This window comes from Musca autumnalis, unplaced genomic scaffold (genome assembly GCF_047663935.1).
Source record: "Musca autumnalis isolate F117 unplaced genomic scaffold, ASM4766393v1 scaffold_1, whole genome shotgun sequence".
Taxonomy (NCBI): domain Eukaryota; kingdom Metazoa; phylum Arthropoda; class Insecta; order Diptera; family Muscidae; genus Musca; species Musca autumnalis.
In genome coordinates this window covers 271,825,734-271,879,997 of record NW_027411644.1, presented here as the reverse complement: position 1 = coordinate 271,879,997, position 54,264 = coordinate 271,825,734, and the positions used below count along the sequence as shown (strand labels likewise).

At 36.1% G+C, this 54,264-nt stretch overlaps 1 protein-coding gene and 1 long non-coding RNA gene across 10 annotated transcripts; both read right to left on the bottom strand.

Annotated features, from left to right (window-relative positions):
- Positions 1–5,860: 5,860 nt before the first annotated feature.
- Vps13B (vacuolar protein sorting 13B) lies at positions 5,861–38,478 on the bottom strand. Of its 4 annotated transcripts, XM_073961181.1 has the most exons (13): positions 37,621–38,478; positions 36,874–37,483; positions 33,741–35,262; positions 30,846–32,042; positions 29,485–30,580; positions 27,833–29,323; positions 27,606–27,762; positions 20,299–21,575; positions 20,147–20,232; positions 17,331–18,884; positions 17,112–17,266; positions 6,434–8,224; positions 5,861–6,365 (listed from the first exon to the last, which is right to left on the bottom strand). In XM_073961181.1, the coding sequence occupies exons 1-13, from the start codon at positions 38,295–38,297 to the stop codon at positions 6,126–6,128; spliced, it is 11,853 nt and encodes a 3,950-aa protein (XP_073817282.1). In that variant the 5' UTR covers positions 38,298–38,478; the 3' UTR covers positions 5,861–6,125. The 4 variants fall into 4 exon arrangements, with proteins under 4 accessions (XP_073817282.1, XP_073817283.1, XP_073817284.1 ...); XM_073961182.1 differs by lacking the exons at positions 36,874–37,483; positions 37,621–38,478 and having other exon boundaries at positions 33,741–34,502; positions 34,552–34,691; XM_073961183.1 differs by lacking the exons at positions 5,861–6,365; positions 6,434–8,224; positions 17,112–17,266; ... (5 more) ...; positions 29,485–30,580; positions 30,846–32,042 and having other exon boundaries at positions 34,360–34,502; positions 34,552–35,262; positions 37,621–38,390.
- Positions 38,479–40,280: 1,802 nt separating this feature from the next.
- On the bottom strand, positions 40,281–43,718 carry LOC141391280 (uncharacterized). Of its 6 annotated transcripts, none has more exons than XR_012409613.1 (9): positions 43,557–43,718; positions 42,792–43,059; positions 42,312–42,731; positions 41,909–42,250; positions 41,663–41,831; positions 41,419–41,547; positions 41,053–41,317; positions 40,869–40,946; positions 40,281–40,797 (listed from the first exon to the last, which is right to left on the bottom strand). It is a non-coding gene; the product is annotated as an uncharacterized lncRNA (long non-coding RNA). The 6 variants fall into 6 exon arrangements; XR_012409612.1 differs by having other exon boundaries at positions 43,576–43,718; XR_012409609.1 differs by having other exon boundaries at positions 41,023–41,317; positions 41,394–41,547; positions 43,492–43,715.
- Positions 43,719–54,264: the final 10,546 nt, after the last annotated feature.

Genomic DNA, 54,264 nt, shown 5'->3' with positions numbered 1-54,264 from the left:
GTTGTATTGTAAAATGAAACAGTTATTTTCCTTTCGTTTATGAATAAGCAAAATACCGAAATTCAGTACCGTTCCATTGAAGCAACTTCCTTCAAAATACCGAAAATCGGGAGGTACCGTTCTATGCTATAAGAAGGCGTGGACCTATGACTACAAATTTTATATGGAAAGTTTAATACCGCAAATGAATACCAAATTTAAGCCATTTCGGTGGACTTCCTTATTTCATGCACCAAACACGCTATGTATGTATGTCCAATTTCAATGAAATTTGGAATGTGTGATGAAATTTGTTCTAGAAATAAATGTGCCAAATTATATCGAAATCGGTTCAGATATGAATATAGGTCCCATATATATTTTCGGTCGATATCCTGTATTTGATGCACCAGTCACGCTATATATGTCCAATTTCGCTGAATTTTGGAATGTGTGACGGAATTTGGTCTAGACATAAATGTGCCAAATTATATCGAAATCAGTTCAGATTTTAATATAGCTCCCATATATATTTTCGGTCGATTTCCTGTTTTTGATGCACCAAGCACACTATATATGTCGAATACATTACGCTGAATTTTGGGATGTGTGACGGAATTTGGCCTAGACATAAATGTTCCAAATTATATCGAAATCGGTTCAGATTTGAATATAGATCCCATATATATTTTCGCCTGATTTCCTGTATTTAATGCACCAAACACGCTATATATGTCGAATTTCGCTGAATTTTGAAATGTGTGAGGGAATTTAGTCTAGGCATAAATGTGCCTTCCGTGCGGAGTTTTTTTTTTCTTTTTTCTCCCATCGGACGCCTCCCCAGGTGGTGGATAGGGGAAAGCTCATCAGATATGACGGGTACCGCAAAAATAAAATATGTGGGGCGAACCAAAAATAAAAGGAAAAACGCAGCGTCTGATCGAGATTCGGCGGCAGCAAACAGCGTCTGTACTCCATTGGAGCGGCTGAATATGTAGACGGAAAACTATAAACCCTTCAGAAGGCAACGGGAAACCACTGAAGTAACATCCCTTGAAAATCGTACAACATGAACAATACAACGCAAAATACACGGCCCTCAGTCTCCGGCCAAGAGAGGGTGCTAAGAATCCCCGGAGGTAAAACCAAACAAAAATTAACAATTGGGACATGGAATGTCCGAAGTCTTTATGAAACCGGAAAACTGAACAACACCATCAGTGAAATGAATCATCTTAAAATAGACATATTAGGTGTTAGCGAAACATGGTGGAAGGACAGTTGTGATTTTAGATCAGAAAATGTCACTGTTTACCACTCAGGAAATCAGCGCGGCCTTCATAGAAATGGAGTGTGTATCATTGTAAAAAACCACATAGCCTCATGCGTAACTGGGTATGTTCCACTATCAGATAGAGTCATCCTACTCAAAATAATGGCAAAACCAATAAACATCAACATAATCCAAATTTATGCTCCCACATGCGATGCAAATGCCAATGACATCGAGGAATTCTATAACAACATTTCGCAACTATTAAGAATGACAAAAAGTCATGAAATAAATATTATACTAGGTGATTTTAATGCGAAGGTTGGTAACGATGAAGTTAAATACATCACTGGGAAATATTGTCTTGGAGACCGAAACGAAAGAGGTGACCGACTTATCCAATTCTGCCAAGAAAACAATATGAAGATCATGAACACATTTTATCGTCTACACCCCAGGAGATTATACACATGGAAATCACCGCAAGACAACCAAGGACATATAGTAAGAAATCAAATAGACTATATATTGATAAACAAAAGATATAACTCCTGTGTTTCCAAGTGTACAACATATCCGGGTGCAGATGTTCCAACAGACCACAATCTATTGGTCTCAAAACTGCGCCTCAAACTCGCGCTTATACGGAAAAAGAAAACCCAGCCAAAAATCGATATCGGAAAACTTAACGAACTGCAACATCAAATCAATGGAGAATTAGAAAACATCAAGGAAGACAATCCGGATCTACTGTGGAACAACCTAAAAACTACTATAAACACAGTAACTAAAAGCATCCTGGGAAACCGATCAATGGCAAGAACTGAAGACTGGATAACAGACGAAATTCGAGAACTTCGGGAAGAAAGAACTAGACATAAAAATAAAAATTATGAAAGGTACTGGGAAATAAACAAAGAAATAAGATCGACAATCCGCGCAGCAAAAAATGACCAACTAAATAGAAAATGTCAAGAAATTGAATTTCTACAGTCCATACATGACGACTTTAACCTACATAAAAAGATAATGGAATCTGCGGGGACGTATGGAAGAAAGACAAGTGCAATTATATTTAATGATAATAATGAAGCAGTAGCTGTGTTCCTTTACTTACCTGAGATTACCATTTTAACCATTTGTTACCATTTTTAACCTGCAAAGCGTTCCTTAACCCCGAAAAGTGGCAAAACTGGAAGCAATTTTTAAAAGGGTGAGAGGGAAGAGATAGCGAAAATGGCCTTCTCTTCTACCACAGGCTACCAGCAAAATTTCTGCAGGTAGAAAATGGCAGAACTGATTTTTCGACTTTTGTTTGACGATTTCACAAAATGGACGAAAAACCGAAGAAAAAGTCGAACACTGACAACACTAAATTAAAAACTGTGAAATAAAAGACGAAAATTGATTTTTTTATGTTTTTTTCTGACATTGCTGCCAAAGACATAAATACAACAAGATAAGACATTTTGTTTGCTATCATTCTTCAGTGAATGGCTTTTGAATTTAACATAATGTTATATCACGATATGGTGATATAACATTTTTTCTTTTATACATTTTTACGTATTTAACCGAATTTACCGATCCAATTGACATAGAATTATTCTTGAATAGATCCTTGAATTCATAAATTTCGTTTCAGATACCATTACATGAAATGTTGCGATTTTGAATTAACTGCAACCTGTTAAGGGTAATGTTTCTATACAAAGTTTCGTAAACATTTTTTTGTTGCATGCATTTTGTCTAGTCTTAGTTGTATTTATGTCTTTGTTGCTGCCGGATCTACTATTTTTCCGTTCCTTTACTTTTCTGGTAAAAATGTTCATGAGAGAGCAATTTTGAACAATTTTGACACTTTTCTCTTTTACCACTCTTACCATTAAAAAAGTAAAGGAACAAAGCTAGTGTTTGATATGGAGGGAAGAAAGACTATATGGAAAGATTATATAGAAAAAGAAAGATTATATAGAAAAACGCAGTTTGGGTTTAAGGAAGGGATGGGTACCCGAGAAGCTCTATTCTGTTTACAAATCTTAGTCCAGAAATGCAGAGAAGCCCAAAAAGATGTTTTCATCTGCTTCATCGATTATGAGAAAGCCTTCGATACGGTTAACCATGATAAATTATTGAACATTTTGACATCTATCGGAGTACAAGGAAAAGAATTACGATGTATTAAAAATTTGTATTGGAACCAAAAAGCACGAATCGACGTCAATGGTGAACAAAGTGAAGAAATTATTATCTCAAAAGGAGTTAGACAGGGATGCATACTGTCCCCATTACTATTCAACGTGTACTCGGAAAAAATATTTCTAGAAACGCTAGATGGAGGAAATATTGGAATAAAAATAAATGGACATATTGTGAATAATATAAGATATGCAGACGACACCACACTACTGGCTGAGAGCATATCAGGTCTACAGAAACTTATAGAAAAATTGACACTCACAAGTGAAAAGTATGGGTTAAAAACTAAAATGAAGCTTACTATAAAGGAAACGGAAATAGAGAGGGTACACACATTTAAATATCTGGGAGTACTAATAAATGACCGTTGGGACTACTCAAAAGAAATTAACAGCCGAATAGAAATAGCGAGAGATGCCTTTTTTAAACACAAAAAAGTATTAACAAGTCACGACATAAATGTGACAACAAAAATAAGATTTATCAAGTGCTATGTTTGGTCAATCCTCTTATTTGCTTCCGAAGTCTGGACACTTAAAATGTCCGATGAAAGAAAATTTGCAGCTTTTGAAATGTGGACATTCCGACGAGTACTGAAAATACCCTGGACTTCAAAAATACCAAATGACGAAGTACTTAGAAGGATGAATGTGAACCGACAGCTAATCTCAACAATAAAAAACGTAAAGTCTCATACCTTGGACACATACTTAGAAATAACAAATACAAGATTCTACAAACAATCCTTAAGGCAAAAATCGACGGAAAGCGCGGAAGAGGTAGAAAAGAAACAACCTGGCTCAAAAATATCCAGACATGGACCGGCTATAATGATGAATACACACTTTTACAAGCCGCTAAGAACAGGGAGCTGAACATCATTGTGTAACAACAAATAATTATAAATATATACTTAATATCATATATGTATCATTGAAATATTATTGTACGATCACCAATATCCGAATAACGGATGAGTAAATAAAGAAGAAGAAGATAAATGTGCCTAATTATATCGAAATCGGTTCAGACTTGAATATAGCTCTCATATATATTTTCGGACGATTTCCTGTATTTTATGCACCAAACACGCTATGTATGTATGTTCAATTTCAATGAAATTTGGAATGTGAGTGGGAGTTATCCTAAGTATAATTTAAGATATCACAATATGTTAATATGTATATGACCTGGAAAAAATAAGTCCCATGTACATATGAAAGAAATTAAAACTATCCTCAAACTTAAGGTTTTCAAACCTAGTTCTATTCTTAAATTAATTCAGTCAGGTAGATCTAAATCCAATCTCTACAAATAAAGAGAAATTTATAGTGTAAGATTATAAGGCTTTAGGAGGAGTGTTACCCACTGAAACATACAAAAATACCATAGTAGCTCCACGGCAGCCATGAATGGGCTCTTCTATATTTATACGTTAAAATATAAAAAAGATAATATAATTATAGCATTCCACTATATTTTATCTTTGTCGGGGTAGTGAAGCGCACCGGGTTGAGCTAGTAAAATATAAATTACAGGCCCCGGGTAACAGAGACCATATGCGCACGATATAATTAATACTGAATTTGTATATGTATTAAAAATACATTTTCCAACCCTAAGTCGGCCAAGGAATACGCAATATGCTCTACTAAGATTAGCAAAGTATTGTTTTCTAGGTATGGTTGGATTGACACATTTAAGAAAAGTTGCCAATTTGTTTGATTTTTATCATTTCGTAATGATTTGTAAATGTTGATCATGCCAAAAGAGAAACAAGGCATATTGGATATGTTGGGGAGGTTTAAGGCGTCTTTCGCTATTTGGTCAGCAAAGTCATTACCTTCTATACACGAATGTGACGGTACCCATAAGATATTCACTTCACAACGGTTTGGAATAAACAGTGTGTTGTTGAAAACTCCTCCTTTATTTTCCAAAAGGGCTTTGACATACATATAGTGGTTAAAAACTTCTCCATAAAAATTGTGAACATTGGCCTATTGCGTTATAGCCCCCACATATCAGTACCTGACCGAATTAGCTAGAATTAGGTATTTGGGGTTCCCACTGCTCAAAAAAAATCTCCACATAAATTGTGATAATTTATTATTTGATAAATGATCAGAATATTTCATGGTGCAGGGTATATAGAGTTCGGCCATGCCGAACTTAATGCTTTTTTACTTGTTAAAGATCTGTTCATAGGACTTTTATGTCCACCGCTCTCTTTATAGTTTTTTACAGTCAAAGTCGTCTGATTATTTTTAGTTGTTTTCTTTTTATTAAGACCACTAATAATAAATTAGTGGGGTCAAGGCAGCATCGATAATTTTTATTGAGATCAAAAATTGATATTGAAATTGAAATTGATATTTTTGCAGGAAACTAAATAAATACACCATATCCGTGAAAAATTGTTAATAAGTATATTATCAAGAACAAAATATTATTACAATGTGTATGTTGTCGTATATAAATCAATATATACAATAAATTAAATACAGTCTTCTATTTTGAAAATTATTAGATAAACAAAAACATCTTATAAAATACATGTCTTTTCGTTTGAGTAATTTTGGCAAATATCGAATAAAAAGAATACAATTTTATTTGCTACTTTCTACTACTGCATTACAAATACGCTATTATATGTATGTATATGGGTTGTGGGTTAATTAAGATATTTGGAATTTAAAATTTTAAAATAACGTAAAATATATTCACCCAAATGTTCGCTAATATAAAATGTCCAATCCAGAGTTTGTGATCGTTTATAATTCGATGAATTTTGCGTGATGTCCGTTGATTCGTTTGACGTGTTCAACAAGTCGGAGAATAAAGAATCCGAGGTGATTTTTATCGATGAGGTATGTAGGAAATTCATAATACGTTCATTGGTAAAATCGGCATCCTGAAAACAATAAAGTAAGAAACAATTTAATATAGATTTCTTTTTGAATACGTAATGAAATGCCTTACCTCTTCAATATCTTCCCTTTCCCTGGTAAGACGCACATAATATTTGGTTTTATCATTGTTGTCTGCAGTAACTTGCACCTTATCAAGTGGCAAAGCAAACAATAATCTACTAGTGTCCGCCTCAATGAGCGCAAAAATTCTTGAGGTTAGGAAAACATAACCCCGTTTCAGTTGGTCCTCAACATCCAGGGTTACTTCGTGATAAAACAGAATCTGATCACAAGACATTTCAATGGGTAATATTTTCCATGTACGATATCCGGATGGTTCCAGTGACATGTTACATGCTGTTGTGGGAGCTCTCTGTTTGGGCATGGCATTAAAGCCCACTGTTTGCAGCATACCTTGACCAGCCAAAGCTAAAAGTTCAGCAGCCCCACTAATGGGTTTTGTAAATGCCCCCACCAACCCCTTGCTAAGACCGGTAAAGACTTCCACAGTTGAACGAGCCTCTAAAGTGTGATGTGCCAAACCACCAACAGCTCCCAGCATATTAATGCCCAATCCTGTCATACCCTGCGACAGGCCTTCGGCAAATCCTTGAGGTCGAGAACGTCGTAGAGCCTCTGTTCTTTCAATATGTTCCTCATCCAATGTTAAGCGATCCAAGTTACGTGCCACCGAGGCGGCCAATTTTGTTACAGAGTTAACGGTACCAGCCGTTACATTTCTCAACAAAGACGCCGAACCCTGGGTTATACCAACTATAAAACCCCACGGCCCTCGGAAGAGGCCTCTTACTGGCAAGGAAACAAAATCTTTTAGGCCTGTGGTAACTGAACGTGCCAAACCACTAGGGCTGCCTAGAATTTCCAAAGAACCCACAACCCAACCAGCACCAAAAATAGCACCCGATAAATAATGCATGCCCAGAGATTGGCCAAATTTCATGGGCATTGTCAGCAAATGACTTCGTTCGTAAGATGAAAATGACAAAGGTGAATGATCCAAGGCTATATACAAACGTACCGAAGTGTGGACAGACAGTAGGACACTCATTGGTTCAATGCAAAAATATCTCAACTGCAAAGGTTCCACGGTGTATAAAGCTGCTGAGGCCACATCATTGGGTATACACATTTGATTATCCTTCAATTCGATTCGTTCAATTTTGGTTTTTGGTCGATAAGCACAATTCGAAGGTTCACATTCTACTAAAGCATCCAAAAAATCTGTTATGTAGGCATCCTCTATGTAAGCTCGTATGGGATTAAAATGACACTTCAAGGAACATAGTTTAAATTCATCTTCATAGAGTTTCAATTTCAAACTTATCATTGGACACTTCTCCGACAAATATTTATAGTAACTCCCCAAATAATAGGGTTCGGGCAGCAAGTCATTGCGTTGATATAACTCCTGGGCACACAGTATCACGGGGAAGTCGTATTTACCCGTTGAAAATAATTGATTATCTATCTGCAGGTTAGGTATGGCCACATTCAGTAGACGTTCATCTTCCGAATCATCATAGGCCATAACAAAATCATCGGCGTATAAACTTACAACTTCCTGCTTCAGATATTGTCGCTGTGTATTATCCGTGTGAAGACTTAGCACAATTTCTTTGATAAAAAGACGTACTTTGGTATCTGGTCGAGGTTCACATTCATTGCGGAAATGATGACATACATCGGGTTTGAAAAATTGTGGAGTTTCTGCATAGAGTTTAGTCACTGAAGTGGTGTTTGTTGAGCTTTTGTTGTGCTCTTTACTTTCTCTATCGTCTAATAGCTTGGGCTCTGTCGTAGACAGCCGTAGACGTAAATCTTTTACCGAAAATTCCATTTGCTGTAAATAAATAAAAAGTATTTTAAATTTAGAAAGATTTACATATACATATGTATATAATAAATGAATGTTTTGAAAGATAGTCCTCGAGAAGACAAACAATTTTGAAATCTTTCCCTAACGAAAATATGACAATTGAAAGATGAACCAACTCTAAACTTAAACAACCCGTCTTACCGTTACTAGGCATGATTTCCACAGTGAGTCTGTGGGTAGAAGGCAAAAACATATCATACCCAATTTCTGCACAATGGACTGTGGACAATCGATAATAATTTAACAGAGTACCGTAGATTGCAATAGAAATGTTTCTAATTTTATTCGAAACGCTAAACTACCTAAAACGTTGGTTCCAGACGGCAATGCTGAAACTGTTAAGAGGAATCAAAAATCGAGCAATTTCAATGTTTTCGATATTTGGAAAATGGCTAGGTGTTCGACAGGAAAGAATAAAAGCAATATAAATCATACAGCCGAATTCGCCTTTGTCTACTGAAACAAGTTCTTTGCACACCATCATCGCCGTATGCACAAATCACCATATACCCAGAATATACATCACAGCTCATGTCTCTTGCACACCACCATCACTGTATGCACAAATCACCATAACCGTACATCATCATCTATAGACACGTAACATCATACAGCCTCATCCATAACAAACATCACATCACACTTCTACTTCACATCATCACCATTTACTTGCACACATCACCATATAGCCGGATCCGCAATTACTTCATCCATAGCCGACTCACATTCCCATCACATCATCACCATATACAACACATATACCTCAATAGTCAGGATGATCACAATGGACCTCAAGGTCTCCGAGTGGAATGGCTGCCAGCACGGCAGCTGCGCATCCTAAACCTAACCTAACCTAGGGTATTTACTCTTACCCAGCATCTTAACTAGCTTAGCTATTCCGTAGGCAATAACAAAATTTTCAAAAACCGGCGGCCGGTTTTATGCAACGTATTAACTCGAAGGAATCTTCATCTCAACAAATATGTGTTTGTGTACGTGTATTTTTTCACCATGGGGGCAGCAATATATCCCGGAATGTCTGCTATGATTTTTTTGGTCCGTAACAGGATAGAGAAGAACCCTGGGCCATGGATACGTTCAGTTTGCTACCACCTCTTGTTAACATGGGAGTGATGTAATGCATTTAAGGAGTTGGTGTATTTTCGAGGCTACTCTGGTGTTAGCCGCCTCCAGGAATAATGCGATATGAGTTATTTTAATGCTTGCTGCGCCAGATCATCTCCCAGCGTGTCTCAAACGTCGTCGTCGAAATCCTCGCAGCCTCCCCAACAACAACAAAAGCAGCATCATTTACCACATGTGTTGTTTAGCGGACCAGAAATGCGTCATTCCTGCAATTCATTTGCAACGGTCTACGCAGTATGGTGAGCGAAATTCTCTGCCACCTGCAGCTTGCAACGTTGCGGTGGTTGCAATGTTCTGTGGAAGGATATACACCAATCTATTTAGTACAGACCTATCTCGGTTGAGCTTGCCTCTAATGACCCATACATGGAATGTATGGAGGTAGCAGTAAAGTGTGGCGCAACCGAGGTAAAGTTGTTTAATGTGTAAATTCCACCTATGAATAGCTGTGCCCTACAGTATAAGCCTAATATTAGTCCGCTTTTGGAAGGCAATAACCGTCTGGTGCTGTAGGCTTCAATGATCATCATGAGTATTGGCATTCCGTCCTAGGTAATGACCACCGTTTTGCATGGTGATTAAAGACGCTCCTAAGGTGATAAGAGCAGATTGTTCGGGCCCGCACGTAATCTCGCTTAAGCAAGTGTATGAATCCGGAGTTGAGTATTTTACAAGTGTCCTCAACCCATCAATACCCACCCATATTGTGCCAGAATCCTGGAAAGTTGGCAGGATAGTCCCGCTACTGGAACCTGGCAAGGATGCAATGTACAGGCCCATTTCCCTCTTGTCGCCAGTATCAAAGATTCTAGAGCCACTACTCCTCCGATGAGAAGCAGTTTTCCAGTTGCCAACATCAAAATGGATTCCGTAAAATGCATGCAGCATTACACGTCATATCCACACACACGAGGAAAGGACTGAACCAGAACAGGCGTTCCCCAAGGTGGCGTGATATCTCCGGAACTATTTAACCTCTACCTCTCTGAAATTCCACACACTTCAGACGGCATAGAGATCGTTATGTGAGCGGATGGTTTTACGATCTTGGCGTCACGTCCAGTGTTTGAATTTGCTACCAGCACAGCACTGAAAACACCAAAAGTATGCTATTGCTATGCTATGCTGTTTTCAAAAACAAAATCGAAAACTGTTGCTGTGCTATACTGCGAACATAAAAGTAGCATAGCACATGGTCTATGCTGTGCTTCTAAAATCTTCACAGCACAGATCATAGCATAGTCATCCAAAACAAAAACGAAAACGAAAACTGTTGCTGTGCTAAGCTACGAACATAAAAGTAGCATAGCACATGGTCTATGCTGTGCTTCTGAAATCTGCGAAGCTCATAGCATAGCATAGTCATCAAAAACGGATGCTATTGCTATGCTGTGCTGCAGACATTTTAACAGCATAGTAAACAGCCGCAGTCATGAAAACAAAAACGAAAGCTATTGCTGTACTGTGCTATGAACGAAATCAACAGCATAGCATCAAACATAACCCAGAAAAATGTTTGATGGCAAAGAAGTATGTGTTTGAAATATAACAGAATTTGCTATAGAGCTGTGAAACCATGACTAATTGCACATTTCGTTATTTTTTAACACACTACTATTATTTTGACCACAACTATTGCTCTGTTCCAGAACCTGCTACAGTTTACTATTTTTGACATGTTGACACTTTTCCTTTAAGATCAAGTTTCTAGATCAAGATCCACAGTAGAGTAAAATCGTGAAATTGCTGTAGTGGAGAATTCGATCTAAGAACGCCTAAATTCATGAAACTTTTAATGAAATTCTCGCTAGTGTGGTCCACGGCTTATGGAAGCGAATTTCGAGTTTCTGAATGCATATTACTGCCACTTGTACCTTTTTTAATATATCGCACCTGATCAACAAAAGGAAGCAACTAAAAATTTCTTACTTTTCAGTAGAGACAAAAACCTGTTCATACATTACTGCTAACTCTGAGGACATGAAAAGTGGAATAATTGTATTTTTTGATGAAGGAGTAGACAAAACAATGAGTGATTTTTACAGTGGATTGAGTTGATTATTATCAATCGTTTTTTTATTAAAAAGTGACAATTTCAAAATTTTGAGTTACTACCCTTTTGTTGAACAGGTGCGATATGTACCCTGAAAGCAACAAACAACACTGAACAACTCATAGGGCGATTATTATAAGTTTTCGTTTACTATTGGATGTATTTTAAAACGCAAAATAAACGAATTTAAAGACATTAAAAATATAATTTTCACATTAAAAGTCAATGCCAAGAAAGTTATCCTTGAAATTGAATGATCCCTTTTAACATTATTTTAACCGAAACGCTAAAAAATTTGATCGCTAAATCCAAACTATAACAAAAAAGGATTATAATAATGGGGGTTAGTGAGTTTGCTGGGTTAACAATAATGGGCATAGCACAGCAACAGCTTTCGTTTTTGTCTTTGAAAACAGCACAGCATAGCAATAGCATTCATTTTTGTTTTGGATGACTGTGCTATGCTATCTGCTGCTAAGATTTCAGAAGCACAGCATAGACCATGTGCTATGCTACTTTCATGTTCGCAGCATAGCACAGCAACAGTTTTCGATTTTGTTTTTGAAAACAGCACAGCATAGCAATAGCACTCGTTTTTGTTTTTGATGCTATGGCTATGTGCTATGCTGCGTCACTTTCACAGCACCAGCATAGACATTGTGCTGTGCCGTGAAAAACTAGTAGCAAATTCATTCCTATCGTCGATGACATACATAACACTGTACAACAAAATCGAACTTTTTTTAAAATTACAAGAAACCCCGTACAGATTATGAAAGGGGACCGAAAAAAAGAGGACTCGTGTATCGGCGTTTTGAAAGTTTACGTCGGGAAGTAACCTAAATAGGCGTGGTAAGTTCCGCCCATTTCTACAGGTTTTGAAATATTCGACATCAGATTCCTTGGAATCCTTGCATTTTAGGTATAAAGTATCTTTGGCAATATTACTGACAACAATGCGGGGTATCTTTCTATGAAAAAAATTAACCCTCATGCGAGTCACTAAAGGGGTCTTTTTGGTCCCTTTTTTCAAAAACGTTTAAAAACTCCTTTGAAATGTGATTGTATCAGATCAAAATATTCTACAAAATTATTTGTCATAAAATTTTACTATAGGTCCCCGAATACTCCAAAACCCTAAATCGTACCTAAACCCTAGGAATACGCCAAAAATAAAATCACGTTTTATGGTTAATGTTGTACTTTATCTGAGTTTGTTAAGTTTTGTCCCACAAAACTTCATTCTAGATAGAAGACGTCAAAGACAAAAATAATCACCATCAATTTTCAATATAAGTCGCCGAATAAATGAAATAGGTATTTGCAATATATATCAAGAAAATATATACATCAAATTTGCCAACAAAACACCCAAAAATTTGAATTTGAATAAATTTGTTTTGTTCTTTTTTCGATGCATGAAAGTAGCATGAAATTTAGTTTTAGACAAAAGGTGTTAAAAGAAGAAATATTCTACACAAAATTTCACTGTAAGTCCCAGAACAAACTAGATACCTAAGTAAAGCACTTTGTTAAAAAAATGACGTTACAAAATTAGATATTACAGGTAGAAATTATTTGTTAAACTTTTAGACTCTTAATTATAATTTATTCCATACTGAGTCAAAATCTCCTAAAATATCTCACTTTTTGGGGGTTATGCCAAAGAAGAAATGTTCCAAATAAAATTTCATTATGAATCTCCGAACAAAAGAAATTTGTAGCTATAATATTTAACATCTCCAGAAGCTTTGGCTTGTTATATATGATTTAGGACCATATTCTACCGTTTTTATTCGCATTTTCGTTATCTGCGGTCACAAAATATACTTTATTGAAGTTTTTTGATAGTAAATTCTTTCAGAAGATTATGTGTGCTCGATCCAAACTGTTTTTGAAATATCTATGGTGAATATACATATATAGGGAAAATATTGATAACCCAGATCGGACTTTGAAAAATTACGTATTTTAGTACTATAAACTAAAATAACGTCATCAGGATAAGTCATAGGTTCCTGATATTGTATGTGAAAATGCGGGGATAGTCTACGGCTATTGTCCAGTGAATATATATCTGACATACGAGTCCTACCATCCATGGTTTTGGCATGGTCCTAAATACTCTAATGATGGCAGCTACTCCTGCTCTATTAAAATTGACTGAATTTGATGTACATATTTTCTTGATATATATTGGAAATACCTATTTCATGTATTCGTCGATTTATATTGGAATTTGATGTAGATTATTTTTGTCTTTGACGTCTTCTATCTAGATTGAAGTTTTGTGGGACAAAACTTAACAAACTCAGATAAAGTACAACATTAACCCTAAAACGTGATTTTATTTTTGGCGTATTCCTGGGATTTAAGTACGATTTAGGGTTTTGGTGTATTCGGGGACCTATAGTAAAATTTTATGACAAATAATTTTGTAGAATATTTTGATCTGATACGATCACATTTTAAAGGAGTTTTTAAACGTTTTTGAAAAAAAGGGACCAAAAAGACCCGCATGAGGGTGACTCGCATGAGGGTTAATTTTTTCATAAAAAGATACCCCGCGTTGTTGTCAGTAATATTGCCAAAGATACTTTATACCTAAAATGCAAGGATTACAAGGAATCTGATGTGGAATATTTCAAAACCTGTAGAAATGGGCGAAACTTGCCACGCCTATTTTGGTTACTTCCCGACGTAAACATTCAAAACGCCGATACACGTGTCTTCTTTTTTTCGGTCCTCTTTCATAATCTGGTCGAATTATCGTGTAATTATACCCTCAGCCTTTAGGCTAAAGAGGGTATTTACACTTTGATACGACCAAAAATGTGCCTCATCGAAATAATGGTTTTAGACCCCAAGTATGTTTGTACGATATCCGTTTCAGACAATTTTGAGTAGATCTAGCAATGTCCGTCCGTCTGTCTGTCTGTCCGTCTGTCTGTCTGTCTGGCTGGCTGGTGCGCACGATAACTCTCGAACGGATCAATCGATTCGGTTCAAATTTTGGGTATCGAAATATTTTGTCCAGATTCGATTTAAGTTCGAAGATGGGCCATATAGGTCCACTCCTTCAGGTACCTCCCCCACAAATGTTCAAAAATTGTCGCAAAACTTGTGCGCACGATAACTCTTGTAGGGAATAAGCGATTTGGTCTATACTTTGCACATCGTGTAATTTCTACCAAACTTAGATGAGGTTCCAATATGGACTTAATCGGTCCACTCCTTCGGGTACCTCCCACACAAAATTTCTGAAGAGTTCAGTTTAGGACCTGGTCTCGAATCGCTTTGATTTTTGTTTACTCAAGTTGTATTTGCTGTCCTCTATACGACGCTGTAAGTTTCATTAGGGGCAAGTCCATACTTCCTCAGAAAATAGCCTGAAAGTTACAAAAAACCCTATGACACCGTGTGTAGTGGTTGGAGCGCATGATAACTCTCGAACGGACCTGCCGATTCGGTCCAAAATTTGGCTTTCATAATATTTTGTCCAAACTTAGTTCAAGTTCAAAGATGGATTATATCGGTCCACTCCTTCCGGTACCTCCCCCACAAAAGTTCGAAAATGTTCGGAAAATTTGTGCGTGCAATAACTCTTGAAGGAAGTAACCGATTTAGTCCATATATTGCACATTATGAAATTTCTACCAGACTTAGATGAGGTTCCAATATGGACTCATTCGGTAAGCTCCTTCGAGTACCTCCCACACAAAATTTCGGAAAAGTTCAGTTTAGGACCTGCTCTCGAATCGCCTTGGTTTTTGTTGTAACATCTTGTATTCACTGTCCCCTATACGAAGGTACAAGTTTCCTCAGGGGCAAGTCCATACTTCCTGAAAAAATAGCCTGAAAGTTGAAAAACAAACCCTCCGACACCATGTTTATGGGTGGAAGCGCAAGATAATTCGCGAACGGAAATGCCGATTCCGGCCAAAATTTGGCCTTCGTAATATTGTTTCCAAACTTACTTTAAGTTCGTAGATAAGCCATATCGGTCCACTCCTTCAGGTACCTACCCCACAAAAGTTCAAAAATATTCGGAACAATTGTGCGCACGATAACTCTTGATGGGAGTGACCGATTTGGTCCATACTTTACACATTCTCATAATATCTACCAGATATAGATCAGGTTCGAATATGGACTATATTTGTCCACTCCATTCCGTACCTCCCACACAAAATTTTGGATAAGTTCACTTTAAGACCTTCTATTGAATCATCTTGATTTTTGTTGAAGCAACTTACATTCGCTCCCTCAATTACGATGGTAAAATTTGTTTCAGGGGCAAGTCCATACTTCTTGAGAAAACAGCCCGAAGGGTGTAAAAACCCCCTATGGCACTCCCATGGTCTATGTCGGTCCATTCCTTTAAGGACATTTTCCGCAAAATTTTTGAACTTTAATCCTAATCAACATTTTTGTCGGTTCATACGACCAAAATTTTGAAACCCCCGAAATTCATAAGTTTTTTTGTGAAAAAAGTGTTTCAATTTGCACAGGCTGAGGGTATATCTCTGTCGGCAAAGCCGACTGATACTTTGTTACTTGTTATTTTTTGTGTTGTACAGTGTAATTATGAGATAGGTTAAATGTCTCCACAGCTGACTTAGTGTAGTTCTTCCATTTGAGGGATATGGAAATATTCGACGCTAAATCCACTGCCACACTGTGCACCACCTGCGGCAGGATCAAAAGTAGGAACAAAGTTCTCAAGTCGTTGGGCGGCAGCCCTAGGTTTGCTTACAAAAAACCTTGTTGACCTCTTATCAAGCAATAGGCCGGTCTGTGGTAAGCTATGCTGAGCCAGTGAGGTATGCAAATGTTAGCGCTATTCAGTGGAACAATATTTAAACCTGTTAGAATACCGCCTGAGAAATGCAACAGGGTGCCTCCACATGACACCAGTTGATACGATACGATATGTTCTCGATGCAGTACCTGTTTGAGTGTTACCGCCGTGAGCATCCCACGAACCAGTTGACAGGTTTCCACTACCCAGGCCCGGCAGGAGAGATCTTCATAACCTGGGGAGAGCCTATCAGGCAGGCTTGAATAGCGTTTCTTACTAATGCTGTTGGGCAGACAGTACAAATTTACGGTGTCAGTCGTCTCAATTCATATTGGACCGAATTTATCGCACGATACCCAACACATGCCCGATCTGGAAACAGAGGAACCACAACCAAATAAAATATACGAAGGAGCATATTTTCGTTGCTACAACAACAACTCAGCCCCGCATGTACACTGAATACTAATACGCTGCACCTCTCAGCCTCCCAAATGATTTTAATGCAGAAAATCACGACATACAATTTAATACTTCAAGTAAACCATACTCCAACATGGTTTGACCTGTTGTCATATGCGTGCTTCAGGAAAGAGAAGTTCAAGTTCCGTAATGTGAAACACCCTTGCTATTCCTGTATTCAACTATCTGAAGACGTTATACACATGTGTAAACATCGTAATTCCGATGTACTTTGGTTACAAACAAAAAACGTCTATAATGTAATATTGATTGTGCGGAACAATCATCGATTTGTATGCATTTTATTGTCTATGACTGGTCTAAACTATAGTCTATATTCTTGCTACATCTAACAATACTTCTCACCGCCCAATTGGTGTATCACTTACCTGAGATATGTAATAAATGTTTAGACGTATTACACGATGTTTATCACAGATTATAACTTTAACATCCCCATGACCAGGGATGTGTAAGAATTTTTTCCACGTCTTATCCAAACGTATGGGTTTTGACCATTTAATGGACTTCTTCGTGGAGGTTTCTGTAAATATAACAAAATTATGCAATTAAAACGATGTTCACCAAAACCCCCAATTGAAACTTACCATCATACAAAGCTAATGTAATGTTGCACAAAGTAGAATCGACCTCGGGAAATCTCGTATACCATTCGGGTGGTGTATAATAACATTTACTTTGTTTTGGTATCATATGATACCATTCCAAATGTTTGCCATCATACTCGGGTGTTGTTGAAGACACCTTACTATTTTCCGAAGCATTAGTTTGGGCAACTATGAATGCACAATCGGTTTGATTGTTAACCAAAACGGCTGGTGAAAGATCTTCCATAATACACAAATAATAGAGGCCATCATGTTCTATGAGGGAAACCATCAAGGCCAAAGATTCATGGCCATTTTGTATACTTATGCATTTACGATTGAAAGGTAGCGCCAATGGTATGGGTATTGAGATATCTGAATCATCAGTCATTTTAATAACCACAAAATATACAAAAGCTGTATCCACTGAACGTTGGGCACTTTCAAAATTGATGTCATAAAAAGTGGTCAGAGAAATCCCTATACTTTTATCCCATTTGGGGGTTGGTTTGATGTGGGCGTTGGGAGTTTTTTCATTTAAACGTTGGACATTTGAACGTATCACATTTTCCTTGTGATCCATGGCAAATGGCAACAGATTCAATGGTATTTTGGTATAATTAACTACACCAAATTTAGGTGATAATTTCAAAACTTTACAATTATTTTCTGTAGTTAATTTTATGACAAATTTAAACACCTCATTGTTTCTTAGTATAACAATATCGGTAACATCTCCTTCTGTTAGAACATAATAACGTTTACATTGATTGGACGACAGGGCGTTTTCGAAGAATATTGGCAATGAATAGTTCCATTGGGAGTCATGTTGTATGCCAATAACAAAACCTTGAGAGATATTGAACAACATTTCCAAATTGTTACCAGCAACTAAGAGCTCTTTGCCTTGCACTTGTTGCAATTCCTGTTGTTGTTGCGTAGAAGAAGATGACGTTGGTGGTGCAAATGCCTTCAATTGTATATCAACTCCCGTACCATTAACAAACATTCCCCATGGTGCCACTTCCAAATTTAATGTACATGAAAATTCTCGGCTAACTTGAGTATTATATATTACATCACTTTCTCCAGAGCATCTGGAAATTCGCTTCACCCTTAATTCTTCTTCATTTTCTAAAGGCCAACTTTTCACAGATGACTTAGCCAATGCGTTTAATGCATTTTCTATTGTCCATTTTTGTTCATCATACCAAAAGAATTTTTGCCAATCTAATGTTCTTAAACGTAAGGTATAGCTATCCTGTGATGTCGCTCCCAAGGGGAAATCATATTTGAAATTTAATGGATGTTCGGTTAAATGAGTGGCCGAGGCATCCAATATATATTGACCACCTTGACCAAGTAAACTAAATTCATGTGCCGTTTGTAGTTCTTTGGCTTGGATGGCACAATTTAAACGAGAGGTAATTTCAAAAATGGGCCATATTGTAATGAGAATTTTTTGTGGATAAAATGAGTCACTGTTTGAGGTGGTTATATCTTCACGTAGTATGCGAACCCAAAAACTGATGAATTCATTATTGTTGACAGGAACTGTAATGAAAGAAAATAAATTGATATTTTATTGGTGATAAAAGAAAGGCGCGATAATATTTCATCATTTGAACTTTCGGAAATATTACTGATAAAAACATGAGGAAAGAGAACAAGTGTGTTTCTAAAGAATCCTATCCCGGCAATTGGTAAGTCTGAAAGCTTTTGAATTGAAGCCTAGGAATGTTAGTTAATCTATAAAACAGATGCTCATCCTCTTGAGTGCGAGATTGAATAAGTTTGCTGTTTGCAAATCACCATTAATATCCATGCAACCAGTGAAGTAAACCCCTGAATAGTAGATCCAGCGTCCAGTGAGTCCAGATGTCATCGCTACTACCTATAGATTTGGGATTTCTAGATAGTACAGCATTCACACTGTATGTCTGTACTGCCTGTGCGATTGGATTAGTGTGAATGCTATCCTAGCCTGCCTGATAGGCTCGCCTGTCTAGTGGTTCTCTTTTTCTAGATCCTGTCCACTAAATTGTGACGGGAATGCTCCTCATGAAGATGGTCCACTGGTGTCATAAAGAGGCACCCTGTTGTATTCCTCATGTCGGCATTCTGGCAGGTTTGAATATTCATCCTCTAAGTAGCGCTAACATTTGCATGTCACACTGGCGCCGCATAACATACCAGATGTCTATTGCTTTGTAAGAGGTCAAAAAGGTTTCTTTGAGACTTGTTCCCGCTTCTGATCATGTCGTAAATAGATGCGCCTTGCGTGGACGACTTAAACATTCAATCGAATATTACACCCAATATTTTAGGGTAGTTTGTGGTCGGAATCAGGACACCATCTATCAATATATTTAAGGGAAGCCTCATTTCAGCTGTCCATGTGATAAACAACTTCCTTAACAGTGAGAGAAAATTTTTGGCAGGTGGCACCAGTCCCCTGGGCGGCATTCTGACAGGTTTGGAGTTTATACCACTAAGTAGGGCTAACATTTGCATACCAAACGGTTGCCGCATAGCTTAGAAGCATAAGGCAGGAAAGGTAGAAGTTAAACAGTTCTGAAACTTAACATTTCAATATAAAGTGATTTGATTATCCTCAAGCTGTCTTCAGGAATATGTGTTCCGTCGCAATCTCAATGAAACAGTTGAAAGAGGTTTCATTGTGATTTCGACTGAGCAAGACCGTTTAATTAATCAACGTTTCAAATATTTCCACTTTCCTCAATACTTTTCTGTTCTTATATTTATTCATTTGTTTTACTGCAATTATTTTTTGAATTCCAAACTCTATTACTCACCTTTCACCAGCCAAGGAAGTTTTTTGTTCATTTTTAATGGTATATCACCAGTGCGAGACCGAACTTTGTTGTCAGCCAGCCTCAATCTAAAAAGCAAACAAAATTGTAAATTATTTATAAACGAAAAAAAAGTATTCCAACTAAACATTTACCTCATGCTTATATTTGAATCACGATTAACTTGATAATAAAACGAATTTCTGCCATTCCTTTCGATAAAATATTCCAATGGTTTGTTGGGTTCATCATAGATTTTTCCCTCTTGGCGAAATTCTAATCGTAGATTATGTTCAACCATTGAGATCAGCTCAATTTGTCCCTGTATTAGGACACATATTTGAGAACCGGACAGCTTTTTCGATTTCACAATAATGCATTTGCTGCCAATGCAAAAAGTTTGTGACATTGTTTCGTTTTCGAATTTAAATGGAACATGGATTGATTCGGATGTATCAACAGTATTGGTTTCTTCATCGGATATATATAATGTTAAATCTTGACTATTGCAATCACTGCGAAACGAGTACATGCAACATTCTTTGGGGCTTAAAGGTATGCGTTCGTGGGTACCAGATTGACCAAAAGCCATGGCCGTCATGGTGCGATTTACCACAATACATTTTGGTATTAAGGCATGGCGTACGCGTTGTTCATTTTTATCTAAACACTCTTCCCAATGCATTTTGGATGATAGCAATGTATGCAGTACCGATGGACCCAAGTTGAAACGCAAACGATCACACACAAAATTCATATTTAAAATATTTTTCTTTTGATCCATTTCCAAATAAGTTTGCACCGTTGTCTCCTCGAGTAAGGGTAACATATTTAAAAATCCATAATCTAAATATTTAATGTGGGCCGTGAGATTTAAATTTGCATTGTATTTCATACGGCTGTACACCACTCCATGCATTTTCACATTTTGCAATGTAAATACTAAAAATGCTTGTGGTATTTTGACATTATTAGCCAAATGATAATTTCTCAGCATTGGTGGTAATTCATCGTTATCATTGGGCTTATTCAAAAGGTTTACGTAGATTGTATTAAAACTTAACAGAGTCTGTATTTTTGGTACCGACTTTGATTGGAATGTTGTATCTACCCTCATACAGGCAACTAATACTTTCGGATGTAACATAAAATCGGAATCTTTGCGACCTTTGCCTAATACTTCTTCAATATTCATATGGGAAATGGATTGCAACTCTTCATCTTCTTCACTCGTATCGAAACACTCGCCATCGACAGAAACCAGCGATTGTAAGATGACAACACGCCATATCGTTGCACAAATATCACGTTCAGGTAATTTGATTTCTTTGGAATTTGTTTCAGATAACCAAAAATCACAGAAATGTTGAAATTGTTCATGAACTTCACTAAAATATTCCATGCGACATCGTATGTGTATGGGATTTGAGACCTGTAAGTAAAGAGGAAAATGTTTGTTAATTTTTTGTTAAACGGGGGTGGGTGCGTATGATCGTTATTGTATATTAGTACATATTATCAATACGCTCTGATGTACGCATGTGACAGACAAACATTACAGTACAGGGGTGCGTGTGATCGTTATTATATATTAGTTACACGCTCTGAAGTACCAACGTCACACACAAACAGCACAGTAATGGGTACTTCACACGATATTTTATTCTACATATGTGTTGTCACTTTGTATATAAAGAAAGACAACTCATAAATAAAAACACAGTTGGTATTATTGTATCACCTTCTTTCCTGCACCATGGAACTGAGTAGAAAAAGTACACCAAAAAGAACGCCGAATAGGGAAAATATAATATATTTTGATTTTTGTGAAATTTCCTGATGTTCTAGCGACTTACTGTTATTTATTTTTTATTTATTTATTTATTTATTTCAATTTTCATATGCCCAGTCTTTCGACCTTAAGGCTGTATACTACAGTATAATGTTCAATTTAATATTATATAAAATAGCTTAAATATAACAAGGGAGGGATGTTAGAACTACTCACAAAAATAATTACTATGTATAAAAAAGGGGGCAGTAATTATAAAATAAAAAAAATGTAAATAAAAAACATTTTGATTAATTGAATTTTGATACTCCAAGAATGGAAAGGATAATAAACTACTCCAAAAGAAATACAGCATTTATAATAAGAGCAATATAAATATGCATAAATAATACTAAATTTTTTTATTTTTTGATTAATGAGAATTTCAAAAACAAATATTTTATGAAAATTCATTATTTTTTATGAAACTTCAGATCATTAAATGCAAAGTAAGAATTTGAACTACTCCAATAAAAACTACATTTACATCTGAATATGAAATGAACCACTCAGTGATGTGCCTAAATATTTCAAGCAAAATACGACACAGTGACTACATTCAAATTCACATGTATGCAGCATAGGAAAAAAAATATTTAAAGCATTTGAGCTATAAGCGGATAATATGAAAATTAATATAAATAGATCACAATTGGGAGTAACGTGAAACAATATACTCCAACATTTTTCTGCGGAATACAACTAGTGAAAGACCAAACACTCCTCTTAAGGGCAGTGGCAATACATTATATACTCTAGCTACTCGAACAAGAAACGATCTCTCTAATGGAGGTGTGAGCAAAGGAATGCGAATTTGGGGGTTCCGATATGATCTTGTAAAACTGAATGAATGTACTAAGTAAAGTGGCGTCTGCATCTTAAAGCATTTGTAGAAGAGAAGGCATATTCGTAAATTAATAAAATCACGAAATTTGCAACCTAAAAAATCAATAACAAAAGGAGTGACATGCTGCAATCTTTTAAGCGAATAGACAAATCTTACTACTCTATTAAAGGCAATTTGAAGCTTCTTAAGCACAAAACCAAATGTTCCTGAAAATACTTCTATGTTGTACATGATTATTGGCATTATCAATGCTTTTGCAAGGTATTTTTTAATATCATTCGAAAGACATAATTCGGTGCTATAAAGCTTCCTTAACATAAAGTTCCTTAACATAAAGTTATTTATGGCTCCAGAGTGTGCTGATGTCCCAGAAAATGTATTATCCTACCCGATTGATAAACTTTTTGAAATAATTGCTAAAAATGCGACATATGGAAGCGATATAATTGGGCAGGATCATATCTTTGTGATCCCGTCTCAAAGGCGTCATGTCCACTGTCGCATTCGTAGACCCATGAATTAATGTAGAGCCAGATTAAATCGATGCTACAACAACAACTCTACCCGCAGGTGCCGTATCTAAGTTCTTTAGTCTCGTCAATCTCTCCAAATTTCTACTAATTCCGTTGGGTGCATATAAACACAGAGATTCTGGATTGTCAGCCCAAATTACCGCTGTTCATTACTTAAAACATAATATAAGAATTTGTACATTAAAGTCCCGCGGGACTAGAAGATTGTAGCCTTCCAAGAAATAACTATATTACCAATCATACTATGGAGAACATGACAATTGATTTCAAGCAGATAATTTGTTGTATTAACGCAAATATGTTCGTTAATATAACTTTTTGCATTATCTGGAATTACTTCGTCCATACAGAATCAGGAGGCAGGTGATTGGGGTTAGCTGGACAGGTAAAATAATACAGTGCGTCCTGCGGACCCAATATAAATTGAGATGACTGCATCGTCCGGAACTTAGCAGGGATAAAACCACTCGTATTTGCCTTGGCAGATAGCGTTCTTCATAATAGGTTCGTTGATCTAGAGGTTCTCAATTGTACCTTCACACCGATGTCTCTAGATCATGAAGATCTCTCCTGACGTGACTGAGTGGGAAAGCATTTCAACTAGATTGTGGCAGAATGCTCATGGCGATAACACTCAAGCAGGAACTGCATCGACAACATTCGGTTGTGTTGATGCGTCGGTAAAACCTTCGTCTCCTCATGAAAATGGGCCATTGGTGTCATGAGGAGCCATCCTTGCCTATTGCTTTACAATAAGTCAATATGATTTCTTAATCTACACCCCAAATGCTACCGGCCAGCGACTTGAGGACTTTGTTCCCACTTCTGATCTTGTCACAAACAGTTGTAGTTTGCGCGTTCAATTTAAACATTCTATCGAACGTTACACCCAATATATTGTGGAAGTTGATGGTAGAAATCTTAACACCGTTGACCAATATGTTCAAAGGGAGTCTTATTTCAGCCGCCCATGTGTGAGACAGTGGACTGCGCTTAGTCAGCTACGTTACAGTCTAAACCAAAAATGCACCCTGTTGCAGTCCTCAGTTCGGCAATCAGGCCAGCCAATAGGCTTGTTGATTTAGAGGTTCTCACTTGTTCCTTCGGACCGATCTTTCTAGATCATGAAGATCTCTCCTGACGTACCTGAGAGGGGGAAGCATTTCAACTAGATTGTGGCATGATGTTCACGGCGGTTACACTCAAGCAAGTACTGCATCGACAACATCTTGTTGTGCTGATGCATCGGTAAAATCTTCGTGCCCTCATGGAGATGGTCCACTGTTGTCTTGAGGAGGTACCCTGTTCAGTCCTCTGGGCGGCATTTTGCCAGGTTTAATGGCATTTTCACTAAGACGATTCGAATTCAAATTCGTTCGAAATATTACCAAGCTTCCCTGTTGTTTTGAAAAATATATAAAAGGAGTTTGGTAGTAATTCGAACGAATCTGAATTTGAACCGTCTTAGAAAAACCGGCCATAAATATGTTTCCACTGCGTAGCGTTAACATTTGCAGACCACACTGGCTTTGTAAGAGGTCAATAAGGTTTCATTGTTTGCACCTCAAGTGCTGCCGGCCATCGACCGGAGAACCTTGTTCCTATTTCTATTTTGCCCCAAAAGCTGAATCAGGACACCACCGACCAATATGTTTAGGGGGAGCCTCATATCAGCCAGCCTGGAGATGAACAGTGTGACAGTGGATTATGGGGCGAATATTTTCATATTCTTCGAATGAAAGAACTGCACTTAGTTAGCTACACGACGACCATCAGAAAGGTGGAGGTTAAATAGTTCCGGAGATATCACCACCCCTTGGGGAACTCCCTAATTCAATCAGTCTTAGACTATGTAGCGAGATGTTGCAGCTGTGATAATGCCCTGGCAAATGTTCTCAGCTACCCATGGATCTGATTGTAAAGGTAGCTCTCTAAGCGTTTTTTGGCTATTTTTTTCATGGTTCAGGAATGTACGGTGGTCAGAAGTTTTAAAGTCGCATGGGAGGTGGTTTGAGGCAAGTGAAATGACGGGTTGCCAAGATGCGGCATTGATCAGATTGAGTGCCACAATGGTAATGTCTGGCCAGCTGTGGCAATCTTCAATTAGCCTCGTAGGAACGTTTTCGTTCACCGTGCAAAACGTGGAACTATCAATTTGATTGGCCAGCGCTGTACCCCACTGGTCATTGCCTAGGACGAAATGCCATCAGAAAGGTGGAGGTTAAATAGTTCCAGAGATATCACCACGCCTTGGGGAACTCCCTAATTCAATCAGTCTTAGACTATGTAACGAGATGTTGCAGCTGTGATAATGCCCTGGCAAATGTTCTCAGCTACCCATGGATCTGATTGTATAAGTAGCTCTCTAAGCGTTTTTTGGCTATTTTGCAATTGGTTTGAGGCAAGTGAAATGACGGGTTGCCAAGATGCGGCATTGATCAGATTGAGTGCCACAATGGTAATGTCTGGCCAGCTGTGGCAATCTTCAATTAGCCTCGTAGGAACGTTTTCGTTCACCGTGCAAAACGTGGAACTATCAATTTGCTTGGCCAGCGCTGTACCCCACTGGTCATTGCCTAGGACGGAATGCCAAAGCTCATGATAAGCATTGAAGTCCCCTAGCACCAGATGATTACTACCTTCAAAAAGCGAACTAATATCGGGCATATAACATACTGCCCCACTATTCATCGTCGTTATTTACACATTAAGCAACTATACACCTCGGCAGCCCAAACCCCCATATATTATACTGCGAGATAGGTCTGCATTAGACCGACTGGTGTATAAGGAAGGCAAATCCTCCTCCTCCTCCGTTTTTTGTTTGTGTGTTCTGTCTGCCGATCTGACTGGATCCAAACTTTGTACCTCGTAATAAAGTTTTAAGGACAAATCTCAGATCGATTTGCAGCAGGTTCTCCTTCCTGATGTAGTGGCATACTTCGTGAGGCAACGATCCAAAAGCTCTAAAAAACCTTAAATGACTTATGAGCACGAATTGAGAATCCGATTTGACCGAAACATCATAAAATTTTCTTCCAAAGGTACAAAAATGTCAGACAACACATTCTGGTGTTAAAAAAGCTGAAAATTTTAGCTGAGTGCAGTTTAAAGACTGTTTGAGAATCATTTTGAAAAAATTACCAAAGGCATACTTTGTAGTCTTATTCACAGCGATATAATGTTTTTCGTGGTCCATACTTCCTGACATAATGGTACAAAAGCTATATAAAATCCTACGACGACAAATGGCTGGTGGAATGAGTTACGGCCATTGGTTCAACCTATCTGCATCAAAATATTTGTTTAAACTTAAATCAATTACGAAGATGGACAATATCGGGAAATACTTCCCGGTACCGAATTCACAAAATTTTCGCTTAAGTGCAGTTTGAGCGATTTTTTTCATGCCCATAACTACCGAAAGGAATGACTCCAAAATTAGATTTACTTCCCAAATTAGACTTAGTTCATTCAGCTCAACTCCAACGAGAAAATAATTAATATTAATATTAAAAAATGATCTTCGCCCTAATAGGCAAATTTTTCAAATAAAAATAAATCAGCCTGGGCCAGGCTGGGGTTTGATCCCACGTCCTCGTAAAACATATCGCAACTGTTCAAAAAATGGATAGTAACCCAAAATTTTGAATTTTTCACCTTTTTATCAAAAAAGGATGCATTATGATCAATTCCACCTTCGGTAAAAATTTCCTATTGTTTTGTCTACTCTTTCGTCGAAAAATACCGATAAGTCACTCTTCATGTCCGCAGAGTAACTACTATATATCGGCACGGAAATTTCGAGTTACTAGAATTTTGTTGAACTAATGCGATATGAAAAATGTTTTCACGAAGAGTTAGCGTTCATAGCCAAGCTCATAACTTCCAAAGGTTGCACTAAAAACATTTGTCGCATTACAATATTGCAGTTACAGTTTCGAAGCAAGCCACTCCACAGCCGATATGTCTGATTCGCTGCCTAAACCAACAGCGAAACCAATCACAAAATTTGGTGTTTGCGTGGGTTCGAATCTCCGACTTTCCTTTCCACTTGCAAACAATTATCGATCATTCAGCTCAACTCCAAGAGAAATTAATTAAAGTTTTTAGGACCGTGATGAAATGTTAATAGCAGATGGTCGCTGTGATATTGACAACAAAATTATATGTTTTTGATGGTTATACGTTTTCCGTTACTCGTAAGCTCGCTACACCTTAAACAAGTGTGGAAATAATGTTGTAACTTACCGCCATTGGCACAGGATATATGTGTATTTTACACATTTTTCTGGGTTGAGGATAACGCCAACATATAATACCATAATCCTTTTTGATAATTTGCACTTGATAAGGCAATGGAAGTACTGCATCGGACATCATTTCCACAAATTGAAAAGCTCCAGCTCTAAAAAAATAAATTAAATTAAGTTATTTTATTAAAGCTATCCTTCCCCAAACAATTAAATTCCACAAACCTCAAATCATCTTGATAAAACTCCTCCCGTTTAAGACTTTTGCTGTTCTTTATAAATGAATTGACTGAGGGACACTTTAATTGCCGCATAACTTGACGATTTACTTTGCGACCCAAGTCCGCGTGCAAACTTAAAGCTTGAAAGTGCAACAATTGTTTTTGAGCATATGCAGCGATTGATGACAAATCGTTTAGCGATTGTTGCATTTGTTTTAACAACGAAACACTCAAATCAATTTGTATTACATTAAATTTACAAATAACATTAATTAAAGGTAAGCGATTCCATGGTTCACTAACAAAATCAACCGAACCCTTCAATGACATGGGATGGAGGAAAATTTTACGATTTGTGCGTAAATATACGGCGGCTAATGAATATTTCGCTGAACACTTTTCGGGACGTGTTAAATATTTTATATTTATTTTCAGTTCATTGAGTATTAAATTGCTTTCGTAATCGTTGTGATTTGTTAGTTTTAGGGCAATATTATGACATTTGATGTTTAGGCGATCAGCATTTAGGGTATTCGTCTTCATAAGCATAATCTTGGATAGACGATGTATGGGTTCCTGGGGAGTGTTATTAAGTGGCGCAATGGCATTTGAACGCATGCTGTTGTAGATAATCAGCAGATTTTTACACATTTCCTCTATGTAAGGTTGACTCAAAGTTATGACCAATGGTTTAGATAAATCAATATCAATTTCAAGCATTTTTAATTTAGTTTGATTTGCTTTATAGGTGAGCAGGCCCGGTGGTATACCGGTGGAACTTAATTCTCCAGGTTTTGTGTCAATTATGGCTTCACAAAATTGATCAACTGGTGGTGATGGTATGGCCTGACACCATCCATGAGAGTTTTGAATTTGTGGCAAAAATAGTTTTACATTAAAGACGGAAAAATTGACTACAGAGTCGTAAATATTTTGTGTAACCATAAAACTTGGCTGAGAAATTGTTATAGACATCAATGGCTTGCCGAGGTAGTCATTGTTTTCCATTAGTAATTCTTGTTCTCTTGCGACGGAGCGGGAAGAAGATGAATTATATATTTTAAAAAGAAATACACCAGCCAGCAACGATATAGATTTGGGAAGTTTTCTTTTGTTGCCCATAACCGAATGTGATACTATGGGTGGATACATTTGTGAGAATTTATCCAAGGGATAGAGAGCTTCTTTGTTTGCCAATGAGTTGGTTTTTGATGGTCTAGATGTTAACGATAATACCCCCGAATCTGTTTTAATATGAGGTTCACAATCTTCATCAATAGATTCGAATTGTGATGCCGATCCCAAACGACTAAAACGTCGTATTTCTGCAGTGTTGCTGGTCTTTGGGTGAGGTTTCGTTGGGCCGCTAATTGTGTGGCCAGTTGATGCTAAATGCGTTATGGTGTTTGGCATGGTTTCCAATTGCAATTTGCCAGAAGATGATAAACGTTTGGTAGAGTTGTTCACTTTTTGATTAGATATTTTACTAATAAATCTGCAAAAATTAATTGAAAAATTAAATTATAATTTCTAAACTCATTTCTAACGAATATTTCTAATTAATTTTGAGTTGTATGATCCTAAGATTTTGATTACTAAGCTCAACTCAAACTAGAAATAATCCAAAATCATATTCATTTCATGAAAAAAACTTACTGTGATATTTGTTGTAATTTCCGCCAATGGTAAGCAAACATTTTCAGCTGATCTGTATTCACATTGGCCAACAAGTCCGAAGAACAATTAAACTCCACAGCTTCGCCACATATTAAGATGTTATTGTAGACAATATTTGGTGCATAAATGGCAATCAAAGTGAAATTCTTAAAAATCTCAGCCAAACGTAAACATTGTTTACGTTCTGGATTATTCCATTCAACAGCGGGATTGGTGTGGAAATTATGATCTTTATTACGCATATGTGTCAAAATTTCATGCCAACTGCCTGAGGCTGCAGATAACTTTCTCAGCGTCAATTCATATTGGCGATCTTCCACCATTGATCCGGGAATACTTAAAATACCCATTGATGCTGCCTTTCCATAAACATCTGGTCGTTGGGGTTTTCGTTGCAGGGGATTTTGTAAATTGGGCGTTATATTAATACTATCTATTTTACATATTAGTACTGAACAATGATGTTGTTCTTGACGCACCATATCCATCAAAGGGAAATAACATGTAATGCCCTTACTTTCAAAATGTATCAAGGGTAAATCGGCTGCTGCCACAATAGTTTCATTTTTATTGCTCTTATCCAATTGTTGCAAATTTTGTTCCCCTTTATCCCACAATACTGCACCACACAATGGTTCCAAAAACTCCTGCACACTTTCAAAATCCACAATCATTTCCATAGCTTGCATTACAACAACAATTTCACTAATAAAACGATCCATTTCACCTTTCCGTTTAACCCCAATACGTTTATAGAAATTTCTGAGGCAAACTTTGGTAATAACAATATTTAAAAATGGCAAGTCTGTTGTTTCGGCTAACATACGTATGCGCAGACATTCTTGGGCCAACCATTCATTTGGTGATTTTTGATTGTAATAATTTAAATTGAAATTTCCAATTTTATTGGTATATTTGGTAAAGTCTTGTCCCTGATCAACGGTGCACAGAAAATCTTCAAGTTCCAATATGATTTTACTTCGTTGTGGTTGTTCTGTAGAATTAACAACTTCTGCTATTATTTTCGCCACAGTCCATTGACAGAAAAGTGAAAGTTTGTTGAGCAGGGATTTGGCTGGAAGAGAAAGGAAAAAAGAAAATAAGGGATATTCGGATATCTCATAGATGATCAAAAGGTCTTCACAGAAGACCAGTAGGCCATTTCATAGAAGATCTAAAAAAAGATCTGCTAATAGAAGACCAGTAAACCTTTGTATTGAAGCCAAAATGTATGATCGTACAAGACCAAAAGGTCCGTTCATAGAAGACCAATACGTTCTCCAATAGGTCTTTTCATAGGTCTTTTCATAGAAAAAATAAACAACTGTGTATGAACTTACTTTCATTGGATGGTTTCGCAGATATATCTGAATTCGAATCAAGATCCATAAATTCTTTGATGTGATGATGATCTTCGGTGAGGGTTAGAATCTTAACTGCTGGTTTATTAGATTTTGCATTTGATACATCTCGTTTACCAACGACTATTTCCGAGGCTAGGTCCAAAAGTTTTGTAATATGTTGAAAATGGTTTTGCAGAATTTTTACATTATTGGCATACATATAAACCATTGATGAATCCAAATGTAAATTTAAACATATTAACTCCTCAACATAATCAACGGCATTTGATCCATCAGCATTAGTCTTTGGACACACTTTTGCCAATGACGGTGTGGCCGATGATGAATCTTTACCATGTTCACTACCAGAAAATATCTCCTTCAGCGAACCCGAAGAAACCGAAGAATTATCTTGTGATTTTGCAGCATGATCTGATGTGGGATGTTTCGCCTTGGTATTTTTACTACGTGGTGATGTGTGTTGATTTGGTTTAAATGTCGGCGTGGTATATTGTGATAGATTCGGTTGAATTGGAGAATTTTGTTTGCGTTTATTCATGGCCACGGTTACAGTTGTTTGCCATGGTTTCAATACTGCATACAGCTGATCATTTATACTGGTATCTATAGACAAATCTAGAAATTGTATTGTCCAATTAAAGGTGGTCTTTGTATTCAGCGGTGGATTGACCTTTAGACGTAAACTGGAACGTGTTATATATTCTGCAAAGGTGGATTTTAACACCACGCGGGGTAATGTAAAACGTGTATAATCCATGTGTTTATCTGTCGCTAAATATTTGTGATTACTTATGTCCATTTGACTTTGTGCTATTTCCATGTAAATTATAATTGAATTAAATTGTTTAAAATAATTTTTAATTTTTTCTTCATCCGTTGCTTTCGCTTGTGGTACTGCATTGTTGATGACTTTATTTTCTTCGGTTATAAGTGGTTCTGTTGTTGTATACTCTATACGTTCATCCTTTTCCGAACTGTAATGTATTGTCTCTTCCGGATGAGATATTTTCCTTAGAGAATTTGAATTCCGTGATGATTTTCTACCAAATATTTGTGGCATTGAGGGATTTGTTTGATATGCCGTTGAATGGGCCGAACTTGTGTGATGACTACTAGGAACTGTAGGGTTTTGAACTGTTTGACTTTGTACAACATCACTTTCAGCAGAGAAATCTTAAAAAATGGAAAACAAAAATAATAAATTATATATAAACAATTTTTTTGGTGGAGGATTTTCGGGACCTCTGAGAGCTTTAAATATCAAATTACAGCTAGTGTCAAATTACAGCTATTTCGGTTAAAAATTGTAGCTAAAATCCTCAAAATACCGAAAATTGTGAGGTGCCGTTCTATAGGGGCTATACCAAAAAATAGACCTATGTGGACAATTTTTGGTGGAGAAATTTCGTGACCGGTGATAAGTGTCAAATTACAGCTAGTTCGGTTAAAAATTTTAACGAAAATCATCAAAATACCGAAAATTTTGAGGTATCGTTCCATAAGGGCTATACCAAAAAATGGACCTATGTGGTCGATTTTTGATGGAGAAGTTTCGGGACCACTGAGAACCTCAAATGTCAAATTCTGCTAGTTTGTTCAAAAAATGTAGCTAAAATTCTCAAAATACCGAAAATGGGGGGTAACGTTATATGAGTCCTATACTAACACAGAAACCTATGTTTACGATTTTTGGAGGAGAAGTTTCGTGGACGCTGAAAACCTCAAGTGTCAAATTACAGCTAGTTCGTTTAAAATTTGTATCTAAATTTCCCAAAATACATTAAATCGGGAGTTACTTTGATATGGCGGCTATACCAAATTAGTAATATTTGGTTGTTGTTGTTGTTGTAGCAACGCAAATGTGTTCGTTTATGTATTATTTCAGTTATCAGGTTCCTCTGTATCCAGATTCAAGAATTCTGCAACCTGGACTGGTTGCGTCCATAAGGAATCAGGAGACAGGTGAGTGGGGTTAGCTGGGCAGCTAAACAAATGCAATGTATCGTGTGATCCCAATCCACATGCTGGGCAGGTGTTGGGTATCGTGGCGTCAGTTCAATCCCACGGCGGCCGGTTCTATGCACCGCATTGACTCGGAGGAATCTTTGACCAGGGGCCGTCACCTCAACAATTATGTGTTTGTGTTCGTAATTTCTGGTGGTGAAGTTTGTTGGTCATTGGGAACATCAAAGGTCAAATTTCAGCTAATTCTGTCAAAAAGCCTCGAAATACTTAAAATCTAAAGGTACTGTTACATGGGGGCTATACCAAACGTTAGTGGAAAAGTTTTTTGGTCATTGAGAACCGCAAATTTCATATTTCAGCTAATTCGATCAAAAAATGTAGCAATAACTTCAAGATACCTTAATTCGGGAGGTACCGTTACATGGGTCCTCTATCAAAACGTGGACCTACCTTCAGCATTTTTTTTTTTTTGCAGAAGTTTTTTTAACTTTTTGTAACTCTATGTGCCGAATTGGAGCCAATTTGGGAAGAAAATCTTGCTAAAATCCTCAAAATACCTTAAATCCGGACGTACCGTTATATGGGGAGTACACCAAGCCGTGGATCTTTATAACCCATCTTTGAAGATGACCTGCCATTGGAAAAACGACACTCGCGTGCAAAATTTTAGGGTTCTATATCAATTATTGAGGACGCTAGAGTGATTACGACAGACGGACATGGTTGGATCATCTTAGAATTTCATCCTAATCAAGAATATATATACGTTATACGGTCACAAATGATTAGTTCGATGTGTTACAAACAGAAAACAAACTTAATATACCATCCACACAATAGTGGAGGGTATACAAACGCTTGGAATAACAACATACATATAGAGCTCTCTATTGTTTAAGAACTTACCTCTAACAAAACGTTCATCTTCCTTGCAAACTAGCGAAAGGTAATCCAGCAGCTGCTTATTGCCAATCAAATGGAACTTTTCCATCCAAATACCAATGGCCATATTAATTGAATCTTTACTGCCTTCTCTCTTTACCGCCTTCTGGTGAATATTGGATAGTTCACCACTTTGACCTGGATACTGTATTTGAACCTCCAACCATTTACTTTGATTATTGTGTATTTTAGCTGTGGTATTAAAAATATTATATCTCTGAACTTGAACGGATTTTCTTTCAAGTAATATATCCCCAGTCACCGCCGTTAGGTTGGCATTCCAAATATCAAAGGTATGATAAAAACGTCGCCTAACTTGCAATTTATTAAAACAACAATTCATGGCAATGGAATCTGCCAATTCATAGGGATGATTTAGAATTGTTGAAATTTTTATCAATAACTGGGGCTGATACGACCACAATGTTTCATACAAGTAGAGTGAGGCAAATAGTTCTCTCTTTGAAAATTCCATCTTAATGTGATCACATTGTAAATCCAATTTCTTAATGGAAACTTCATCTGTTTTCCAATGATGGGGTTGTAATAAACTGCCATAGCTGAGAGTTAATTTGGGTATTGTCATCAAACGTATCGAAGACTCTTTAGATGGTGACATAAGGTTGAGTGTAAAATCCCCAATGTTGAGTTCATAATTGTCATAGCAGGCATTGAGAAGCTCTTGGGGTTTGTCCGGTAGCTGGCATGTGGTGTGTACTAATTTATCTGGATTTAAAGGTGTGGTTAAATTAACTTCAATTAAATCAAAATTTACCAAGAGGAAAGGTAGTGAATTCTTAATTATTGAGGGTAAACGTCTCTGTGGCCGATTACTGCATAGTGGTGCATCGGTTTTGGCATATATTTCCACTTGCATATGTTTCAAATCGATTTTATATTTACACAAGGGTACACCTTGCATCAGGGCATCATAATCTTCTACCAAGGGAGGATGTAATTTTGGTGAACCATCCGTAGCAGCACTACGCCCGCCAACACCATAACCTTCCGTTGCGTTGGATTCTTCATTATTGGTATTTGCTAAGTCCTGATGATATGTTGCTATTGTTTTCGCTTTAGTGGTTTGACATGTATCATGTATTTCGATTTTCTCTGCATTTGATGAATATGCTATTGATGAATCATATAAATCTATGAAATTTTTAATTATATTTTTAACCTGCATAAATGTTTCATTTAAACGAAATGTAATGCCAGACGAGAGGAGGCGACACTGCTTGTGTATATCATAGAATTTCTTTCCGCTAATATTTGTGGAAATATTGGTATCTTTTGATTCGCAGCAACCTGATGGCGAACGATATGTAATAATATCCAATGCAAAAACTGGACTACGAAATGTAAGATAGTCATCGGTAATGCGTGTAACATAATCATCATAATTTGTAACACCCCAGCCGCGATCAGCAATCATACACTGTTCATCGAAGAGGGACTTATCGATGAAGGACCGCATATTGGTGTACTAGAAAGGAAAAATAAACAAAAAACATATTTTAAGTATTTTCAGCAAAAAAGGCAAAAAAGTACGGTTTCTAAAGCCAATTAGATTCTAGAAGTCGGTTTTGAATCTGTCCGTAAGTATAGCAGTAGCAGTATAACTTTCTGTGCGCCAATGAAAGTCAAATTCCCAGTTGAAGGACAGCCAACCTCAGATACAGTCAGTTTTTTAATCCCACTGTGCCATGTTCTTCGACACCGGATTGCCCCGAAACAACTCAACATCCGTGTTCCTTCGAGCGTCTGATACCTCAGTGTACATATGGATGCAGCATATTCCGGAATGCCTGCTCCGGATTTATTTGGTCCGTGCCGGGAAGTTGAAAACCCCAGGACCAATACTCAGATATTCGATTTATCACAATTGCTTCCACCACACTCAAGCTTCGGTGAGATGTAATAAATGTTGTGAGTGGGTATATGTCAAGGGTTTTTGGGACACGGGAAGTTGAAAACCCCAGGACCAATATGCAGATGTTCGATTTATCGCAATTGCTTCCACCACACTCAAGCTTCGGTGAGATGTAATAAATGTTGTGAGTGGGTATATGTCAAGGGTTTTTGGGACACGTTCCATTGAGAGACACGTTTTCATGCCAAAGGGTTCTTCAAAAATATTCGTTAAAAACTCCACATTTTGTGGATAAAAGAGTCGCTCAAAAATATTCGTTAAAAACTCCACATTTTGTGGTTAAAAGAGTCGTTCGAAAAAAATATTCTTTAAAAACTCCACGTTTAAGGGCCTTAAAATGTTTTTTAATAACTCCACGTTTAAGGGCCTTAAAATATTCTTTAAAAACTCCACGTTTAAGGGCCTTAAAATATTCTTTAAAAACTCCACGTTTAAGGGCCTTAAAATATTCTTTAAAAACTCCACGTTTAGTGGCCAAAGGGACCTTCAAAAATATTTTTTTTTTAAAAACTCCACGTATTGTGGTCAAAGGGACCTTCAAAAATATTTTTTAAAAACTTCACATTTTGTGGTCAAAGGAACATTCAAAAATGTTCTTTAATAACTCCACGTATTGTGGCCAGACGGTCCTTACAAAATATTCTTTAAAAAATTCCACCTATTGTGGTCAAAGGGTCTTTCAAAAAAATTCTTTAAAAACTCAACGTATTGTGGCCATGGGGCCCTTTAAAAATATGCTTTAAAAACTCCACTTTTTGTGATCAGAGGTTCCCTCAAAAAATATTCTTTAAAAAATCCACTTATGGTGGTCTTTCAAAAATTTTACAAGCTCCACCTATTGTGGTCAAAGGGCCTTTCAAGAATATTTTGTAAAAATCTTACATTTTTTAGACAGAGGGTTCTTTAAAAATATTCTTTAAAAAGTCCACGTTTTGTGGTCACAGGGTCCTTCAAAAAATATGCTTTAAACAATCCACTTATTGTGGCCATGGGGTCTTTCAAAAATTATTCTTTAAAAACTACAAGTATGGTGGCTATGGGGTCCTTTAAAAATTTTTCTTTGAAAAATCCACCTATTGTGGCCATGGGGTCGTTCAGATATATTCTTTAAAAATTACGCGTATTGTGGCCAAGTTTTCCACAAAATCCCCATTTCTTACTTACCGGTGATGTTTCCAACAAAGCCAATGATTCCTGATTATCCTCTGTACGATATTGACCTAATGGTTCAACATATAACGAAGAAAGCCCAGCCTTAGTGCTGCTCCATTCAATCTCCTTTACTGCCACTCGCTCAAAATACAATCCACCAAATGTAAACCGGACAATTGGTGTATAACGTATACGTTTAATACCGCCCATTATTGCATCATTAATAAATTCTGAATTTTTCAGTGTAAAATTTAGCTCCTCAATATAAATGCCAACATCTTTGGTGTGACCGGGTGAATCATCACTACCACTATCCACTTCATCTGGTTCTTCGAATGTAAAACTGGGTAGTAAATTCCAAGCCCATGATAAATATGATGATCCTGCAGTGTCTGAGGATCTATCGGCGACACGTTCTTTATTCGCTGCACACAAGTCTTCTTCCGCATCACCATCATCCGAAAGTGAAGTGAGAAATTTAATTAAACGCATCAGCATTGGAATTTGTAAAGATGACAGATTTAGATCAAGGGCTTGAGTGAAAATTCCTATACGGGTTATACTGCTAGTTGTCATTGTACTGCTATTATATTTGCGCAAGAAACGTATCTCCAAAGTGCATCTAAAAATTTTAGAAAATCATTTTAAATCTATTTTCAAAATATTTGAGGGCCCCACTTTTATATTTTAATATTTTGAACTCCGAAAAATAGAATTCAAGTGGAGCCCTAAACTAAATCTAAAGCAATATTCACTCACCGATACAACACGGGTTCTTGACAAACATCAATCTGACCCGCTGAATTGCGTTTATCCAGGCATATTGTCAAATCCGATATATTTATAAGTTTTCGCATCAAAACTTTGTGGGGATTTACGTCAATCATTGCCGGTTGCCACAGCTCATTAGCTGGACAATAGCTTAGATATTGGACATTCATTGAAACCACTATATCTTCTTCGACATATTTTAAAATAATATTCTGGCATTGAACATTTATGTTATTAACAATTTTCATAGCCAATCCCGAACTCATACTTGAAGTTTCATCATCTTTGCGTGTGTTTTTTGTCGTACCCTCCACCAAAGCAGCATGTTGATGTTGGGGAGAACTGCCTGCAGACGACTTGGCACCATGTTCTGTTGTTGTTTTAGCTTTCAACACAAATTCTATTGTGTTGATCAGTACCTTAATGGGTTCGCTAGTTATTTTCGTCCATGGTATTTGTATAACCAACTCATGTATATGACCAGATAGGAATTCAAATGGTAAACTTAACTCCTGCTCCAATACATCTAAACGTAAATCGAGGTTTTGGAATGTTACTTCACCCTCCCACAAAGATACTTGAAAATCTTGTGGCCGGATATTTTTAACATATTTCGCCAAGTAATTAAGAATAATCGGTGTTATATATGACTCTATCTTGAACATTTTGTTTCGAAATTTGTTTTGCTTCAATAAAGAGATATTTTACATGATTATTTAAATTTTGCAAGATTCCTATTTTTTCTGAACACGTCAAAAATAAAACTGACAAACGGTCTGACAACAAGAGAACAAGTAGAAGAAAAAAATTGAACCAATAAAAATCAAGAATCAAAACAAAAATACCAATAGTTAGGGAACAAAACAGAAAAGGATAATTAAAGAAAGTATAAAATTAAAAAAACAGCTGTTTACGTTGCCACACTATTCCAAGAAAATACGCGAAGTTTAATAAGGTAAACTTATACCCCGTTTAGACTATGTTGTGCTGGGTTTACATTCGGCATCGTTTCGTGATTTCGTAGATGTTTCGTGATTTCACGAAAAAAGGTGGCAACATTCGAACATACAAGACGTATTGTTTTCAATCAAATAATTATTCCTTTCATATATTGAATTTTCAAACAAAAAACAAAACGAAGGCTTCCTTATTGCATTGACTTGCAATGGAGGAGCCTGAATCTCTCCCTCCTGACATGGAGTATGATTGCACTGAAGAAATTGCATCAACATCAAATATCTCTATACCGGCGCTATCAAAAGCAGTAAATACACAAACAAAAACCATACAACAAAATGAACGCAAAAGACAACGGATTGAAGGTGCATTGTCACCTATCAGAGTAGACATTTCTGATCTCAACGAAAGGATAAAGAACTTTATCCCACAGGATCAGAACAAATATGGTATTCTTGGTGCTTTGGCAGACATTGACATTGTTCCAACCCCTGTCAGCAATCCAACACCAACCAAAGCCAAGGATGTGAACCCTAAACCCAAGATTTCTTGGTGTCCGCCAATCTTTGTGTTTAATGTCAACATAAAGACACTAGGAGACACATTAAGATCGTCGTTACCCAATTCTTCATTCAGAATCATCAATGTTAATAAGAGCAAAAGCAAAATTTATTTCAATGATCCGAAAATACATGCTTCAATGATGGCCATTTTGAAAGACAAAAATGTTCAGTCTTATTCTTTTACACCGAAGGAACTAAAACAGACTTCTTTAGTTCTTCGAGGTCTCTATGATCATGCTTCACCTGATGAAGTAAAACAAGAGTTGGATATACTGATACCAAACACAGTGGACAAAGTAACAAAATATAAAACTCCTTGGTCCGTAAAAAATAAAAGAGACACGTTCCTCATGTTGGTCTCCCTTTGCCCGGGGAAGAAATTCGGCGAAGTCACACACATTCGTGAAATTTTCAGTCAATCCATATACTGGGAGAAACCCAAAAAGAAAAGTGGTGATCTCCAATGTTTCAGATGTCAAAGGTGGGGACACGTTTCCCGTAATTGCAATTCAACATACAATTGCGTAAAATGCAGCCAAACACACCTCCCTGGTGAATGCCAAAGGACAAGTTCCGATACAACGGAACCATTTTGTATCAATTGCGGCAAGCATGGACACCCAGCAAATTTTAAAGGCTGTCCATTTTACAAAAAATACATTCAAACCAGGAAAAGCAAGATAACCAAGGCTTTGGAAGATAAAGAGACTGCCCAAAGAAATGTATCTAAAATACTCAACACCGCCAAGTTCACCCCTGGCAAATCATTTGCCAGTATGTTTAGAACCGACAAAAATAGTGCACAAGCTTCTAATCAGAAACCACAAATCATTGAGCAGTTCCTGGAGCTTGCAAAATTTTTCATGGAACCAGAGGAACTTACCTTAGAACAGGAAATTCAATTATTTTTATCAAACTACAAAAACATGTCAAAGGATGAAGCGAAAACACAATTTATGCAGCTTCTATCAAAGGTAAGATCTAATTATGGACCATAGATCTATAAATTTCCTGACATTTAACGTTAGATCACTTGTGGAAAAAAGTAGGCAAGTAGAACTTGCCAACATACTCCATTTTAACAATATAGATATAGCATTCATTCAAGAATGTCATTTAAAGAAAAACAAGTTCATCAAGATTAATGGGTACAATTTTATTTACGATAATTCTCCACTTGGTGTGGCAGTATGCATTAAAAAGTCTATTCAATTCCAACGTATACCCGCTGAAGATATGGGTATAAATACCTCATTCATCCAAATAGAAATGTGTTCCAACAGTTTATCCAAGAAATATCTGGTTGGATCAGCTTATATACCATGCAATTTTCCTGCACAAAGACTTGTATCGGATCTGAATAAATTAATTCAACTTTCCAGCAATTTCGACGGCTTTGTTATTGGCGGCGACTTAAACTCAAAAAGTCCATCTTGGGGTGATACTTTTGAAAACTTAAATGGTAGATGCCTGTCGTCCTGGCTTGATGATAATTCGATGGAGGTCACCAGAATTTGTGACTCAAGCCCTTCTTACCCAAATGGTGCCTCATTTCTAGACCATTTTTTAATCAGTTCACACTTAGTTGATGCTCTAAATCAGAACTTCACCATTTCTACCATATCAACGTTTTCGGATCATTTTCCTATAAAATTGGGGTTGAAATTTTAATATCCAAGTATTACCTTGAGCACTCCACAAATTTTTACATCTTACAAGCAAACCAACTGGAATAACTTTCGTCAAGATTTGGACAGAATTTCGCTCCAATTTATGCCACCATCAAACAGAAGCCTAGAAAATTATGAAATTGATGACGTTATCAACAATTTTAATAGCGGATTTTCTGAAGTTCATAATATACACTCACAAAAAATTGAGTTGAAAGACGGAAAATTACCTCTTTCCGACAGAGTGAGACATTTCCTTAAAATCAAGCATCAGTGGCAGAGAAATTTAAAAAAAATTTTCCATCGCTCTGGTAACAGAATAAGCCGGGAGTATTCCATTCTCTCAAATCAAATCCAACTTCTAAAAACTATTATAAAGGAGCTTATTAATATGGAAACGACAGAAATCTTCAACAATAGGTTGAAAAAAATCAAGCCAAGTCCATCAGCATTCAAGGAAATAGCAAAGATCACAGGAAAAGCTAAGGCTCCCTTCTGCAATAAAATTCATGTTGAAAATAATACCATAACAAACCCTTCTGACATTGCACATAATTTCAAAAATTATTACTCATCAATTTTTGAAGAAACTGTACCATCTGTTCCTGTTGATGATCTCAACGATAGAGTTCTGTCTTGTATGAATTCAACATCGTCACGCATTTATTCGTTTGATGAATCTTTTAACGGTCTGGATAATCCTGATACGTACCATTTCGTTTCTCCTGAAAAGATAAGAGAGATAATTGGCAATGTAAACACAAAAAGATCCTCCGGTCCTGATGGAGTCTCTAATTTCATCATCAGAAAATTTCCTGACTCCACGGTAAATTTACTTACATGTATCTTTAATAATTGCATAAACAATGGATATTTCCCCTCTCAGTGGAAAATCGCCAAAGTGATTCCCATTAAAAAAAAGGCCGCCATTGACAGTATGGACAACTTCCGTCCTATCTCTCTTCTATCAAACATAGGGAAATTGTTTGAACTGGTACTAAAAGAGAAACTGGAAAAAGAATTTACATTTGATCCAATTCCTAATTTTCAATTTGGATTTAAACGAGGTCATTCTACTCAACATGCCTTGCTCAAATTTCATAACGACATCACGTCAAACTTAAATAATCAGAACTGTACTGTCGCTGTTTCACTTGATATACAAAAAGCGTTTGATTCCGTATGCCACATGGGAGTCTTATACAAGCTAGTTGAACTCAATGTTGATCCATACATCGTAAAAATCATGCAGAGTTTTTTCACATCTCGTAAATTTATGGTGCAAATTAAAGATGCAGTTTCTGCCAGCGGCGATGTGAAAAGTGGTGTACCACAGGGAAGTATTCTAGCGCCATACTTGTTTAATATCTTTCTGCACGATTTTCCGCATGTCTCCCGTCATTCGAAAGCCATCTTATACGCAGATGACTGTTTAATATACGCACACAATGTGTCACCATTAAATGCACTAAACTACGCATCTACTCACCTAAACATCATCAATGACTTTTACAAGCGCTGGGGTATAAAAGTTAATGCAGCCAAATCTGTTGCGATATGCATTCGCAATGCATCGGGAAAGTGTCCCAGGTTTGTGGTTCCAGAAAGCAAGATGCTTAGACTATCACTGGATGGCGTTGACATTCCCTTTAAAACGTCGATGAAATATCTAGGTATAACCTTTACAAACCTGCTCAAGTTTAACATCCACGTGCGCTCAAATATAGAAAAAACAAAGAAAATTTTAGGGAGATTCTCATATATTCTTAACAGCAAATACTTACCGCAGAACACCAAACTTTTGCTGTACAAAGTGGCTGTAAGATCCATCCTTACATATGGTTTTCCAATCTGGTTCACTATATCTCCTATAGTGGCCAAAGAATTGGAAATACATGAAAGAAAAATACTGAGGAAATGCGTTGATAAAAACTTTGAGACCCAAAACAAAAAATATTCAAATGCTTACATATACAATTCCGCAGGAGTTGTTCCTTTTTGTAAGTATACATTACGCCATCACAGAAAGTTTATTGAAGCGCTGGCAGACCACGAGAACTCCCTTCTAAATTCAATATATGACTTGGAAAAAGACATAACCTGGAATGATTTGCCTTACTTATCCTCGGTAGGCATTTTGAACGAGAACCTGGAGGATGATAACGATGAATATATAATGCCACCTTTCTTCACCACCTCGCTTCCAGGCTCCCACAGAGGATAAACTGATAACTAATCTGTGATAAAAAGTAAACAAAAATATTTTGTTTTTCAAAATAGTCAGGCTTAATCCCATAGTTGTTGTTTTAATATTTTATTAAAACAACTTTAATTTATTAGTGGGAAAAAATTGGCGATGTTTACCAAGGGGTAAGGCAGGGAATACTATAGTTTTAGATCTCGCCACAGATCTTCATCAGTTCCCTTAATTCTTGTTTTTCAACAAGAAACTTTTTATACCCAAGTGTCAATTGCTAGCTTGGTAAACATCGCCAATTTTTTCCCACTAATAAATTAAAGTTGTTTTAATAAAATATTAAAACAACAACTATGGGATTAAGCCTGACTATTTTGAAAAACAAAATAGAAGTCGTCATCCCAAACAAAAAACGCCAACCCTCGTAAACAAAAATAGTTAAAAATATCATTTTGCATTTTACAAGCTTTACTTTGTATATAATATCCTGCTCTAGTATAAAAAGAGCGCTCGTTTTACACCTTCACATATAGTTACCAATTTTTAGTATATTTACATTTTCGCTGTTCTTCAAATCGCGAACAGCTCTCTTTTTGTTATTTAGTTTTAATTTTATTTTGTTGATATTATTTATTAATTGCAGACACGCAGCTCTGACATACAATGTTTAGGTCTCCGAGCATACCTTATTGTCATATCATTTGTTTACATTTTATTTTTGCTTCCTCTCAAATTTCGCACGTAGCATATATATACATTTATTGTTATTAGAGCAAGACAACAATAGTTCTAAGACTTACAAATTGTTATCATTTTACTTTGTATATCTGTACAATCGAAAAAGAAGAAGACTCGAATAAAAATACTTACTTACTTACTTACTTACTTCGTGATTTCACGCAAAATCATCAAAATTTACGATGATTTTGCATACAAAAATGAAATCATCTCATTTCGTTTATTTCAGCGAAATCAACATAGAAATCTCAGTACTCATGATATACAACCCTGTTTTTGCTTAAAAAAGTACCAAAATTTGCAACACTTTTCACTATCACAATAAACAAGGTAGGTGGCAAATTGCTGCGACAAGGTGAAAAAATAAATAAATTGCTTTGTTACAATGTTAATTTTTCATTGTGTTCCTGTATTTTTTAATGGTAAAATTAGTAAATGAGCAAAATTTCAATAAATACTTTCTATAAAAAATTTTTCATGTTCGATCAGCTGCAAATATGCCTCTACCTTGATTATTGTGATATGTTTGAAAACAACAAAAAATAAGTGTAAACAACGGGAGCAAAAGTATAAACCAGCTATTAGTTTAGAAAATCCGGTCGATTTAAGTTGTCATTGTCATACAATAGACATATGTCTAATAAATCGAGATAATGCACTTAATCATCGTATAAGTGCATAGTGTAAACCAAGTTTTAAACTTAATTTATAATACATTTACATTTACGAAATCTGGTGGATTTCAACTGTAAATTCCTTTGTGTATACGTCAAATGCAATCCCATCTGAAATCCATTGGATTTCATTTGACGATTAAGCAATGGGATTGACAGTTGAAATCGAGTGGATTTCGTAAATGGAAACCTGGAAACCTAAAACTAAAGGCCAGAACAGAATCAATCGTTGCTTGCTTTCCAAATAGTCAAGGAACGCTTTGCAGGTTAAAAATGGTAATAAATGGTAAAAATGGTAACCTCAGGTAAGTAAAGGAACCATGGTACAAATACACAGGTAGCCGCATCGGCAATTGTCGGTAACATAAGATGTCAAAATTTGACATCAATTCAATGCAATTGACACATTATGTTACCATCAGCTGGCTTGATAATGCTACCTGTATTATTGTACCATGAAAGGAACACATCTTATAAAGGAATGCCAGAGCCTCCTAAAGGGGAACGCAGGCGGATTTCCAAAGAGGCTCTGGCATTCCTTTATAATTTGATATTTGGGGAAGCAAGCGACGTTGTGGGATTAATTTGACGTGTACATCCAAAAAGTGTAATTTAAGTCAGCTTTCACACAGTGTCGTTTTGGCGACACCATTTCACAGTTTCCGTTTTGATGTTCATTCGTAGAAGTTGTCAGGGTGGGAAAATGTAGAGAAGAAAACGTACGGAAAAGTACTGTTGATGTAAATTCATACACAAAATAATTATTTTATTGCACTTATTTATTCAGGGCAATCATGAATACATATTTCCCTCGGAATTTTTCCGCACGGAAAATAATTTAAAAATGTGAAATTCTTAAAAAATTATTATTTTAAAACGTGGAAAACTGCTAGAATCTCCTAATTATGGAATATTCTTGCCTAATCAACAAAAATATTCCCTTTTTGGACATAAATAATACGAAAATAAAAAATTGTGAAATTGGGGAGAGGGAACAAATTCCGCACGGAATTTTTATTCATGATTGCCCTGATTATGTTTCTTACCTGCAATGATGTTTTTCATCAGAATCAATATATACACATATTTTGTAATCTCTATTTCAACATATTTCATTAAAACATTTTTGTACATTCGGTACATGAATAGTACGCTTAGGTAAAGATGTACGGTTGTTACAAAAATCCCGCAAAAATGCAACCCTGCTTACAAAAAATACGAATGAAGCGAAAACGGAAAGCAAGAAATGATGTCTCCGTGACGAAAGTACACTGTGTGAAAGCCGACTAAGTTGTCAATTCCGAACACAAAACTCTTGTTTTACTTGCTAGTTCAATGGCATTGCTAATTTAAATCCTGAACTTTACTAATGGTCTGTTTGTATTATAGATTTTTTTTTGCACGTGATTATTTTAAGGATTTATTTGATCTATACGCAATGGAATTGACATTTGAAATCTAGTGGATTTATGCTTGGTTTATACGGCGTTTATATTATAGTTTTTTGCAGGGTTAACCTTCTTTATGAGGATTTATTTGAAGTATACACAATGGAAATGGCATTTGAAAACCAGACCCACTGGGTTAACCCGGTTATATGTAAACGGCCTATTACATTTACGAAATCCACTCGATTTCAACTGTCAAATCCCATTTCTGACATAATAAAAATAAAAGAATAAAGAAGGCCGAGCAAATGTCGAACTGGGTTGCCCTTTTCTTTTTTATTCTTTTATCAGAAGCATGCAAGGTAAGCAGGCAAGGCAGCTTATGTACTCACCCCTTTACAATCCCTATGGGCCATTATTATAGCTTTGTTCCTTTACCTTTTTAATGGTAAGAGTGGTAAAAGAGAAAAGTGTCAAAATTGTTCAAAATTGCTCTCTCATGAACATTTTTACCAGAAAAGTAAAGGAACGGAAAAATGGTAGGTCTGGCAGCAATGTCAGAAAAAAAACATAAAAAATCAATTTTCGTCTTTTATTTCACAGTTTTTAATTTAGTGTTGTCAGTGTTCGACTTTTTCTTCGGGATTTCGTCCATTTTGTGAAATAATCGTCAAACAAAAGTCGAAAAATCAGTTCTGCCATTTTCTACCTGCAGAAATTTTGCTGGTAGCCTGTGGTAGAAGAGAAAGCCATTTTCGCTCTCTCTCCCCTCTCACTCTCTTAAAAATTGCTTCCAGTTTTGCCACTTTTCGGGGTTAAGGAACGCTTTGCAGGTTAAAAATGGTAACAAATGGTTAAAATGGTAACCTCAGGTAAGTAAAGGAACACAGCTTATATGTGTTCTTTTACTATCTAATGGATTTGAAAATAAACCAATTTAGAGGCATTGAAAATATAATTTTTACATTATATATTTTTATATTTTTACATGACATTATATATAATTTTTACATTATATATATTATAATTTTTACAAATTTCGCACGTTTTATAAAACCTGTTAAATGTAAAAACGCATGGTAGAACAAATACAAGGTAAAGTTAATACTACAACAAATACAACTCGAACAACAACCACAAAGGAATTTGTTTTTGTTTGTAAACCTTAGTGTCAACGTAAATGTAAACAAAACAAGGAAATGTCTATAAATTATTGGAATTTAAAAAACTAATATTTTTCACATTTGATTGAATATTTTGGAAAACATGAATGAAAACTCGTTAGATTTTCAATTTGAATGTTTCCATATCATTCCACTAAATGCATCATTTCTCGCAGAAAGTAGAATACTTGCAAAAATGTTTCGGGTCGCTGGTAATTCATTGAAAAAAGAGAAGATGTTTCAATCATTTGCTTTTGAAAACAAAAAAGCACATGTTTATTAGGGCTTTATTCTTTTCAAGTTTAACAAAATACCACACATATTAACAAATATTGTACCGCCTCTATAAGCGATGTTTTAGTGTGCGGCATGTCGTTCGGACCTGGAGGAGGTTACATGTCAATGATATGAAGCCGTCTTTATGGGAAATAGTTTTTTTTTTCTGATGAATAAATTTGTTCTTCAAAAATATATATCCCTAATATACATCGAACATAGAAATAAATACATAAAATGTCGAATGGAATTTGACACTAACACTACAACCCAGTTCAGTCAGCTGGGTATTGCTGCTACCTTTTCTTGTTCTACCATGGTAAAAACGGCTACAAACATTCAATTATATTGACAAATTTTGTTTATATGAGATATTAAGATATTCCCCCTTATTACGGTTGGCGTAGTCGTATGCATTCAAATGTCGTAGGCGTAGTCGTAGTTTGCATTTTTTATATGATGAAAAATTATATACTACGAACATTTTTTTTATTTTACAGTATCATACATGGTATAAGTAAAGAGGTAGATTTAAATGAAAAAAATCTATAGAACCCTTGTTTTTCTTGAATTGCTAAAACTTCAAAATAAAAGCAACAAGTGGGTTTGTTTACAATACATTTTTTGAGCATTTTATAAAATGCGCGAAAAATGAATGAAGAGTTAAGTTTTCTCCACAAAATCGAGTTGTGAATATGATAAACTGATTGTTTCAATGCAAATCTCACCAATTTCTTCCATACAAATGGTCTAAAAACAATTTTAAAAATCACTGAATTCGATTGTTTTTAAAATTGTTTGGCATATTATTCAAACACCACAAACACATACACAGTTTGTTTATATTGTTTTGAAGTTTTAGGCATACTCGAATGAAAAAATTTAAATTGTCATAAAGCTTTGGCTAACCTTTCTTATTAAACCGTGGTATCATAGATCCATAAAATATCGAAAGAAACACATTCATCATTCCCTGGACGGATTTCTTAAGCTATAAATCAGGTATCGGCACCAATACAAACGCATTGTTTGCGGCCTCACGCGTACGACTCTCTCTCGCTCTCTCCACATACAGCGTGTGCGTTAATGCATTGCTAAAATTAACAAGTAAGAAAGGCGTTAAGTTCGGCCGGGCCGAACTTGTTATACCCTCCACCACAAGTTATTTTGAAGTAAAATGGAATAATAGTTTCCTTTCGCGTATGAAGAAGACTTAATACTAGATTTCAGCAATTTCGGTAAAACAATGTGAGGCACCGTTCTATGGGGGCTATTTCAAAACGTAGATCTATACCGACAAATTTCTGACGGAAAGTTTTTAGACTCAAAGAAGACTAAATCTATGGGGATATAGGAAGACGTGGACCTATAACGATAATACTCTTCTGGAATATTTTATAACTCTTGGAAGACTATATAACGAATTTCAGAAATTTCGGTGGGATATTGACGTCACAATCTTCAGTATTACGACAATCGGGAGGTACCGTTCTAATGGGGCTATATCTAAACGTGGACCTATACCGACGAATATAATCGGAAATGGGGCAATATGAAAGCGTGAACCTGTACAGACAAATTTCTGGCGAACAGTTTTATATCACATTGAAGACTAAATACCAAATTTCAGCCATTTTGATGCAATATTGAAGCCACAGCCTTTAAAATACGGAAAATCCGGAGGTACCTTTCCATAAAGGGGTAGTTTGAGTACCCCCAACGAAGTCTAAATACCAAATTTCAGCCATTTCGGTGGAATATTGAGGCCACAACGTACAAAATACCGAAAATCGGGAGGTACCGTTCTATGGGGGCTATATGAAGGCATGGACCGATACACAAAAAGTTCTGGGGGAAAGTTTTATACCACCAACGTAGACTAAGTACCAAATTTCAGCCATTTCGGTGTGATAATGAAGCTAAAACCTTCAAAATACCGAAAATCGGGAGGTACCGTTCTATGGGGGCTATATGAAGGCGTGGACCGATACCGACAAAATTCTGGGGGAAAGTTTTATACCCTTAAAGAAGACTACGTACCAAATTTGAGCCATTTTGGTAGGATAATGAAGCTAAAACCTTAAAAATACCGAAAATCGGGAGGTACCGTTCTATGGGGGCTATATCAAAACGTGGACCGATATATCCCATTTTCAATACCAACCATCCTGCAAGTAGTAAAAACTTCTGTACCAAATATTGACTCTCTATCTTTCAAATTCCGAGCTGTATCTTGATTTCAACAGACAGACGGACGGACTGACGGACGGACGGACAGACGGACATGGTCAAATCGACATAGAATTTTATGCTGATGAATAATATATATACTTTATAGGGTCTCCGACGAATATTTCGATGTGTTACAAACGGAATGACAAATTTAATTATACCCTCCATATGGTGGAGGGTATAAAAATCATTGAAGCAAGCGACAACAGAACCACCTTCATTGACTTCTGAACGAAGACTGAGTGGTGTTTGTTCTGTTGTTATTCTCATCAAGGGCACGTGTGCCCCTTTTTGCCGGATGCTGCTATAAATAAAATTTATTTTTTTGATACGACAAATCGGTGTCACGTATGGCGTTGAAATGCGAGGAAAGAGTCGTGACCGATTTTGTTAACGACTGCATATAAAAATAAAAACAAATCAATTTCAAAAGATTTTTTTTGGCAATGATTAATGAAATATATTGGAAAATAACTAAAATAAATAAAAATTTTACTTCTTTAATTCATTTTCGTATGACAACTTTCGTGTTTTTATCAGATGACAAACTTCCTATTGAACATCTGTTGGAGTCCTCGTATAAAGATTCAAGCAATGCAAATTTCTTAGTTCTTGTTCAAAAGATGATTTCGAACGAATTATTTTACAATTAAAAAAATTTTTTTTTAATTTTGTATGAGGAAAGAATTGTCGTTGTCGTAAATTTTTCGTGATACCATAAATTAGCCCTACGACAACGACTACGCCAATGACTACAAAAACGTCTACGCCGAACAATTATTTTGATTGTAAAAACTGTAGGGTTGGTTTTTCTTCTGGATTAAAAGCTTAAACATGATCTACTAATAATTCTATTAATTTTTTAACCAAAAGAATTCTTTAAAATGTGATATTTTAACTTTTAAGAACGAATATATTCATAATACCAATCAGTCGTTTCGACACGTCAACTTGCAATTCTGGATACGACTACGCCAACCGTAATAAGGCTGATTATTTTGCAAAATGGCTTTAAATTTGCTATGCAAAAAAGCCTTTAATAAATATTATTATATACATTGTATATTTCTCTTCTTTATATTAGCTGTGTCTGGTTACCCTAAAACTTGTAACAATTTGTACCAATTGTTGCTGGAAGTCGTCTGTTAACACAAAAAACCAGCAAAAGAGAGCGATTCGAGAGAGACATTTTGACAGTTCTTTCACTGAGAGCTTGCAAATTCTTGCTAGACAAATTTCTTCTAGAAAGCACTTGCAAGCTCTTCTTCTTCCTGAAAACAATCAATCATCTGTTTTTAATTTGTTGTTGATTTATGTTTGTGAAAATTAAAAACCATTTTAGTCTAATTGTATTGTTTTATGGAAAACAAATTTGTAAAGTGGAAAAATACTTTTTTCTTTCATTTTATTTTTTAATTTTTAATAAAATACAACGTGTTTGCTTCCTTTATTGGCGGACAAATTGTCTGTTTTGGCAAGCCAGCTGATTGCTTGCTGGTTTTTGCTGGGAAGGTGTCTGTTTACATTTTACAATTTTCTAGCAAAAGAGAACAAAAACCCCTTACTCTCTGAGAAAGTTCTTGCTGGAAAATTTTTGCTGGGAAAGTAACAAGACAGACTTATTAATGTATGGTGCATGTATGTATTTATAAATATATATTTATTTACATAACCATCCCAACACAGGGAAAAAGGAGATTTTTCTTTCATATCAATTATGACGTAGGATATCTTTCTGAAGGCATCTCGGATCAAATATTTAATCCCAAAATAGTTTTCGATCTAAACTTGCTGTGCATTTTATTACAGCATCAGATTGTGCTTTTAAATATACAGTTTGTTCATCAGTTGGCTGCGTTGCTATCATCAGTCATATTACCTACAAATTCGATAAATTCAGATACAATTAACTTTTTATCTTCAAAGGAATATTGACCTTCATTTTCTATTAATTGTATGAACGGTATCATACCTCTCATAAAATCTCTTGTTGCTGTTTCCTCTTCAACATTTGGTACAATCAATGAATTTACAACAGTTTCATTAAAAAGTTTTGAATAAGTTTTTATATTGAATGAAACAAATTTGTATTTGTGTCTTAGAAGTGCACTTCCATATTCCATCTTAAATGATTTTGTAACATATTGGAAACTTAAGAAAGGCAATACTAACATTTCATATTAGATGCATTAAATCAAATGCAGTATGTATTTTATACCCCGGCACAATTTCAAAAAATGGTGTGGGGCTGTTTAACACGAATTTGGAATTAACTCGACCTGCATTGCATACGTTTAATACTATTGTGGCATTTATACTACTAGCAGCTTCAAAAACCTCACATAATGTTTCGTATACTTCTTCACCAGTAGCTGAATCGGGAAAACTTTTAGCTGCTATTAAAATTTCCCCATCGCCGTGAAGGCTGTATAATTGAAAAATATAGGCTTCGTGTCTTTGTTTATCTATTTGTATATGCATTCCATCAATGTCAATACGCATAGTTTTTCGTCCTCAGGCATTTCACTCAATATTTTATGTACAATTTCAGTGGTTTCATTATCAAACCCTACAGACTTCTCCGTATAATTCCTTTCTGGGAGAGTGCGGTTCCTTATAGAAACCAGTAATAATGCCAGCATAAATGTAACTTTCATCTGGTGAGTGTAATTCTGCCATAGCATTATTAGATGTATCGTTATTTAAAATTTCTGGATCTAATTCCATGTCATGCTCGAAAAGTTCTACATTGGGATTACGTGAATAAATGTCTACGACATGTCCAATATTTAATTCAGGAGCATTTGAAGAATATTCATGAACATATAATTGATAAAACGGATTTTGTGAGGGTATGGTCTCTTCATTAATATTTCTCACATCTCCCGTCGATAGTATATAATTTCCCCCCATAGCATCATTTGATGTTGTGGGTTCCATATAAATATCATTAATATTATCTTCCATATAATTTCGCATAGCATGATTATTTGATGTTGAGGGTTCCACATTATTAGAAATTGCTCCATCATTTGGCCTGTTCCCGTACTTTATAAAGTGGTAAAAGTCGTAAAAGTTGTAAAAGTCGTAAACGATTTTCATATAAATTTTGTGTACGGGAACGCAAAATTTGTAAAAGTGGTAAAAATTGTAAAAACTTTTTAGTTCTGGAACAGAGCTATTGATGGGCAATGGTAAGTGGAAAGTTGGGTATGTGTCACGGGAAATTCTATTTCCACCTGTTGTATCATCTTCATTAAAATGTTTTGTATATGTATTAATGTACCTTCAACTAACCCATACTTGTTTACTAATAACGGTATCCAATTTGAAATAACGTTATGAAATCTAAAATTTTGTTCGGGTTCCTGGTAATTAGGGTTTTCTTTTTTAAGTTTTCTGATCTCCATTTTTCCTACTATTCTACTTCCACAAGTGGGAATGCAACATTTTTTTAAAAGACCCATCTGAAAAAGGTATTTTAATTGAAATTTTAAAAAATTCAAAATCATAACTAAATTACACTGTGCTACAGTGAAAATTTGCGGGGGTTCTGATGCATAAATTCGATATTGTGGGATTCCATGGAAGACGAAAATATCTTTGGTTCCTTTGGGTCACATCGTTTTTTTATTTTATAACGGTAAATGTAGTGAAAACGGGGTTTCATGGATTTTCAACATAAAACGGACATAACTTATTTTTCCCGGACTTTTACAGCTTATTTTTTATTTAAAAGGTGAAAATTGTGTCTTTCGAACAAGCCATAATCTTTAAAAATCGGGTAACAAATGGGTGAGTTATAAAAACAGGAAAATGCTTTTCCTCGTGCTCTATGCTGCGTAGAAGACACCAAACTGCGTAATTATTTACTTTTATCAAGAAGGAAATTTAGTTAGCTTTACAAAATGTGAAAAACCAATGAAATTGGTTGAAAAATACATAAATGAGTTATGCCATCTTTAGTGTTTTAACTTTTTGGTTTTTCCTTTATAAAAGATTGGTACCTTGTGCGTAATTACCCAGCAAAAAGTTTGCATCCGCAGTTAAATCACTAGAACAATTGCCGCTGGAGTACATCTTTTCCTATGAATTCACCTATGAATTTTACAAGAGAGCGCGCAGCTAGGATGCACTCCATTTTGCATCCACGGCACACAGCTAGGATGCACTCCATTTTCGATCCAAATCACAGCCTTTGTTGTAGTGTTTTGTATTGAATGTTTGTTTTGTTTATTGTTAAAGATTCAATCTCATTTTCGATTGCTTGAGTGGAGTATTCCCCCATTGGCTCAACTTCATTTATTACCCTCTATTACAGAGGGTAATGTTTTTCAAAGGCATCATTTCAAAAACTGAGAAGCCAATTGATAATTCCCTTCGCCGGGATGAAATCATGATATTGGTAGCGATCAGTAAAATTTTGCAACACTGTCGGTTCGTTTTGAAAAACATTACTCTCTGTAATAGAGGGTAATAAATGAAGTTGAGCCAGTTGGGGAATACTCCACTCAAGCAATCGAAAATGAGATTGAATCTTCAACAATAAACAAAACAAACAAAAAACAGCAGAGGAACGGGCGAATGGAGCTTTGTTAAAAACAAAAAAAAAAAACAAAATTCCAATAACAACCTCACAGGCAACTGTGTTGGTGTTCTTTTCAACTCACAGAATTCGAAGAATTCTTAGTTGATACGTGCTGACATGTTGCAAAATATTTTGATTTTGGTGTTTCTTTGGAAAAGCGGAAAAGTGAGTGTGATTCTCATTCAT

Coding starts and splice junctions, on each gene's coding strand:
- Vps13B (XM_073961181.1), bottom strand. CDS start 38,297: ATGTTCAAGATAGAGTCATATATAACACCGATTATTCTTAATTACTTG. Junction 37,484..37,620: donor CAAGAACCCGTGTTGTATCG/GTGAGTGAATAT, acceptor TAAAATTTTTAG/ATGCACTTTGGAGATACGTT. Junction 29,324..29,484: donor AAATTACAACAAATATCACA/GTAAGTTTTTTT, acceptor TAATTTTTGCAG/ATTTATTAGTAAAATATCTA.